The following is a 71,763-nucleotide window of genomic DNA, read 5'->3' as shown; positions in this document are numbered from 1 at the left end:
CCCAAGGAAAACTAGCTTTCCATTCAAAACCGTAGCCAACCGGTGAGAGAGATATGGTGGACAACTGTATCAAAATACAGTTAGGTTTTCCGCCAGTCATACCTATTCAGGATTATTTACGGTTAGGTTTATTTACGGCAATCGTATAAACGTTCATAGTTAGAAAGATAACTGTAGTTTTCATGTAACATTTCTTTTTTTAAATTTATAGATAGTAGTTCTTATTTTGCTAACTATAACAGTTTTAGAGAATAAATTTCACCAGGAAATTGAACATACATATCGTTACCGTAACTGCAAACCTAATATTTTTACTTATTCAATAAATAAAACCATTTCAAACATAAATAAGGGAAAAAAATAAATGGTTTTCTGTCGAATTTCCTGCCAGATTCCTTATTCTTTTGCATCTTTAATGTAAATTTTAATTGGCGATTATTAGGTTTAGATTACTTGATTAATCAAAGACGATGAAAAATAATAAAACGGATTACAAGAGTAGGAAAAGAGAAGAGATAGAAAAGAAAATAGATTAGAATTTAGTTTTATATATTTATTAAATTATATATATGTATATATACATATAAGGTCAATTTAAACTTTTTAAATGCTTATAGAATATCCCTAACCCACTGACTATGATCATGGGCCCTATATTAGGTTACTTATATATTGAGAGGGTCTCCAATATATTTGGACTTAAATTTCATTCCGAAAGGCAAAAGCTAAGTACGAGATTGCATTTTAGAGCAAGTGTTATGGTGGAAGAATTTCATCTTTCATGTTCCATGCAAACTCAACATTTTGAATTGTTCATGGAATCTCGAGTCTTATAATGAAATCATATAAACGCTAATCCAAACAACAATAATGTTTGATTTGGTTAATGATGACTAAAATATTTGCATGATTAGGATTAAGAATAGCTTTTCCGAGCTTGACTTATGCTATAGCGTTTTTTTTACTTTTAGCACGCTATGTAAAATAACGCTTGACGTTGCTGGTCTGATTACCGTTACTTTGGTTCCCACGCACCATTTCGCTAAATCATAAAACATGAGTTAGAGAAAATGTGGATGACACCAACTTGTTATCCATTAGACTTGACACTACTCTTGTAACCAAGATTTTGAGCCCAACAAATGGATGGCAAGTCAAGGACCTCCCAAGTCCCAACAGTTCAGGTTTTCTTAGAAAAATCAATAAGTCAGAAAAAGAAAATAAAGAAAACTCAGAAATCTCATTTGCCATGAACTTCCACCAACCATATGGAGGAAATGAGGGATGGAGATGGAAACAACACATTGGTTCTCAATGTTTACTTTGAGAGACAAAATCTCAATGGTATTAGTGATGATGAAACAAAAGATGATCCTAACAACATAGTGATTTTCAATGTTGATGACCTAGAGAGGAAAAATTTCAGTGATTATAGTGATGATCAAACAAAAGAAGATATGATCATAAGTGGCGTTGGAGAAAATGATTTGGCGAATAAATTATCTAGACTTGATTCATTTGAGAAGGATGCTTGCAGAGTATCTCAAATGTCAAACACTACTCAGGTATATACTCTTTTATACCCATTTACGTTTTAATATTTTAATTTGCTCTTGATGTACAAGTATTAGTATTATACATCCATTTTTCTTGCTTGTTAAAAGTTATGAATAATTTACTAATGATATTCTTTGTGTTCTTGAAATATATATATATGGGTGTTGATGTTTGTTTATATAGGTTGCATCATTAGCTGCTGTATTGAAGTTAGCATTCCAAAGCATTGGAGTTGTTTATGGAGATATTGGAACTTCAGTACATTATCTATTTCCGAGTGTTTTTAGTGATAGAGTTCCCACTCATAACAACATTGTGGGAGCTTTGTCTCTCATTATTTACTCCCTCACTCTTTTCCCTCTCATCAAGTATGTCTTTGTTGTTCTTCAGGCCAACGACAATGGTGATGGTAAGAACTTTTTTTTTTTTTGCTCTTCAAAGTTGTCTATACCTATATATTTAATATACAAAAAGAATCTTAATATGTGTTACTGGATTTTGTGAATTAGGTGGAACATTTGCTTTGTACTCATTGATATATAGACATGTGAAAGTGAATGACATTCCGATTAAACTTGATCTTAACCTACCAGTGAGCCTCATGGGTAACCTAGTCAAAGGAGTCGAAACGGCGGGAGGGGGGCCGAGATTGTGTCACAAGGGGGACAAGGTAACACTACCTTGCATGTTAATTCCTGCAATATTGAAACTTTGGGGAATGGGGATGACCAGTTGAGCTAGGGGTCCGTTCTTTTGTTTAATATAATTATTTTCCTCATCTAATTATAACTATTATTAGTCTGTACTTCATTTCTCGTGCATATATATCGTACTAAACTTTGTAGTAATTGTACATACTGCTTCAGATAGCATTTACTGGATTAGCATATCCATGTTTGCTCTGTGCATATATATTTGGACAAGCCGCGTAAGTACCCAAATAATGTCTTTTGATGCATTTTACAAATCTACACCTGGTAAAAATCAAAAGATTTCTTTAGTTTTAATTTAATAGTTAACTCAATAATTACACGGTTGAATAATAATGTTCCGTTGTTGCATGTGTGTGCATAGACTATGTACTGGCCGATGTTTATTATAGCTGTACTAGCATCTGCAACACTATCGATGTTTATGGATATGGGTTGCTTCCCTAGAGTTTGAGTAATTCATACTTCGGAAATACATGAAGGCCAAATATATATTCCTGAAATCAATTTTTTTCTGATGTTCGCTTGTGTGTTGGTTGTACGATCGGGAACGCTTATGGTATGCCTATTTTTTTTTCTTTTTGACTCACTGACAATCTATCCATTTGGGTGTGTGAGGCCAAGCGACTTCACCACCTAGTAGGATTGCCTTGAGTTTATATTTGTACAACACTATTAAGCTACACTTGATAAACTGCTTTTTTTTTCTTGTGGGATACATGCATGCAGGGATTGCAGCGGTTGTAGGGGAGTTGGTTACAAGATCATTGGTGGTGTTAATAAAGCTAGTGAAGAATCTTGTTTTGCCAAGAGAGTTATGTTTACGATTTCTTTGAAAGCAATTGCAGGCAAGGATTTGTAGATCTACAAATACCAAACAAGAAGTTGTTATACATGATGATCTACTGCTGTCTTCTTAATTAGGGTCTTGAATGGGTTGTAGATTTGAAAAATTGTCAAACAAGTCATTGAGTCTTGGCAGAAGGTGAAAGGGACTTTTGAAGCTTTCAGATTGGTAGCTGCATGACTTGGGCTATCTGTAAGTGTAGAAACAAAAAGGTGTTCAACAACAAAAATCAAAACATTGCGAGCATCATAAGGGAAGTTCATTCCTGGTCAGTGGTTTGAGTACAGCACTCCTCATTAACCAAGATCAAAGTTCCTGTCAAAATGAAGAAGGGGATTTTAATAAAGTGCCACACTTCCAATATGCAGTTTCTGAAAATGCCACCGTTTTTTTGAGAGTTTATTAAATGCCATACTCTTGACTTTTATCATCCCGTTTTTTTGAGATAACGGTTAACGGCTGTTAGTCTTTGTTAGTACATACGTGGCATTAAATAACCCGTCCAAAATTACATAGAAGCCCCTGAATCAGTTAACAGGGATTGAGTTAATCAGTTCACTGGGATTGAGTTAACCGGCTATAGAGTAGTGAGTTAACTCGCGACTCCGTGCACGTGAGAAAAACGTGCAAGATTTGCTAACGGTCGGAATACACGTGGGATCAATCTAAGAGAAAAAATCGACGATCCATATTTTACCTGGATTTATAACGGTCTTATTCATCATCTTGAAGCTCTATATATACTAATGAAGATCCCAAACTCTTCATTAGTCAATTTCTTCAGAAGTTCAACACATAAAAATGAGCCAAAAGGTTATAAACTCTCCAGGTAGTAACAGTTGCAGTAGTAGTAGCAAGAGCAGCAGCAGCAGCAAATTTAGACAGCAAACTACCCCAGATCTATGTCCAACATGTGAACAAGGAAGTCATGAGTCTAAGGTTTGTCCCTGGATGTACTCTAGATGCAAACATATACCTTGTAATGGTATAAGACAACTACTAAGATCCAGCACAAGAGAAACAGATGGAGAAATGTTCTTGAAGTGTTCAAATCCTACCTGCACCTACTTTGAATGGTTTGATTCTGCCAGTCATCCACTCAAATCCAAGAATATCAAGCTACCCAAAGAGAATTGTTGTTGTGCTTGTGGAGAAGAGACCCACTGTTACAAAGAATGCCCACTGCATAAGCAAGAATGCTACAAAGAGCAATGCAAGTCAATAATGCAGCTGAGAAGATGCAAAAATGAACACAATAGAAACATTGCTTACCTGATCTGCACAGATTGTGAAGCATTTAGATGGGTATCAGACCACCTTTTCATTGCAGCAAAAAATAGGGTTATCCATTCAAGTTTCAATCTCAATGCCATATGTAAGGAACTTCAAAAGACTATTAACATGTAATTAGTTCTTAACTAATATCATTTCCATTCATAAAGTAAGATTATCCATCAAAATAAAACTGAATTCAGGTACATAAAAAAAAACAGATCTAACACTATGATATCAGTGTCTAAAGCAAAAAAAAAAGATCTAACACAACAAGAAGCACACACACACTTCTACTTCTTCTTAGCCTTGCTTTGCTTTCCCTTTGTGACAGGAATATGTTGACTAACAGATCCAATACCAGTAAAGTTCTGACTGAAATTCAGAACATCTTGTGTAGATCCATGGGTGCTAGGTTCTGTTGGTGCTCTTCCAAAGTTTTTAGGTCCTGTTGACTCACCAACAAATGAAGATGTACCTCTGGATTTGTTCACCTTTGCTTTACCCCTTGCACTGCTACTTTCAGGATGATCTCTACTAGTGAAGGTGCAGTTTGCAGCATCATACTCGGTTCTTGGCATGAATCCAGTTGGGTTTTTACCAACATCACCACCAGCACAGGTTCTCTTATTATGACCAGCAGTAGATCCACACTTTCCACATTTCCTTTTCTTCACCACAGTTTCAGGTTCATCATAGCTCCTCTTCCTCTTCTTTGCTGGTCTTCCAGTTTTTCTTTGATAAGGAGGAGGCTTTAAGTTGATGTCCATGGATGCCTGCCAATTAAGATAAGAAGAAGAGAAAAGGAATGAGAAAGTTAAAGTAAAGAAATGAAACCCTAACCCTAAAAGAAATGAGAAATAAGGATATAATAAAGTAGAGAAAAAAGTAGAGAAAAATAAGGATATAATAAAGTAGAGAAAATGTGAATGTATCACATTCAATAATATATTTAATGCTGAAAAAAGTACCTTATCTTCCCAGTTCCATTCACTTATGTCTTCTAGTGGATTTACAGCATCTGCATATATGGTCCTATAATATTCCACAGAGTAGTAAGGAGCACAATAACTGTTCAACCAATCAAACAAATGTGTCAGTTTACAGAAACAAAAGTAATAGCATATTACAACCCAAAAGTAATAGCATATTACAAAATTTCTTACTCTTTCCAGTTTGGCCTGAGCAGTTTCAATGCACATACAGCATGTTGACAAGGGAATCCCCTTAGCTGCCATTGCAAACAAGTGCATTGTTTGTCTACAATGTTCACTGTGAAAATTTTCTTGGTAGACACATTAGTTACCAAATAAACCTGTCCAACCACACTTCCTTCTGTATCAAACTTCCCAACCAAGTCAAGCATCTTATTTATCAACTTAACAGCAGCAGGGACCAAATCATTTTGATTCCACTTAGCAGATTCTTCCCTTCTCTTAAATAACAAACCCATTACTAACTGACCATACATCATGCCTAGTTGGATTATTGGTTTATCTCTCATATTAGAACTCATATAATTAAATGATTTTGAGAAATTGTTATTCATATGCTCACAACAGCTAATGGGATCAAAATAAGCCCTAGACCAAGTACTTGGATCTTCTTTCCTAAGATATTCACCAGCAGCCGGACTTTCTTTGCATATGTTGTCAAAGTGCTCCTACATTATAGTAACCTGAGTTATTATATAACCTACTAACTATGAATCAAAAAACATAGGGATATTTAAAAAAGAGAGGCACAAACCTGAAAATGCCTCACTTTGTAAGCTTTGCATGCATTCCACAATAAGTTGTGCAAGGTTGGTGCCTTGTGGTACTTCTTGAAGTTCTTGTACAAGTGCCTGAAGCAATATCTAACTCTTGCACCAGGGAAAACCTTTGGAACAGATTCCAACAACCCTTTTTGCCTATCAGAAATAAAGGTAATTCTGCCAGCATGATGTGCATTGATTGCTGGAGCCAAATCCTTGAGGAACCCAGTCCAGCTCTCCTTGGTTTCACTCTTAGCCACCTTAATGCCTAAAGGCACCAGAGAATTCTGACCATCAATTGCTGTTGCAGCCATTAGAACACCACCACGCTTTCCAGTTAGATGGCATGCATCTAAACCTATGACTCCCCTGCAAGCTTTCTGAAATCCTCTCATTGGTGCAGCAAATGAAATAGTCATGCTCATGAATGTCTTATCTGCACATTTAGTAACCAACCATTAAATAACTGAGCACCACTTACAAATAAATGAATCAACCATGAATGTCTTAACATAATGTATACCTCTTTTCCCATAAGTGTATTTAGCAACAGACCCTGGATTAGTATGAGCCACCATTGCACAAAAGATGGGTACATCCTTGTAGCTGTCTTCATAATTACCAAACAGATCTTCTAAAAGAAGATTTCTAGCCTTCCATGCACAAATATAAGGTATATTGATGTTATGAGTTACAAAAAAGTCTCTTGCAATGTGTTTAGGCTTTGGAATTAAGGCCCCAGCTGTCTGCTTTAACTTCTCATGTACCACATCTTTTACGAACTCAGGATCCGCGGATCTGTTAAAACTCTTTGGATCCGCAACACAAGTGTGTTCTAGATTAACCTTCCTAACAATAAAAGTAGGCTCATGCCTTTTTATGCTAGCATTTACAAACCAGTTACAGCCATACTCTTCCCTAAACCTACATCTCACTCTTAATCTTGTTTTGTCACTCTTATAGACCGTATACTGATAATTATGTTTTACACAGTAACCCCTAAGATGTTTCTTATAAGCACTCTTGTTATTAAAAGCATACTTTACCTCCATCTTAGTAGGATCAACAGGAGTCACCTCTTCTTCTACAGGGAATAATGGTTCTTCTTCTTCATCACTGTGCATATTGAACATTTCTTTCCACTTCTGGTAATCAAGCTTTGGTTTGGAATATTTATCATCATTTACTTCAGGACCATCATTATCCTTATCATTATTCTTGTCATCATTAGAAACTGCAATCAACATCAAAGTGTTAGTACATGTAAAAAATAAACAAAAAATTATAAACACTAAAGGGTCCATACCTTCTTCATTGTCTTCTTCACTACTGCTTGAATCACTGCTTTCATCTCCAACTTTGTATGTCTTGACAATATCTTCATAATCAATATCATTTTCTTCATCACTGTCAAAGATTGGTGGAGCATTTGGGTCTTCAATGGGGTGACATTCATCTACAGTAGTGTTCTCTAGCACCACATTGTCCTCATCATCACCATCACTATTGTCCCCTGCATCAGTCTTATCCCCTGTATCAGTCTTATCCCCTGCATTAGCCTTATCCCCTGCATCAGTCTTATCCCCTGTATCAGTCTTATCCCCTGCATTAGCCTTATCCCCTGCATCAGTCTTATCCCCTGCATCAGTGTTATCCCCTGCAGCAGTGTTGTTTACTTCATCAACCCAGTAATCATGATTAAAGCTATCAACTGGTGTACTGCTAGAACCAACAACAGTGGCTTGACTTAGGCAAGAAAAACCCTGAGATTCCACTTCATTTAACAGATCCATGAACAACAACTTCCTAGATGCTCCTCCATTTGAGTTTTCATTCTTTGATTGAGCATGCAACCTTGGTGATCTCCTTGTAGGTGATATCTTTACTGACTTTTCCTTTGAAACTGGCTTCTTAGCAATCCTCTTAGGTGCCTTCTTAGGAGTCTCATCAATTGTTACTACTGGTTGTTCCATTGCATCCTTAATGAAGTCATTGTCATTCCTAAATTCTGAATTCATTACACTCATTTGTAAACATATGAACCCTTTATCATCAGGTACAGCATGCTCCCAAAACTTAAACAAGTCTTCATTTGTAACCAAATACTCAGGCAGACATGGGTCTATGGTCCAATATAAATTTGGAATTTCTGTTTCATCAAGATGCAACTTAACACGCAACATCTTCTCAAATTCCTTAAGGTCAATTCTATCTCTATCCATGTGAGGGAATAGCAAATTAAGTTTACTATTCACAACAAACACACTGATATCTCTATATGGATAATATGTATGGTCACTGTAAATGAACAAACAAAAAAAATTCATCAAATTCCACACTTCACACAGAAAAGCCCTAAAATAAAATTCATCAATTCATCAAACACACGAAATTAGGGTTTTAAAAATTCCACACTTCACACAGAAAACTCCTAAAATAAAACTCATCAAACACACGAAATTAGGGTTTGAAATCGTACCATATCCGCTGCTTGTGCTTCCCCTTATTCTTCTTCATCTTCAGCTCCCCAACCCTTTACTCAGACACTAAACCTAAGCAAAATCCCGCTGAAAACTGACCCAAACCCTAATTTCTTCCACTAGAGAACAGAGCGGACATAGAGCAAGAGAAAAAAAGTACAAGAAAGAGAAACAAAAACCTAAGAGAAAACCCCTAATTCAACTCAGAAAAACGAAATTAGGGTTTGCAATCATACCATATCTGCTGCTTGTCCTTCCCCTTCTTTTTCTGAATCTCGATCGCTCCCCAACCCTTTACTCAGACACTAAACCTAAGCAAAATCCCGCTGAAAACTGACCCAAACCCTAATTTCTTCCACTAGAGAACAGAGCGGACAGAGAGAACGAGCAAACCCTAGAAAAAAAATGAAACGATACAAAGTTGCAAACTGTTTTCAATCCCACGAAGGATAAAATAGTCATTTAGCCTGTGCTACGTGTAATAATCTCATGCTCGACATCTTGAGCCGTCCACATAAGACACGTGTAAGTAATCTGGACAAAGTCAAAAAAGTTTGACCAATCATGTGGGTCCAAGACGTTAGTGCTAACGGTTGTGGCATTAAATAAACTCTGAAAAAAACGGTGGCAGTTTCTTGAATCGGGATTTGCAAGTGTGGCAGTTTGTTAAAATTCCCAATGAAGAATGCAAGTTCTAAATGGATACCACCTGCGATCAACTGGACTAAAATTAATGCGGACGCGGAATTTAAGGAATGACTCATTTCTCAACCCACTGGAAGCTAAATGTGTATTTTGCGGTGAACAATGCTATTTTGGATCATATGAATCTTTTTTTTTTTTTTTTAAAAAAAGAAGGTTATATTGAAAGAAAAAATATCTTTACAAGTAATTAGGAAATAAATGTGTATATTGGAACAAAAAAGATGAAGGGTTATTCATGGCCCTGGTCTGGTGCACCAGCCAACTAAAGGTGCCAAAAACAGTACAGTGAGTTATTGAAGTAGATATGTAAGTTAGCAGCTTAAGGTGGGAACGAAGGTTGAATGGTACCTCTGAGGCTTTACCAGTTAGAGCATCTCCAATGGTAGGGGGTCCTGTGTGGCTAAAAGAATAAAAGTTCTACTTTCTACCTTAAATTTCATCTCCAATGGTAAGGTATTACTATCCTAGAACTTAGAGAACAATTAATTTTATAATAAAGAATTTATTATTTGTCAAAAGACCCTGGGTCATAGAGAAAGTAAAGATGTGACTTTCTCCTTTACACTTTCTTATGAGATGACAGTCATGTCATGGTTTTATCTTTACCTTGATCTTGGCATTAGAGATAAATTCTTGGTTAGAAAACTGTTAAATCCTAGGTGTCATGTCTTTTTAAGACCTTCACTCCTAGTATTGTAGATGTTCTTAATGTAAAGTTTGACACTTATCTTTCCAAAGAAAAAAAACCCGTGAACGATCAATTATAACCAAGGCGATGGTCTTTTATCTTTTTTCCTATAACAAGTTTTAATTAATAAAATGTTAAATTTAAGATAATGTGGAGTCCATCTAAGTGCACCTCCTCTTAACACAGGGCGCACATTCCGGGTTAAGAGAGGGTGCACTTAGATGGACTCGATAATGTGTTCAAGAATTATATGCAAACTATCTACCACACGTACCAATATGCCCATTTTAGACGCATTTTTACAACCCCTATCATATTCACAATTTTTTAAAAGCACTCAAATTCTTTTTAATACATAGTAATACTAGAAAAATCTGCGGAATATTACGTGACGAATTGAGATATTCTAAACACATTGGACAATAACATACGCATTTATGCATTTTGGCGAATCATGCATAATTGACCGCAAATTTAACTATTATAATATATTTGTCCAGCCGACTAATGAGCGCACTTTTACCGTTCCGATTTTTCTCCACTCACCGTATTGCTAACTAGGTCTACAAGTGCTAACAATGAGCAGTTTATTGTGGAAATTGAATGGACACCCTTATTTTATATTGTACTTCACAAATACCCCTAATCTATTTGATACAAAATTAGCTTTATTTAATTATTACTTAAGCACCCAGTAAAATTGTTGGGTATGTTAGGTTTTATTCCGTTAAGTTCTGGAATATTCCAGAATGGGTCAGAAACATTACTTGGGTGTTTCCAAAGTTATGTGGTTTCCTAGTTGAGTTAGTTATTTTTTTTTTAGGTAGAAAACTAACCTAGAAAGTTCTCGTGGAAAAAGTTTGTATGATCTATAGAAGGACCCGTAGGATTAGATTTATAGATATCTTTTTCTTAGAGAGTCTGCAAACATCTGTTTGTGAGAGAAGAAAAGAGCAGTTAGGGTTCTTATTGTTAGAGAACTTTAAGTGACTATTTCTTGTGAGGTAAACACTATTTTGTAAGAGTTTTTCCAAAGAATTAGTGAAATCTTTTGTTTGTCGAATTGTTTCTTGTTTTTTCCTAGTTATTTATATTGTGTTTAATCGTTAGAACATATTCCTCGAGACAAACGTGTAGTAGTGTGTCTATCTTAAAGCAAATATCTACTGAACTCTACAATTGGTGCAGTGAGCGTGGATAGTCGAGAAGGACTTCTACGATTGAAAAGTATGGAGAATTGAAGTCTTATCGTATGGAAAGGTTTGATGGGAATTCTGATTATAGTCTTTGGCGGATGAATATGGAAGATTATCTTGGCGTGCTAGATTTGGATGATGCCCTAAAAGCTCAAACGATGAAGTAACAACAAAAGAGAGACTCAGATGAGATGGAGATGGTATAAGATGTTATTGATGCATGGATTTTTCGCTTTTCGCTTTAAGCTTTTTCCTCTCCAAGTCCTAAGTTTTCACTTTGAACCTGCAAAATAAAGACAAAAAGAAACGTAAAAAGATACAAACAATTCTAAAAAAAAATAATAAACCTAAAAAAAAAAAAAATTCTACCTAAGCACAAATCCCCGGCAGCGGCGCCAAAAATTTGTTGTTTTTCAAATGTTGTTTTGTAATAGTGGTAAAAATGGGGTTCTTTTCGAACTTGTGAAGGGAATAATTTTTTTTAGATTTAAATAAATTCAGAAATGTAGTAAATTAAATTAACAAGTGATAAAAAAATTATGGAGAAAATAGGGGTGATGATTCCACCTTTTAACAATATTTATGTAATTTTATTTATATTTTTATTATGCAAATTTAACAATTGTTTTGATTCTAAATATTGCCACAAGTAGATTTTCAAAATATCAAAGATTAATCGCAAGCATAATACATCAAGAGCATAAAACTAAGCATGTATTATCAAGAGAAAATATATTTGATTAACAAAAATCATTTAAATCATTTATTTTCAATGCAATTAATCATATATAAATATTGCAAAAATTAATCAAATAAATATTACCACATAAATATTGCGAGAAAGGCTTCCTCCGTCACCCCTGGGATTGGGTTAGCTACTCATGATAGAAAAACTCTCAAAATGATTCATTGATACTCAAAAGTTGTTTACAATCAAGAGAAAATGGTTTACAACACTGTTTGCAACGCATAAAAACGTTACAAACAGCTTTTAGAACAGCGACAAAAGGGAAGTGTTGTTTCCTGGTTGAATACGTCCCACACTTGAGCGTTGCAGACGCTTGGGTAAAACGACTGCTTCTACGCGTCTGTTCTTCGCGTTCTTCAGTTTACACCAGCAGAAAACTCTTCACTGCGTGTTTTTCTTTTTGATTTTTTCGACTCCTAAACTATCCCAAAGACTCTCCAACTCTTCTCAACTCTTTAGCCTTGTATTTATAGTGTTTTAGAACAAAAATATCAGACCATAACACCGTATAATCTCCCATTAATCCCGTCATTGCTCGCTGCCCATATTTAACAATAATTTCCATTTTTGGCTTCTACACACGTAAACTTTGATCCTACACGCTCTAGTTAACCTTCCCCACGCATCCAAAGTCATCGAACTCCTCCAAAACACTCCATGCATGGAAAACACACAATCAAACTCGTGTTACAGGACACGTTGCTCTGTTTTGAGCTCGTGACTCAAACCAGGATTTCCAGCCAATTCCGATCAAATCCGATGCCCACAATGTGTTCCTTAAGCTATATCACATCTTCCTACCAAGTTTGAGCCATTGAATCGCAACACAACACCTTCATTTTGTCGATTTAAAATCTGCCAGTTGATGAACCAATTTTCCCGCCAAAAAGTTTATTTGAATTTGAGAAGAAGGTGCCCCTTATCCAGAGTGCCGGGGTGCGAATAGTAATTTGGGTGGAAATAGTAATTTTTCTGGGATCCTCCGGTGCATTTCTTGGGACGTTTCCGGTGCATTTCTGGGGTGCCTTTCAGTGCATTTCTCCGGGGTGTAAAACATTACTTATTGAGCAACTCTTTCTACACAAGGGGTATTTCTCCAAAAACACCTAAACAAACATAAAAACACCACAATAAGCAAAAATGGGTACTAACAAAATACACAAAAGAGATGAAAATAGACACATAAATGCGTCTATCATGGATAAAGATTGACAAAAAGTGCTTGTTGGAGATTCGGCTTTATCTTGCAAGAAAGGTACAAGGTCATGCTGCAATTAATCAATGATGCTAAATCAGCGAAACAACTATGGGATTCTCTTGAAGGTTTGTTCATGGCTAAAACAATGACTAAGAAGATTTTTAAAATTAAAGGTATTTTATAAGATAAGAGGATGAAAGTGAATACTCCGGTAATGCATCATATTTCTGCCTTTGATTTATTAATATCAAAACTTTAAGTTGTTGGTGAAAATTTGAATGATTAAGACAAAGCTGTACAGCTGATCTGGACACTCCAAGAATCATACAAGATGTTGTCACAGAATTTTATGAGTCAATCGTCATTTACTACATTAGAAGTCTCCAACGCTTTAGCTGTGGAGGAGATGGTGCAGAAGAGAGATCGGGTTAGTATTGTTTCTGAATATGTATATGTAGCTGATAGGAAGAGAGTTGGTAACAACAAAGGAAAACGAACTGTTTTCAAATGTGATTGTTACAAGTGTGGTCATCCAGGGCATTTTTATGGAGATTATCGTAGGAAGAAGTAAGATTTTGGGAAATCTTCGGCTAACTTTCCTAAAGATACTACAACCATAGCGATGCTATCGGAAGATTGTGATCGTGATGAGGTCCTACTGATTCCTGCAGATCTTAAGAGTCATGGAGGATGGGTATTATACTGTGGTGTTGATATGCATGTTTGCAACAATCGTTCATTATATAGCAATTATGAAGATTGCAGAGATTTGTCTATATGGGGAATGACTTTATATTGCTGGTTCATGGAGTCGGTGAAGTTCGCCTGGAATTGTTTGACGGCTCAGTTCAAACAATCACAAATATTAGACATATGCCGGATATGAAGTGGAATCTAATTAGTTTACCTAGATTAGAATCACTTGGAATGAGATACTCTACTAAATATGGAGTAATGAGTGTATATCATGGCGATGATGTAATCTTGATGGCAAGACGGTGCAGGAACTTGTATAGATTACATGGAAGAGTTGTTTGTGGTGGTGCAAGAAGTTTAAGAAATATATGTTCTGATGGTGTTGATCCAACAAGGAGGAGGTTATGATTAGGTGGTGCTTCTAGACAAAAGTTCAAGACAACTCAACGGAAGGTGTCAGTGACTATGTCCTCTTTGGACATGGCTTAATTATCAACCTAGATAATTGAGGGCCCTTATGGAAGGGAGACCCTTGAATAAGGTTGAGACAAAAGAAGATTTTGTACGTCAAAGTGAAGAAGTAGGAACATAACTGTTGTTTTTGTTCACGTCACAAAAGGTGGTGATTGTTAGGTTTTGTTCTGTTAAGTTCTGGAATATTCCGGTACGGGTCAAAAATATTACTTGGGTGTTTCTCAAGTTATGTGATTTCCTAATTGACTCGGTTATCTATTTTAGGTAGAAAACTAACCCAGGAAGTTCTTGTGGAAAAAGTTTGTGTGATCTATAAAAGGAACCGTATGGTTAGAATTATAGATATCTTCTTCTTGGAGAGTCTACAAACATTTGTTTCTGAGAGAAGAAAAGAGCAGTTAGGGTTCTTATTGTTAGAGAACTTTGAATGACTAGTTATTGTGAGGTAAACGTTATTGTAAGAGTTTTTCCAAATAATTAGTGAAATCTTTTGTTTTTCGAATTGTTTCTTGTTTCTTCCTAGTTCTATATATTGTGATTAATCGTTAGAACATCTTCCTCGAGACGAACATGCAGTAGTTTTCTATCTTAAAGAAAATATCTATTGAATTCTACAATTGGTGCGGTGAGCGTGGATAGTCGAGAAGGAGTTCTACAATGGAAAATTATGGAGAATTGAAGTCTTATCGTATGGAGGAGTTTGATGGGAATCCTGATTTTAGTCTTTGGCAGATGAATATGAAAGATTATCTTGTCGTGCTAGATTCGGATGATGCCCTAAAAGCTCCAACGATGAAGCAACATCAAAAGAGAGATTCAGATGAGATGGAGATGATAGAAGATGTTACCGATGCATGGAGAAAGATGGACAAAAAGTGCTTGTCGTAGATTCAGCTTCATCTTGCAAGAAAGGTACAAGGTCATGCTGCAATCAAGGATGTTAAATCAGCGAAACAGCTATGGGACTCTCTGGTAATGGATCATATTTATGCATTTGATATTCTTTAATATCAAAATCTGAAGTTGTTGGTGAAAATTTGAATGATCAAGACAAAGCTCTACATCTGATCTGGACACTTCCAGAATCATACAAGACGTTGTCGCAGAATTTTATGAGTCAATTGTCGTATACTACATTAGAAGTAGAGTTTACCTTAGCCCAATGAACAAAGGTATAAGCAACATCATTGAAAATTATATGATGAAATGAGAAAATACAAGCCACCGGGCTAGGCCTAAAAATGGAAATGTTTTTGAAAAAAACATCTTTTGTTGGTTACCTTCAAAAATTCTTGTTGAAAATTGGTCAACCAGATCCTTGGCAGCACTTTCCACAATGATATTTGTGAGCCGCGAATCAATTGCCTTATTATAGACAACTTAAATTACTCTAGTTTCAGCTTCTTCTGGAAAGCATACTTCAAACATTATGGCACCGCAAAAAGAACATCAAACTAGTAGTTGAAACTGAATTGAAAGAGACATAAAATTGATAAATAAACGAAATTTATCCTGGATAGTTCGAGGCCTAGCCATTTTGTTTGAGACCTATCCAAAATTTTCTCTCACCCGGATGAGAGAATAAGGGGTTTCTTAAAGGAGTGAAACTAATAACTTACTCTATATTAAAAACTAAACCTAACTCTAATACTTCTAATTTATTTCTTTTTCTTTCAAAAAAGATCAAAAATTGGAAACTCTTCTATTAATTTCAAACCAATTTTCTTTTCAAATAAATATTTTTAGATCTTGTATAAAATTTATGGGTTGAAGAACAACGAAAAATATAGACACGAACGATGACCGGTTGTTCTTGAGTTCATCAAAGTTTTAATATTTTTTAGGTCCAACAACAATTGGCCAATATAGACATGAATGAAGATTAATTATTCTTGAAGTTATTCGTGGTTGAAGAACATCAACATGACTAAGTGAAGGTTTTTATCGCCCGATTATAGCTTTGAGAAAATACCCATTTTTTGTTGGTTTTCTATTATACAATTGCCAGATATGCATATAAACATTCGTCGATTACTAACATTTTGTGGACATACTAGATCACATAATGGGTATGATTTAATACTCATTCTAAAAAAGTTTTATGTATAATTTAACTGAAAATGATCATGAAATGAGGCTCGTTTTTAATCGAGTATGATCATATATATAGAATGAGTATGATTCAGTACCCATTCTCAAAGTGTGATTGATACTCGATCTGATAATGAGTATGAAATCACGCTCATTCTTAACTCGAATATGGATTTGAAAACATATATGGTGACCTATTATGGTTGAAGTTTTTCAACATCAAATCATCGGTCGACATGGAACTTCAAATCAACCTATTCCGTGTAGCGAATTATCATTTTCCTATGTTCGTTTTTTAGGATAAGATCATACCGATCGATTCTAAAGTGTCAATTTCCGAAATAGGTTGATAGGGACAACCATATATGTCGATTTCTCGTGTTCTTCGTAAAGGAAAAACATCAATTCAGAAATAGCACGTGAGTGACATCAGATTCACCAATTCTAGTTTGATGGTTTTAAGTAAAATGATTGAATATTCTCAAATTAACAAGGGACACAAACAAATTAGTCATTAACTAAAACAACTGAACAATGAATTTTGATTTGTAACTTTTGTGCAGGTCATTTTTTTTTTTGGTTGATTTTCAAATTGTAGTTGTATACGAGCTTAATGCTAGGATGAATTTAATTTACTTCCTTTCCAAAATTAGTTGCAATACTTGATTGAAATGTACTTTGACAGTTGACACCATGAACTCTTGTGATTCCGCCGATCAAATATCATGTTGCATGCAGGAATGCATGAATTCTCAAGCGAAACCAAACAACCTTACCACATTGGCTAAATTATTATGACATGGAAAGAAAGATAATATCTCTATAAAAGAGGAAACAAAATTTGTAGTGTTTTGTGTGAAAATTCTCTAAAGGCACAAGTTGCAAAATCAGGGAGAAACTCCTGTGTAGACTGATTTTGTCTAATTATCTTGATTATTGCATTTCGTAATATGTACCACAATATGCATGTTTCATGTCAAGAAACTATCTCAATTAACACGAAACTTCGTCGGAAACATAAAAGGAAAGTATTCTATCAACTATATTGTTGTTAAAAGGGTTAATGCATGTTCCTCATAATTGCTCTCTTGAAGCAAATGACATGTTAAAGAATTTTCGAAATTCACGGTAGATTTTTTCGTGCAATTCCATATCTATTTTCCTTTAAATTTATTTTGCTTATATTGTTTCTCTCATAAGTACTTTATGCATATTAGTATCAAAAATCTTTCTAGATGCTACGAGAGTTCACTACTAACTTGTGGTAAAACAAGGGCGAAATATTCTTGATAATGGATATAAAAAATTATTTCAATTTGCAAGAGCCCAACCCAAGAAATAAGAGTTTTGTAGCATTAATCAATTTTCGATTTGTAAGATATTTCCTTAAAAAAGAAACACTAGGTGTTTCCGATTTGGAACAGATTTCCAGATATAATTGATTTCCGAAAGAAGGTCTAATATTTATATGAAAATGAGAGGGTACCTGGTAAACTACTAACTTCAACATTCATGAACATGTATGGATAATTCCTAGTACAATTATTAAGTATTGATCAATAAAAAAAATCCTTACATGATTTTAAAACAAGTTCCTTGGATGATTTAAAAAAAACAATATCCAAGAAAATCCTAGTATGTACCGAGACTACATATGAACCGAATTCCAAAAAGAGCAAGTCACGTGATGTATATTTCGAGACACGAATTCACAATAACAAGTTGTGGGTTCTATATAGTTGAGTTAAAAAACTGTCTAAGTTGATTAACATGGTACCTGTGATATTCAATTATACAGATAAACAATATAATGTGGAAAAAAATAACATAAGACACCAGATATTTTTTTAACGATAAAACTAAATTCTAGTAGAAAAACCTTAATACCTAGTTTAGTTCGACCACTGATGTATTAAGGCGTTATAAATAACAACCTACTATCAGATTTCATAACGAGATGTAGTTGATACCCAATCGATCCTCCGAGCAATTAAGCTTCAGTCACGCTCCTTACATCTCTTGTATTTTGTAAGACCCGACATACTTGATTCCCCTATTTGATGTCCTTTACAGACCTAGGAGTTGCTTCATCCGTAACAAATACTTTTAACTACTCAATCTCTAACAAATATCCTATTGATTTTCTTCAGAAAGATATACAATCCAGGTTATGGAAATGTGTTTGCTTATAATGGAAAACTCAACAGTTAGGGTAGTTTACCCCCTTCAAGAGGTTATATAGATGCCTAATTGATTTTACCACACAGTCAACCTAACATAATGAAACTTGTGGATGAAGATAATTTTGTAAATTATCAATTTATTCCCTGATCGGTAGTTCTTTAATGGTCGTGCAACAAGTGACGAATTATAGAATAAACAAGAACTACAATAATCAAGATAAGATTCTGGATATCAAGAACTATCATGTAAAAGATAATATAACCGGGCTTCACGAATCCCTTAGTGAATACTTCAGAAGTCGTAATACAATACAGTTTCTCAAGGAAACCTATTTTTTGAAAGGACGATTCTAGAGAGTCCTCTATTTATAATGATGAACAAGGCTAGGTAGCTTACAATGAAAGATGAGTTCATGAACTAGTTTTCATGTTTGCAAATTAATTTCACATTGAGTAAGCTCAAATTCTCAATATAGATTGATCGTGCAATCCTGTGAGAAGCTTTCCTTGAATTACAAAAAAAGAATGCGCAGCCATGCATGTGATGTGCACCCATGTATTTATCAAAATAAGTTATGTGCACCAAATGATTAGCCCAGGAACAGTGGTTAAGTTATTTGTGAGCTATAAAACTATCATGGAGTTTGATACAACTATGAAAGACTAAACCAGTTCATGAATTGTCCAAAATATTTTGTAAACAAATTGTCGTCTTGGAGTTCATGAACTTTTTGTCCCCTTAATTTCTCAAACTGTCTAAATCAGTTCTTGTATTCAAGTTACAACGAGTATTCAGGGTCCTTTTAAAACCAACCAGTTCAGGTACATATCAAATCAGTTCGTATAATTGAGGATTGAACAATATCCAAGAACATCTCAAAATCAACCAATCCACGAAATGACCAAATCAGTTCATGTATGAGTTAATAAGAGATTTATTCATCAAGTATATTATCAATAACCTCAAAGTTCGTGTACTGACATAATCAATTTGTGAACATGAATATCTCTTAATGTATGTTATGAACTTGTTAGGCGATAATGATTTGTTGAACAATAAATTATTTTCAACCAATTATGCGATAAGTTCTGATATAACTTTTATTGCTCGAAATATAATTCGATACTTATCAAGTACCAGCTTGAACTCGAAATTTCGTCCACGCAATTTCCATCATGATACGAAAGTCATACGACATTGTCTCAGTAGATAGCATGGAGAAAATATAAGTAAATAATATATTCAGTCTTCACATACCTTTGTTGATGAAGTCATCGTAGATATCTCCATACGAATGAACTATGATTAACATTAATATAATACTATTTACTTTTTTGGTTTACAGTTATTATTCAAAATCAGGTTTTTCTTAGAGGGTTGCAGTAAAATTGTTTCAATCTGGATACCAAAACCCCGTCTCTGAGATTAATATTTTTTTTTCCACTGCTCCGTGTTCTATGAAAATCAATGATTACAATAATTAATGATGAAACTACATGTAAATTTAACCTTTATCTCAAAATATCCCATTTCATTTCAGTTTGAAAAAAATTCCAAATCTAGATAAATCAAAGTATAACTTTGACTGCGCAAAATTATCTAATGGATATCTATCGGCCAAAGTAAATCACTAAGTTGAAGAAGAATACAAGTGCATACATGGTTCGTCATTGAAAACCTAGCTACATCCACGAGGTTGAGAAAATAATTTTAGTATGATTTGAGAGTGTTATATAAGCTTTAGTTCGTCGAATCTAACATTCATCGAATCTCACCGACCCAAAAATCATATTGAAACCATTTTTCGTTTCATAGTTGGTCAAGGTTTTTATCGCTTCCATACTGATCTTCTGTCACATCGCACGAGAAATTTAAGCCTCCTTGCCCAACACAAACTTATGGTTAAGATGGTATCAACTATCAACTAATTGGCTAGATTTAGACTAACCAAAAACCAAATTATGGTTAAGATGGTATCAACTAACAACTAATCCTCCAGGTTTTGGACCAACCAAATTTGTCTGCCTCTAGTAGCTTTGTGCCACTTTAAAGAAGAGATGGGCTTGGTTTGGGAGTAGCCGTGCTACTTCGGTCGGTTCTACGACTAATAAAACGAAACAAAACCAACTTAGGGTTAGAGTTTATAAAGAGGTTCTCTTTATTTTTCCAAACCTCTTGTTAGCCCCTTATTCGGAGAGAGGGAAAGAGACTAGTTTTAGGGTTTTCGTGAAGAACAACAGCCATGGTTCTCAAGTAAGATTTCTTTATCATTCTCTATAAATTCTTCTCCATTAATAATACTGCTAGATATCACTATTCAGATTTTTAGTCTTCGATCTTTCGGAAATCATCTTAGGGTTTATCATTCTATTTTACTTGTTATCTCGATCTCCAACGAAACTGTGGAAATCTTAATCTTTGTAGAACTTGTTATGTAATCTCAAAAGAAATCTGTGTAGAAATTGTTTTATATTGTTTTTGAAGGTTAGTCCCTATTTAGATTGACAGATGTGGATAGTCTTGATTTTCGAATTAGGGTTGATGAGTAATAGATGCAGATATGCTTGATTGATTTGTTTTCAATTGCTCACTACTGTTAGAATCTGCTATTTAGATTGATAGAGATAAGGGTTTTTGGTTGGTGAAGCTGGTGTTGATATTTATACTGTTGTGGATTTACAGGACTGAACTTTGTCGATTCAGTGGTGCAAAGATTTACCCTGACAGAGGTATTAGATTTATCAGGAGTGATTCTCAGGTAAATTATTTATGTCTACACTTTGTATGATTTCCAAGTTTTTGCAACAAACTCTTCAATCACCATGTTTGAGCTTAATATGATACCATCCTCCCTTAAGCTCAAACATAACCATCCAATCATTCCTTGTCATTCTAAGTCCCTGAATTCGAAGTCAACTTCATCAAATTGTAACAATCCCTCTTATGGCATTCCAACTGTCACAAACTGTGACATTCTTATGTCACGCTTTTGTTAGTTTGTAAGAACCTTTAGTTACATTTCTGTACCTGTTCTTTTGTAACCACTCTTTTGTAACAACTTCTTTAACCGTGATTCTTCTTTGTAACACATCCCATATTGTTACCAACTTTCAATAACTTTTTTTTTTCTTTTTTTTTTAGTAAAAAGAGCCAGGGTGATACCTAGTATTCTCAGATAAAGAAATATATTCTCTTCACCAAAATTGTATTATTAGGATAGGGATAAATTTAGCCCAAAACCATGACCACTGGAAATGTTTTCATCTATAGTCCTTAAATGGGTTAGAGTATTAGATAAAAGTTTTAAGTAGCAACGTTCCTTATACGAAATTATAATCCACGGTTAATCTAAAAATTATCGAACCCAACGGTAAGTTTAGTTTTCCGACCGTAATTGTATATTCTCAACCGTAAAAATTAAAAATCAACCTACATGAAAATTTACGTCTAGAAACATAATCACTAATCCTAGCCATAACTGGTTTGGTTTTTCGCCAATTTTATTTATTTATGGTTATGAGTTCATCATCACATATCCATAAATTTGTCTTACAGTTGGCTATTAAGAAAAAAACTCAACCGTTAACCTCTCTGAAAAGTTAAAAAGTTTGATCTTTTTACGTACTTTCATCAATTGAAAAACAAAAAGGAAATCGGTTTGGTCAATCAAATATAAGGTTTTAGTTTGAAGAAAATATCTAAAAATTCTTTGTTTTTTATACTTTTTCTTCCCACCAAATATAACACAATCTGATCACTAACAGTACAAAGAAAAAACTTATTAATCTAATCTTTTTTTTTTGCTAATTATAATTGTTAATCTAATCATTAGCTAATTAGATTATTAACACTAACTAAAATAGAGTTGTTTAGTCATTATGAAATTATTTTAGATATGGATTTTTAAAATTAATAACAGGTGACCCATTTTTGTCATATTAGTAAAGCCCCTCTATTGAAATGTGACCCAATAATAGCCTTCAAAAACAAACGAAAAAAAATCCACCAAGGTAAAAGTAGCTTTCCCCCATTAATTATATAGGGAGGTTTTTTTGAGTTTACCCCCCTAAATGAATTAGTGATTTAGCTTTACCCCCTAAATTGTTAATGTTAGCAACTTTCCCCCCTAAAATAATATTTTTGACAAAATTGTCCTTGACTGTGCCAAGTGCAACAAATACGTGTGTGTAAAAAGAGAATTTTGATCAAAATACCCATTTTCCATCGTGTGCTTAGCATTCCCCATTAGATGAATCCATATCGCCAATAACTTCCCTCACTCAACAGTCCCACACCACGATTAAGATACCCGTATCAAATCCGATTTCATTGTGTTCTTCATTCTAAATTAAAAATCAACATCAAACTAATCTAATCTGATCATGCTCATCCCTAATTCAAATGTTTACAAGTCAAACAGAAGCAGCGTTGATTTGATTTCCCTCAATTGGTGTTCCTCAAACACCACCACCACCATTTCATCGAAAACCAAACACAAAAACCGATTGAAAGGTCATCCCATGATATAAATTTAAAATCTTCCACTATTCAATCAAAATTGGATCAGACCAAGATATGACTATCATAAACTCCCTAGGTTAAATTAACCAAGCTTCTTTTGAACTTTATTTGGGTTGAGAACAGTATAATGGAACCAAATCTATAGGGATTTTTAAACAACTATTAAGATGAGGGAAGTATACATATGGTGTGAATAGCCTGGTGGTAGAGAAGGTGATGGAGGGTGGAGTGCAAAATAGATACTTAGGGTTCAAAATACACTTCATGCACACACATATAAATTGCACGCCCAAAATTAGGGACATTTTTGGGAAAATATCATTTTAGGGGGAAAGTTGCTAACATTACAACTTAGGGGGCAAAGCTAGATCACTAATTCATTTAGGGGTTAAACTCAAAAACCCTTATATCTAGAGATTTGGGCTAACCAAAATTGGCTTTCTCCAAAGAAACAAAACCGGTGCTAAGCAAAGAAACAAACCCGGTTCTAAGCAATTAGGGTTGGAATTTGTAGTTTATAAGGAGGCTCTCCTTTCTCCAAATCTCATTTTAGCCCTTTTTGTTCGCAGAGAGAGACTTGTTTCCAGGGTTTTCGTGAAGAAGCGGAGCAACAGCCGCCATGGTTCTCAAGTAAGCTTCCTTCGTCTTCTGTATTGATTTCTTTTCTTCTCCATTAATATTACTGCTAGATCTCAGATTGTTACTTTTGTTTTTTCTCCATTTGAAATCAGATTTGTTTTCTTTTTTCTCTGAAATCAGATGTTTAGTTTTTAATCTTTGTTTTCTTTTGTTTTTTCTCTGAAATCAATCTAGGGTTTGTTGTTCTATTTTACCTTTTGTTGAAATCTGTAGTCTATGTTTAGATTGATAGCTGTAGATAGGCTTGATTTTTACTTTTTTTGTCTGGAAATCTTTGATCTGTAGAAATTGTGATATATTCTTTTCCAAGGTTAGTCTATGATTGGGGTTTGAGTTGTTGAGTATGAATAGGCTTAGAATTTGATGGTTATGTTAATCTATGATTAGGGTTAGGCTTATTGAGTAAATATTGATTGATTGATTTGGTTAATACTATTTGAATCTGAGAAGAGCTGATGGTAAATTAATCTAAACTAGACCCTTCTCTGATTCTTTGATTTTATCACGTTTTTAATGTTTCTAGAGTTTGATTTCATGTTTTGGGGTTCTGGGGGTGTTTTTATTTGATCTTATGTTTTACATCTATTAGTCTTGTTGGGGTTTTGCTAGTTACTGTTTGTTTGATGTTGTTTTGGTTTGAGACTTGTTTTGTGTCTCCTCCCATTTGATAGAAACAACACTTCATAATAGTGGTGGTGGATTGTGGTGGTCACTGGTGGGTTATTGATCTAATGTGAATGTGACTAGGTTTTGGTTTGAGACTTGTTTTGTGTCTCCTCCCATTTGATAGAAACAACACTTCACAATAGTGGTGGTCAGTGGTGGGTTATTGATCTAATTTGAATGTGACTAAGTTTTGATGGGGTTTTGTAAGTTACTGTTTGTATGAAGTTTTGTTGTTGAGACCTATTTTGTGTCTCATAATATTGGTGGTGATGAGTGGTGGTGAAGCTGGTGGAGGATTTTGGTTGTCAGTGGTGGGTTATTGATTATATGTTTTTGATAAATCTACGAATGCAAGCCCACCACTGCATTAGTCTTGTTGGGGTTTTACTAGTTACAGTATGTAAGATGCCTTTTAGGTTTGAGACTTGTCAGTGCCTCTCATTTGTAAGAAACTAACACTGTTGTGGTTACCCCCTTCAAGAGGTTAGGGTAGATGCCTAATTGATTTTACCACACAGTCAACCTAACATAATGAAACTTGTGGATGAAGATAATTTTGTAAATTATCAATTTATTCCCTGATCGGTAGTTCTTTAATGGTCGTGCAACAAGTGACGAATTATAGAATAAACAAGAACTACAATAATCAAGATAAGATTCTGGATATCAAGAACTATCATGTAAAAGATAATATAACCGGGCTTCACGAATCCCTTAGTGAATACTTCAGAAGTCGTAATACAATACAGTTTCTCAAGGAAACCTATTTTTTGAAAGGACGATTCTAGAGAGTCCTCTATTTATAATGATGAACAAGGCTAGGTAGCTTACAATGAAAGATGAGTTCATGAACTAGTTTTCATGTTTGCAAATTAATTTCACATTGAGTAAGCTCAAATTCTCAATATAGATTGATCGTGCAATCCTGTGAGAAGCTTTCCTTGAATTACAAAAAAAGAATGCGCAGCCATGCATGTGATGTGCACCCATGTATTTATCAAAATAAGTTATGTGCACCAAATGATTAGCCCAGGAACAGTGGTTAAGTTATTTGTGAGCTATAAAACTATCATGGAGTTTGATACAACTATGAAAGACTAAACCAGTTCATGAATTGTCCAAAATATTTTGTAAACAAATTGTCGTCTTGGAGTTCATGAACTTTTTGTCCCCTTAATTTCTCAAACTGTCTAAATCAGTTCTTGTATTCAAGTTACAACGAGTATTCAGGGTCCTTTTAAAACCAACCAGTTCAGGTACATATCAAATCAGTTCGTATAATTGAGGATTGAACAATATCCAAGAACATCTCAAAATCAACCAATCCGCGAAATGACCAAATCAGTTCGTGTATGAGTTAATAAGAGATTTATTCATCAAGTATATTATCAATAACCTCAAAGTTCGTGTACTGACATAATCAGTTTGTGAACATGAATATCACTTAATGTATGTTATGAACTTGTTATGCGATAATGATTTGTTGAACAATAAATTATTTTCAACCAATTATGCGATAAGTTCTAATATAACTTTTATTTCTCGAAATATAATTCGATACTTATCAAGTACCAGCTTGAACTCGAAATTTCGTCCACGCAATTTTCATCATGATACGAAAGTCATACGACATTGTCTCAGTAGATAGCATGGAGAAAATATAAGTAAATAATATATTCAGTCTTCACATACCTTTGTTGATGAAGTCATCGTAGATATCTCCATACGAATGAACTATGATTAACATTAATATAATACTATTTACTTTTTTGGTTTACAGTTATTATTCAAAATCAGGTTTTTCTTAGAGGGTTGCAGTAAAATTGTTTCAATCTGGATACCAAAACCCCGTCTCTGAGATTAATATTTTTTTTCCACTGCTCCGTGTTCTATGAAAATCAATGATTACAATAATTAATGATGAAGATACATGTAAATTTAACCTTTATCTCAAAATATCCCATTTCATTTCAGTTTAAAAAAAATTCCAAATCTAGATAAATCAAAGTATAACTTTGACTGCGCAAAATTATCTAATGGATATCTATCGGCCAAAGTAAATCACTAAGTTGAAGAAGAATACAAGTGCATACATGGTTCGTCATTGAAAACCTAGCTACATCCACGAGGTTGAGAAAATAATTTTAGTATGATTTGAGAGTGTTATATAAGCTTTAGTTCGTCGAATCTAACATTCATCGAATCTCACCGACCCAAAAATCATATTGAAACCATTTTTCGTTTCATAGTTGGTCAAGGTTTTTATCGCTTCCATACTGATCTTCTGTCACATCGCACGAGAAATTTAAGCCTCCTTGCCCAACACAAACTTATGGTTAAGATGGTATCAACTATCAACTAATTGGCTAGATTTAGACTAACCAAAAACCAAATTATGGTTAAGATGGTATCAACTAACAACTAATCCTCCAGGTTTTGGACCAACCAAATTTGTCTGCCTCTAGTAGCTTTGTGCCACTTTAAAGAAGAGATGGGCTTGGTTTGGGAGTAGCCGTGCTACTTCGGTCGGTTCTACGACTAATAAAACGAAACAAAACCAACTTAGGGTTAGAGTTTATAAAGAGGTTCTCTTTATTTTTCCAAACCTCTTGTTAGCCCCTTATTCGGAGAGAGGGAAAGAGACTAGTTTTAGGGTTTTCGTGAAGAACAACAGCCATGGTTCTCAAGTAAGATTTCTTTATCATTCTCTATAAATTCTTCTCCATTAATATACTGCTAGATATCACTATTCAGATTTTTAGTCTTCGATCTTTCGGAAATCATCTTAGGGTTTATCATTCTATTTTACTTGTTATCTCGATCTCCAACGAAACTGTGGAAATCTTAATCTTGTGTAGAACTTGTTATGTAATCTCAAAGAAATCTGTGTAGAAATTGTTTATATTGTTTTTGAAGGTTAGTCCCTATTTAGATTGACAGATGTGGATAGTCTTGATTTTCGAATTAGGGTTGATGAGTAATAGATGCAGATATGCTTGATTGATTTGTTTTCAATTGCTCACTACTGTTAGAATCTGCTATTTAGATTGATAGAGATAAGGGTTTTTGGTTGGTGAAGCTGGTGTTGATATTTATACTGTTGTGGATTTACAGGACTGAACTTTGTCGATTCAGTGGTGCAAAGATTTACCCTGACAGAGGTATTAGATTTATCAGGAGTGATTCTCAGGTAAATTATTTATGTCTACACTTTGTATGATTTCCAAGTTTTTGCAACAAACTCTTCAATCACCATGTTTGAGCTTAATATGATACCATCCTCCCTTAAGCTCAAACATAACCATCCAATCATTCCTTGTCATTCTAAGTCCCTGAATTCGAAGTCAACTTCATCAAATTGTAACAATCCCTCTTATGGCATTCCAACTGTCACAAACTGTGACATTCTTATGTCACGCTTTTGTTAGTTTGTAAGAACCTTTAGTTACATTTCTGTACCTGTTCTTTTGTAACCACTCTTTTGTAACAACTTCTTTAACCGTGATTCTTCTTTGTAACACATCCCATATTGTTACCAACTTTCAATAACTTTTTTTTTCTTTTTTTTTAGTAAAAAGAGCCAGGGTGATACCTAGTATTCTCAGATAAAGAAATATATTCTCTTCACCAAAATTGTATTATTAGGATAGGGATAAATTTAGCCCAAAACCATGACCACTGGAAATGTTTTCATCTATAGTCCTTAAATGGGTTAGAGTATTAGATAAAAGTTTTAAGTAGCAACGTTCCTTATACGAAATTATAATCCACGGTTAATCTAAAAATTATCGAACCCAACGGTAAGTTTAGTTTTCCGACCGTAATTGTATATTCTCAACCGTAAAAATTAAAAATCAACCTACATGAAAATTTACGTCTAGAAACATAATCACTAATCCTAGCCATAACTGGTTTGGTTTTTCGCCAATTTTATTTATTTATGGTTATGAGTTCATCATCACATATCCATAAATTTGTCTTACAGTTGGCTATTAAGAAAAAAACTCAACCGTTAACCTCTCTGAAAAGTTAAAAAGTTTGATCTTTTTACGTACTTTCATCAATTGAAAAACAAAAAGGAAATCGGTTTGGTCAATCAAATATAAGGTTTTAGTTTGAAGAAAATATCTAAAAAATTCTTTGTTTTTTATACTTTTTCTTCCCACCAAAATATAACACATAATCTGATCACTAACAGTACAAAGAAAAAACTTATTAATCTAATCTTTTTTTTGTTGCTAATTATAATTGTTAATCTAATCATTAGCTAATTAGATTATTAACACTAACTAAAATAGAGTTGTTTAGTCATTATGAAATTATTTTAGATATGGGTTTTTAAAATTAATAACAGGTGACCCATTTTTGTCATATTAGTAAAACCCCTCTATTGAAATGTGACCCAATAATAGCCTTCAAAAACAAACGAAAAAAAATCCACCAAGGTAAAAGTAGCTTTCCCCCATTAATTATATAGGGAGGTTTTTTTGAGTTTACCCCCCCTAAATGAATTAGTGATTTAGTTTTACCCCCTAAATTGTTAATGTTAGGAACTTTCCCCCTAAAATAATATTTTTGACAAAATTGTCCTTGACTGTACCAAGTGCAACAAATACGTGTGTGTAAAAAGAGAATTTTGATCAAAATACCCATTTTCCATCGTGTGCTTAGCATTCCCCATTAGATGAATCCATATCGCCAATAACTTCCCTCACTCAACAGTCCCACACCACGATTAAGATACCCGTATCAAATCCGATTTCATTGTGTTCTTCATTCTAAATTAAAAATCAACATCAAACTAATCTAATCTGATCATGCTCATCCCTAATTCAAATGTTTACAAGTCAAACAGAAGCAGCGTTGATTTGATTTCCCTCAATTGGTGTTCCTCAAACACCACCACCACCATTTCATCGAAAACCAAACACAAAAACCGATTGAAAGGTCATCCGTCCATGATATAAATTTAAAATCTTCCACTATTCAATCAAAATTGGATCAGACCAAGATATGACTATCATAAACTCCCTAGGTTAATTAACCAAGCTTCTTTTGAACTTTATTTGGGTTGAGAACAGTATAATGGAACCAAATCTATAGGGATTTTTAAACAACTATTAAGATGAGGGAAGTATACATATGGTGTGAATAGCCTGGTGGTAGAGAAGGTGATGGAGGGTGGAGTGCAAAATAGATACTTAGGGTTCAAAATACACTTCATGCACACACATATAAATTGCACGCCCAAAATTAGGGACATTTTTGGGAAAATATCATTTTAGGGGGAAAGTTGCTAACATTACAACTTAGGGGGCAAAGCTAGATCACTAATTCATTTAGGGGTTAAACTCAAAAACCCTTATATCTAGAGATTTGGGCTAACCAAAATTGGCTTTCTCCAAAGAAACAAAACCGGTGCTAAGCAAAGAAACAAACCCGGTTCTAAGCAATTTAGGGTTGGAATTTGTAGTTTATAAGGAGGCTCTCCTTTCTCCAAATCTCATTTTAGCCCTTTTTGTTCGCAGAGAGAGACTTGTTTCCAGGGTTTTCGTGAAGAAGCGGAGCAACAGCCGCCATGGTTCTCAAGTAAGCTTCCTTCGTCTTCTGTATTGATTTCTTTTCTTCTCCATTAATATTACTGCTAGATCTCAGATTGTTACTTTTGTTTTTTCTCCATTTGAAATCAGATTTGTTTTCTTTTTTCTCTGAAATCAGATGTTTAGTTTTTAATCTTTGTTTTCTTTTGTTTTTTCTCTGAAATCAATCTAGGGTTTGTTGTTCTATTTTACCTTTTGTTGAAATCTGTAGTCTATGTTTAGATTGATAGCTGTAGATAGGCTTGATTTTTACTTTTTTGTCTGGAAATCTTTGATCTGTAGAAATTGTGATATATTCTTTTCCAAGGTTAGTCTATGATTGGGGTTTGAGTTGTTGAGTATGAATAGGCTTAGAATTTTGATGGTTAATCTATGATTAGGGTTAGGCTTATTGAGTAAATATTGATTGATTGATTTGGTTAATACTATTTGAATCTGAGAAGAGCTGATGGTAAATTAATCTAAACTAGACCCTTCTCTGATTCTTTGATTTTATCACGTTTTTAATGTTTCTAGAGTTTGATTTCATGTTTTGGGGTTCTGGGGGTGTTTTTATTTGATCTTATGTTTTACATCTATTAGTCTTGTTGGGGTTTTGCTAGTTACTGTTTGTTTGATGTTGTTTTGGTTTGAGACTTGTTTTGTGTCTCCTCCCATTTGATAGAAACAACACTTCATAATAGTGGTGGTGGATTGTGGTGGTCACTGGTGGGTTATTGATCTAATGTGAATGTGACTAGGTTTTGGTTTGAGACTTGTTTTGTGTCTCCTCCCATTTGATAGAAACAACACTTCACAATAGTGGTGGTCAGTGGTGGGTTATTGATCTAATTTGAATGTGACTAAGTTTTGATGGGGTTTTGTAAGTTACTGTTTGTATGAAGTTTTGTTGTTGAGACCTATTTTGTGTCTCATAATATTGGTGGTGATGAGTGGTGGTGAAGCTGGTGGAGGATTTTGGTTGTCAGTGGTGGGTTATTGATTATATGTTTTTGATAAATCTACGAATGCAAGCCCACCACTGCATTAGTCTTGTTGGGGTTTTACTAGTTACAGTATGTAAGATGCCTTTTAGGTTTGAGACTTGTCAGTGCCTCTCATTTGTAAGAAACTAACACTGTTGTGGTGGTGAGTGGTGGAATGTGGTGGTGAGTGGTAGAGGTGGGTTATTGATTATATGTCAATGCGTGAATGGATTTGTGTGAATGGGTTTTCGCTAGATATTGTATGCTTGCTATTGACAATGTTTCATGATGAGTACCACTTACAAAGATGACGCGTTTTTTGTTGGTAAAGTTGGTGTTGATGTTGGATTGTTGTTGGTTTACAGGACTGAACTTTGTCGATTCAGTGGTGCAAAGATTTACCCTGGCAGAGGTATTAGATTTATCAGGAGTGATTCTCAGGTAAAGTATTTGTGTATCATGTAGTTGTTATTTGTTGAAACTGGATTGTTGAGATTTTTCCTGTAATGGTCCATTTGAGTGATGAGTTTGTTGCTTGGTAGGTGTTCCTTTTCGTTAACTCAAAATGTAAGAGGTATTTCCACAACAAGTTGAAGCCCTCAAAGCTTACATGGACAGCCATGTACAGGAAGCAACACAAGAAGGTAATTGTAAATTTTTGTGCCATGGATATGAATAATTGTGGAAGCTTATAGTAGGATCAAGTAAATTCCCCAAGTTACTAATTTGTTTCTTGTCAAGTATGGAGTGCTTTATTGTGACTGATATCCTTTTTTGTTTTTTTATTGTTTGCAGGACATTGCTGCAGAGGCAGTAAAGAAGAGGCGTCGTGTTACCAAGAAGCCCTACTCTAGGTCAATTGTTGGTGCTACTCTGGAGGTGATTCAAAAGAGAAGGGCCGAGAAACCTGAAGTCAGAGATGCAGCTCGTGAAGCTGCTCTTCGGTATGTTTTTGTTGCTTTCACTTTTTTTTTTAATTAAACAGCTTAGTCTCTGACATTTAAACTTGATGTTTGTTGTCTGTTTTACTGATTTTGTATTGTGTGGTTTTCTCAGTGAAGTCAAGGAGAGAGTTAAGAAGTCCAAGGATGAGAAGAAAGCTAAAAAAGCAGAAGTAATGTCTAAGACACAGAAGACTCAGGGTAAGGTGGCCAAGGGTGCCCAACCAAAGGGAGCAAAGCTTGGTGGTGGTGGTGGCAAGCGTTAAGCAAGGTAGTTCTGCTTTAAGAGACGCTAGGAATTCTGTTATTACTACTTTAAGGACAAACCTTTATTTTGTTATCTAGCTTAATTTTGAATACAGAGGATCCAATTAGGCTACATTTTGATATTCTATCCTGTTTGTTTCTCGTTTTTGCATGGAAATACTTTATCAGACTGATAAACCAAGTGTATCGACATTGTTGGGTTTAGATAAGTTTCTCTATTTTGTAGTTTTTTCATGCTGATTTCTGGTTATTAGTGGGGATGTATTATGTTGTACTTAGAGATTTTTTTTTTTTGTAAGTTCCAACTTTATGCCTGGAGGGCTTGCTAGAATCCTGTTAACACATTTCGAGGGGAAAAGGTTGGAAGCTTTGGTTATACATTTTGTAGGATTATCACCTCACTCTGCTTAGTAAACATGGAATGACTTGTATGACCATCACTTCTTAGTTCAAAGGCAAGGCAGCTGAGAACAAGAGGTGCTTGCCTAATTTAGCTTACAGGATCTTGGGTATACTTTGTTCCTGGGAGGTGGTGGAAAACGTTGTACCTTGGATATATACTGTTATTGGTTTTCATCCAAGTGAAAGAAATGAAGAATGAAAACCAATAACAGTATCTAAGTCGGCTTTCTATTTCATCCTGGTTAATTGATTTCGAGGTTTTATGTGGGAATGCTAGATCAAGCTGAGTTTTCTTTTCATAGTTTTAAGGTCTAGTTCTTAGATTTCGGATTCTCTTATGCAAGTTCAACTTAGTGCCCCCCGATGGAATAACTTGCGAAGCGAGTTTGAGGATGTTTTGCTTGGATGGTCATGGAGAGAGTATGGTGGTGCTGGCCGTGCCAACCTTCTGACACTCTTCCATAGCCAGGCCATACACACCCGTAGTCCATTGGAACTTTGAAGTAAGTTGTCCTTGTTCCCTAAATCTTACAGTCGTCCCTGGCTTCAAGCCTGCTTACTGGATAGTGTATCAAATACAGATCCCAATACTGCAATTTCAGATTCCTATCTATATAATCTACTCCGTTATTTTATCAGATTTCGGTAAATTCTGAGGACTTGAGGGGCAAATAGGTACTCCCTGTTATATCTCCACAAAATCCTTTTTTCCTCCTCTACCATTATCACGGAAACACCTTCACCGCCATTACAGACCAGGCCTCTTCAGCTTCATCTTCTCCCACACAAACCACCACCAGCAACACCATCGCCACCATTACAGCAAACACCATCATCCCCAACACCACTTCCTTACTCTCTTCTTCTTCGAATTGTTGTTGTGCCCCTCAATTTTTTACCCCCAATTTTGTGCCCTACCCTAATTGTAACAGCAACTCTTCTCATCTCTCCATGTGATTTTTCTTCCCCATAGATTTCACCTTTCTCTTCTGTTTGCTTTTCTTCAATTGCATGCCCTAAGTTATCCATCTATTCTTCTTTCTTTACTTTTGCCTTCAGCACCACCACTACCCTCCTCCGCTACCACCACTAATAACAAGCAACTCTGTTAGGTACAACTGGACTTGAAGTGAAATTGAAAACTAGTATGCATTGAAATTGGATTTGTCAAAATTGGTCTTGCTACCAACTTCGATTTCAATTCATACTAATTTCGTTTTCATATATCAAATTTTCTGTTCCTCACGATCGTCTTCAAAGACATTAGTAAGAACTACTTCCACAATTAATTTCACGACCTAATTGAAAATTTTGCTTACGGAATTCTTTTACATTTACTTTCTTTTAGATGTAGTACAACTGAAGGTTTAGTCAAGTTTAAGGTTGTGAACATTGGTTGTTTGTAAAAATGCCTAACAGAATTTTAGTAAGATAAATTGATCAAGTAGAAATGTGATAATGGAATCTGTGACTCTGTGAAATGAATGCAAGTTTTAGGAGTAAAAAAATGTATGACGAACTAATTAAAAAATCATCTTAGATGAAATCTTAATGAAGATTTAGTCAAATTTAAGGATTTGAATGTTCGTTGTTTGAATAAATGCCCAACAGGATATTGGTAGTAATAGTAGTATATAGAGATATCAGGTAAGAATTTAGCCATCTTTACCATTTGAATCCTTAGTTTAAGAACAATGCTAATAAATGCTTCAGGGATGCATGAATTCTGATTCTCAGCATTTCGATGCACCATGGGTTTTTAGCCTATTTTCTTTGGTTATCTAGAAGTCAGGTTTCTCATATTTGTTTTGGACAGTTATTAGATATGACTTTATATTGGGTAGAAAATTAGGCAGAAGTCAGCTAAATTAGGCAATCTCTCGTATCTTTTTTTAATCCATTCAGATTTTATTAATACAAAACACAATCCCGTTATGTTTGGCTAAGAAAATCTTCAAGTACTCATTTTAGATAATACATTCATTCGCCACAATTTCTAGGAATCAACATGCCCGCTACTTACCATGAAAACGAGACTTTCTTTGGTTTGCAATAATGTGAAAGTTAAGTCGCAAGGCTGTTCGGTATGGCAACAACGCTAGCACTTGTCTTGCCTTTGCGCGGTGTATGTTAGATTTGAAAACCTAGGTGTTTGCTACAGCTAATGATTTTGGCTCAGCCTATAACTCACCATTACCTTTCTCACTTAAAGTCTTGAACCTTCAGTCTCGTTTATTATGAGTTATATCTTCCTATCATTTCTCTTTAACTAATTACTATGAGTTTTAATGTTTACTTAGTTAATTTACAGATCTAAGATAGAGCAAAAATAAAAGTCAGTGATTGCTGCCTAGGTTATCATTGACTTTTGAGTCGTTAATGAAGGTGGAAATTATACTTAACTCCCATTAGCAAGTTCTATAAACAATTTGCTGCTCTCTAACACAATTAGTTATTGTGTTAAAATATTATTAACATTCAATAATGGTAAACAAGTAGCAACTAACTTTCATATTTATTACTCTATAAATCCTTTCCTCACTTCCTCCTCATTCACAGCATTTTTGGTCTCTCTCGGTTTGTGCTAAGTAAGAGAAAAGAGAACAAAATATGGAGTCAAATGCAGGAGATGATGATACAAGTAAAAATTTAAATGATTTTGAGAAAGCAAATTTAGATGAAGCACAAGAAAGTAGGTTATTAGGTGGCAGGAAGGAAAAATATGTTGATCTTGGCCGTAAAATATGTGTCACTATTCTTGTTGTTGCTTTCATAGTTGGTCTTATCACATTCATTATTCAAATTGATCCTAATAATCAGTCAGATTCTTCTCATGATAATGATGGTCTTGTTGTATCCATTATCAGAAAGATTATGCCTCGAAAGCAGCCTCAGCCTGATAAATACACTCAAGCTCTTCGTAAAGCTCTCATGTTCTTCAATGCTCAACGCTGTAAGTATTCTTCATTCAGAATTTAAATGGTTTTATTACCGACTAATATGTTTGTTTGGTTCGTTAATGTAATTCCATTTTCATATCCTTGTGGCTGGACCTTTCCCTAAGTATAATAATGTTTCTTGGAGAGGAGATTCTGGTATGAAAGACGGGTTTATTGGCCAAAATCTAGTAGGTGGTTTCTGTGATGGTGGAGATGCTATCAAGTTCAACTTTCCACAATCTTTTGCAATGACTATGTTGAGTTGGAGTGTAATTGAATACAGTGGAAAATACAAAGCTGCTGGTGAGCTTAACCATGTAAAGGAGATTATCAAGTGGGGTACTGATTATCTCCTTAAGACTTTTGATAGTTCTGCTGATACCATTGACAGGATTTATGCACAGGTATTCAAACATTTCCTTAAACTATTTAGATTTTACAAAAGCAAATCCCGTTATGTATGGTACAGATTTTCAGCTCTTCTCAATGATTCATGTGCCGCGATTCTAGGTCTTGCATATTAAATTAAGGTTCCCAGTACTTTGGCACAAATAACCCTACCCATGTTAGCTTCACCAAGCTTAAGCCAAAGCCATTAATGTATATTTTGTCGAAGTCAACTCTAAAAACTAGTCGTTATTTAATTTATATGCCATAGGTTGGAACAGGAGACACTTCAGGATAGAGTGGCAAGATTGATACTCCTAATGACCATTATTGCTGGATGAGACCCGAGGACATGGACTATCTAAGAGATGTGCATGAATGCCATCGATGCTCGGATCTTGCAGCTGAAATGGCTGCTGCCTTAGCTTCTGCATCGATTGTATTCAAAGACAACAAGAAATACTCTAAAAAGCTAGTTCATGGTGCCGAGACTCTTTATCAATTCGCTCAGGATAAAAGGGGTAGATACATTGCTGATATTACAGATGCTTCGATTTTCTATAATTCCACTAGTTACTGGGATGAGTTCATTTGGGGTGCAACGTGGTTATTTTATGCTACTGGTAACACTTCTTACCTTGAACGCGCTACATCACGAGTTCTAGCGAAACATGCTGGTGCTTTCTCTGGTGGCCCTAGTTATGGTATTCCCAGTTGGGAAAATAAACCCAGACCCTAGTTAGATACTAAGAACCAGAACTAAACCTTCTTATATAAATCCAAGTGAAGCCTACCTATTTACTGATTTCTAAGTAGATTATCAACCATCGTTTATCAATTGGTGCCAGACTTATATAAATGATGCTTCCTGGTTATACATATAACACCCTTCTATCTAAATCTAAATATGTTCAATAATAATGGTGCCTCCCTAAATATGCTGAAAAGAATTTCGGTTATACTGTCCTTGGCAACCTGTAACAACACCTTCCTAAATCCTAATGCTTACAGGCTGAGAAAAGAGAACCAACATAAAAAGAGATAAACCCAATAGGGATGTGATGATACTCTCTTCTCTTGCCTATATGTGGGAGTTCTATGCAAGAGTACCTAGGATTCAAATCTATGATATGCTTATATATAGCAAGTCAACTCTAATCTGCTAGAGGAAAGTTGGAAAATCAACACAAGGCACAAACCCATAAAGCAAGAAAGATCGTATATGACAAAAAACATGAGCAAGAACATTGACATGAATCTGAATATTGGTAAGAGTTACATGGATATAACCTTGAACTGATCTCCCTGAAAGCTTAGAATCATCAATGATGATTATGGATATAACAAAAGGAGCTTAGAATGATGGTTTGTGGATATTATAGGAATTTACAAGTTCAAAATTTTGTATTACAGACGAAGTTAGGACCTAATTATTTAGTGTTCCCAAACTAAATATTGCGATGGCAAAATTTTCATAGACTACCTAGTTATACAGTGTAGCTTTGATCAGATCTTCTCAGCCATATGAGCGTCTGTTTGTATTTTCTTTTTGTTTGTCAGTAAAAGATATTAGTGGAGTCTTCAACCTCCACACCCTACAGAAAATTAAAAGGAATACACCTGCATTAGAAATTATGAAAAACAAGAAGATAGAACATCAGAACAGAACCTTGTACCCGCTGTGACCGTTACATTAAATGGATGTTGTTCATAAGAACCAGCTATCTTTCAGCCTAGAATTTGGAGATCTGGTTTGGGAATAGGGTCTCCTTCCACCTGCCAAACCACTATCACTGACACTTGTTATAGTAATTTTAATGCGGTAAATAAGGATTCGATGCTCGGACTTGAAAAGATTTTTAAAACAAAAATATATACACAATATTTGTCACAGGATCAAGAGACACTAGGACACAGGATTCCACCATTAATCATTCACACAATTCATATATTTATTCGAAACAATTATAGCTCAAATCATAAGGACTCTCATTCTTGCCAAGGTAGATTTTTAGAATATTTATTGTATATCACTAGCATGACGCATCAAAAGCACTACGACCAAGCATACATCATCATACGATATCACAACCAATTAAGAAAAATCATAAATCGATTAATAAAAAGTGCAAGTAGTCAATAAAAAAATTAATATAATTATCATATGCGTAAAGAACGGCTTCCTCCATCATCCCAGTGTTGGGGTTTAGCTAATCATAATAATCATGTTCTCAAAATATATATTTGATGCTCAAAGTATGATTAAAAGAGTCAAAAAAGTATAAAACAGTGAATCTACGACCCACAAAAGGCGTCCAGAAATCAACGATAGAAGTTTACTGCTGTAAAACAACGATACTTAGCTGCTGCTGTTGACGCTGCGGGAAATAAGACTGCTCTGTGCAGTCTGTTCTTCGTGTTCTTCAAGGTCCTCTAATGGCAGCAGCAGCAGGTGGGAATTGCTGTTAATCCTTCTTCTTCGCTCCTCTGCGTCCCAAACCTTCCCCAAACTCTTGATAAAAAACTCTCTACCACTTCTCAACAGCCTTTATATGCACAACAGGGTCCAAATAACTCGATTAAATCCGAGTTTATCTCCCTTTTTCTTCACGTGCAGTTGAGAGAGAAATCTCTTTTCTGTTGCTTTGTACGCGTCTGTTAGCTGTAAAATAGCCACCAAACTCTTCCTATGACTTGAACAGGACCAAATACATGATTATCCAGCGTAAAAGTCTCCCAAAATCTCCACAAAATCTTCGACAGTGAACAGCAGGACACGTCTCTCTGCTTGGACTTTGATCTCTTCTTCCGGCTTATCCAGCCCAATTGGTTGGGTCTAATTGCTTGCAACAAGCCTGTTATGTCTTCTAGAGTCCATACGTACCAAATACATCCATTGAATCTCCTCAAAACTCGCTCAAATTCCACTTTCAAAACTGTTCTTCGCTGCTGCCATTTTTCCCGCCAGTTTCTGTTTTGAATTTTGAGAAGGAAACTGACCTCCCCCTAATCCAGTTATGGTGTCCCTTTAGCACATGCCCTGAAATGGGGTGCTCCTTATCCAACTTAGGAGTGCCTTTAGCAATTCTTCTGGGATGTTTTCCGCACTTTTTCGTGGTTCCTCCGAGCTATTTTTGGGGTACTTCCGGTACACTTCTGGGGAGCTTCCGGTATGCTATCTACAGAGGTCCAAATGCCATATTTTTAGCCAATTTTTCCGCAAAACCTTATTCTTCTAAAAACACCTACAAATAAATAAAATAACCAAATAAGTATAGAATCGAGCACTAACACTATATACAATTGAGAGATATTAGACACATAAATGCGTCTATCAAATACCCCCAAACTTATTATTTGCTAGTCCCGAGCAAATCAAATAGAAAATAAAATCCTAACTCACTGTCGCAGGCATCGTCGATTGCATTTAGCGTATGCAATAAGCCTTTAAACCCCTAGGTGGCCCTAGTGGCCGAGTTATAGTCTCGGGTGGGTTTACCAGAGGTGTACCCACAAAACCTGTACTCCAGACCTTAGCTATCTACGCAGAACCTTGGAAGGCACTAAAGAATCTCCTTGGTTGGCATACTTATTGACTACAGGAAGAAGTACCCTGATGCGAAATTCCAATTGTTGTACACGAGTTTGCACTCAAGCATACTAAAATTCATATAAAGTGACAGAGCTCTACTCAGATAGTTGCACTATGTACATCATATTCGGAGTCAAAACTAATCACATGGATGGATCAAGAAGATGGATATAGAAAAACATAGATGGTTTTGATGTTAACTAGGTGAACGGTGTTTCTCAAATCTGTCTGAAGGCCACTGCCAAAATAAACTTATCCTAAATGACTGAGATAGTCTGACTAGTATCAACTCACCGGCATATACAAGGGAACCAGTGGTCAATAACCGTAACTCTAGGTCAACACAACTGGCATATACAAGGGTTCCAGTGGTCGACTTTATTGAATCTTATTCCGTTTTTGTCTAATGGTCTGGTCTCAATTTTATTTTATTTTTCATTTCATGTTTTTTTTTTCATTTCATGTTTTTTTTTTGGTATCTCAATCACTCTATCTCACCCTAGCAGTGGTAACAACTTGAATCGTGAGCCCCACCTAATCACTTAGAGAAAAATAGTTTAAAATGAAAAAATAAAAACAGAAGTGAAAAGGACTCAACAAGATATGGTGAAACTATCATGTTATTTCTAACACCTGAGCTCTGTGCTTTTATGAATAGACTCTTCTAGATGTTGCCATCTAATCAGATTGGTTCCTCAACTCCTACAACCAAAATGCTTCCATCCACTTAGATTAGTTATTGCAATCCTCAATAGGCATAAATTTCTAGGTTCTGGAGTTTATTTATTCATACTGCAACTAAAAAGTTTCTCCCATACCCCCAAACTTAAATCTAACATTGTCCTCAATGTTCTAAAGATAAAATTAAAAGCACGAACAAGGAAAAATTGTTACCATTTGAAGAAAAAGAGTTAAGGAAAGATATTACCGTGTTGCATGAGATTGGGAAACCTCCCAAGAAGTGCTAAGTTTAAAGTCTTCAGCCAGACATAAAAAAGGTTTAGTCAACTCGAACCGTATAACAATAGCCGGAATAATTGTGGGTCTTTAAAACCAAAAAGAGCTGACAAAAGGAAACTGCAGTGAACCAAGAAAATGTACAAGACTAGCATGCCCTTACCTAGTTTCTGGATAACTATCGCTAATTGCGGTTCAGGTTCTATGAAGGGGTCTAAATAGACTATTTTCCTCGGATGCATTTCCTCATAGGTAGGATCCAAATTATTAGGTCCTAGAGTCTGGAAAAACTCAGATAAGAACCTGGAATCACAAAATAACCTAAATAATTTAGGATCCTCTAAGTCAATTAGGTATGACTTACATAGTTGACCACAGTCAGAGTAGTGGTCATTCTGAAGCAAATGTGTCGATTCTAATTTCCTAAAGTACTTAGGCTTAGTCTCAGAACTTAATAAGTGAAACATTTGAAATCTATACGTTCCCACAATTGGAAGAAAACTATTTGGTGGGAAAACAAAGTCAATCTGCGTATCATATCCTGGGAAAACCACATCAACCAGAGGATGGGTTTCTAACGACTGAACTTTTTTCAGGACATCATTAGGTTCGGGAAACCTAGTATGAAGATAATCTTGTAAGATGGTTGAGGCATGGATATCAAGTCATATGTGAGGGGACTTTCTGAGAGTTAAAGGTAAAGCACTAGGAAAGTGATAATCACCCCCAAACTTAGAGTTTTCAGTGTCTCTAGATAGACTAGTCACAATCTCCCTAATTTCTAGATCATCAGATTCTTGGAAGTGGTCAATTGATTCTTCTAAGTTTTTATCAGGTAGTGCATCTTTACTCATCTCTACGGGTCTATGTTCTTCATTTAAGATTGTTTCTAAGTCGATAGACTCTAAAACATTTTCAGAATAAACCCGTTCCTCTAAACCACTATCGGCTTCGTAATCAAAAGGAAATACTACATCGTCTAAAACGGTGGTATTCCTAATCAAATCCTCGTCCTCTTGAATAGGTGAATAATCATAAAAATTATTTGGATTTGAAGTAGAAATAATATAATCACTATAAAGCTCAATTGGATTACTAGATTCCTGATCACTATGCCTACATATTTCAGATTCTTCATCACTACTATCCTCATCATCATAATAGTACGAAGATGATTGAACCTTATCTAAATAAGTAGTGTTACCAATTATAACCTCGTTATCTTGATTATGTGAAAAACTATCTTCATTCTCAAGGGTATTATTGGATACACTATATTGGCAATTCAAGTTATTTTGAGCAATACTTTCGTTCGTCTCTAACTCAAGTCTACGTGTCGACTCAGCTATCCTCTCAAGGGTCTCTTCCAAAGAAAGTTCCCTTAGTGTAGGATCTAAGTTTTGAGTTAATCTATTGAGGATATCTTCTACAGATTCAGTTGTTGTTGCAGTTCTTTCGTCCATAACTACGTTATTCACCTCATCTAATTTATACGTCGATTCAGCTAACTGACGTGATGACTCAGCTAAATTCCTGAGAGTCTCTTCTAGAGAAGGAATAGGAACTGAAGGATCATAATAAGGATACTTTTCAATAGTTTGATTGTATCCTCTAGAGACGAAGAACTAGTACTATAATCTTCTTGCTCGTATGACTGATGCACGTGTGGATAGTAATTGGGCTCACCATGGTATGACCCATAACCTTCAAAAGGTTGGCGTTCCCAACCATATTCACACTATGGTCATAATAATGTCCATATTGTTCAGTTGGATAATTATATTCATTCTGATGGCTATTATAATACCAGTTTGACATTTTAACTGCAAGGGAATTCTAAACAAGCACAAAGAAGGCTGACTCGACCACGACAAGCCTATTTTATCTAGCAAACAAAAAGCATGATGGCTCCCTTAGATTGTTTCTAGACTAGCTTCTATCTCTCGAAGGGGAATTCGTTACAGTTTGAGCAACCCCTCTGGAATCAATCCGAGTCAAAGTAGTTGAATTGAGGCGAGGGAAGCTCAGTGGAGCTTTGATACCCAAGGCCTCACCGCTTACAAGGCGGCTTGTTTCAACTCCAAAAGTCATCATGAACTTTGAATTGCTTAAGTAACCAATATCCTTCGAAATTTCCTAACAAGCTCGTTACCCTATCGGTCTCGTTCTAGTCAGTTTTAAGCTTGGTTCGCGTTAGGTTTCGTTTTCCTAAGGGCAAGAAGGAAACGGTGATGAAATCCGAACCTTATCTTGTTTGGCCAGGCCTTGCCCTTTACTAGGAAATTAAAAACAGTCCAAATTCGTCCTCAATCAATGAATCACCTTAAGGAATACAGTAACTCGCTTACAGGAGATTCGCGAGTGTTTCGATGGACTTACCTCCCGTACCAGACGGGGGATGAACCGTTGAAGTCGACTCGGGCCACGACTCCTATGTCATGTACGAACCCGAGGGGCCGAGACATATCGTAATCGCCGTCCTTCCCTGCACACAATTTATATAATTTTTTTTTAATAATACCCTTCCGTAGGGTTAAAAAAATAAAAATAAAAAAATGTCCAAAAGTCCAGAATAAAGTCCAAATAAAAAGTCCAAAAATTACAAAAATTATGAAAAATAAAGCCTATTTACAAATTCTAAAAAAAAAAATAAAAGCTATATACAAAAAAAAAATAATAAAAATTAAATCCTAAAAAAAAAATTATGTCTTTTTTTTTTCTTCTCTTTTAGCTTTAAGATTTTTGTTCCCAAGTCCTTAGTATTCCACTTCGAACCTGTAAATCAAAGACACAAAAAAGAAACGTAAAAAGGAACAAATAATAGTAAAAAAAAAAACCTAAAAACAAATCTATAAACAAGTCCGCGTCGGCGGCGCCATTTTGTTATAGTAATTTTAATTCGGTAAATAAGGATTCGATGCTCGGACTTGAAAAGATTTTTAAAACAAAAATATATACACAATATTTGTCACAGGATCAAGAGACACTAGGACACAGGATTCCACCATTAATCATTCACACAATTCATATATTTATTCGAAACAATTATAGCTCAAATCATAAGGACTCTCATTCTTGCCAAGGTAGATTTTTAGAATATTTATTGTATATCACTAGCATGACGCATCAAAAGCACTACGACCAAGCATACATCATCATACGATATCACAAGCAATTAAGAAAAATCATAAATCGATTAATAAAAAGTGCAAGTAGTCAAAAAAAGAATTAATATAATTATCATATGCGTAAAGAACGGCTTCCTCCATCATCCCAGTGTTGGGGTTTAATTAATCATAATAATCATGTTCTCAAAATATATATTTGATGCTCAAAGTATGATTAAAAGAGTCAAAAAAGTATAAAACAGTGAATCTACGACCTACAAAAGGCGTCCAGAAATCAACGATAGAAGTTTACTGCTGTAAAACAACGATACTTAGCTGCTGCTGTTGACGCTGCGGGAAATAAGACTGCTCTGTGCAGTCTGTTCTTCGTGTTCTTCAAGGTCCTCTAATGGCAGCAGCAGCAGGTGGGAATTGCTGTTAATCCTTCTTCTTCGCTCCTCTGCATCCCAAACCTTCCCCAAACTCTTGATAAAAAACTCTCTACCACTTCTCAACAGCCTTTATATACACAACAGGGTCCAAATAACTCGATTAAATCCGAGTTTATCTCCCTTTTTCTTCACGTGCAGTTGAGAGAGAAATCTCTTTTCTGTTGCTTTGTACGCGTCTGTTAGCTGTAAAATAGCCACCAAACTCTTCCTATGACTTGAACAGGACCAAATACATGATTATCCAGCGTAAAAGTCTCCCAAAATCTCCACAAAATCTTCGACAGTGAACAGCAGGACACGTCTCTCTGCTTGGACTTTGATCTCTTCTTCCGGCTTATCCAGCCCAATTGGTTGGGTCTAATTGCTTGCAACAAGCCTGTTATGTCTTCTAGAGTCCATACGTACCAAATACATCCATTGAATCTCCTCAAAACTCGCTCAAATTCCACTTTCAAAACTGTTCTTCGCTGCTGCCATTTTTCCCGCCAGTTTCGGTTTTGAATTTTGAGAAGGAAACTGACCTCCCCCTAATCCAGTTATGGTGTCCCTTTAGCACATGCCCTGGAATGGGGTTCCCCTTATCCAACTTAGGAGTGTCTTTAGCAATTCTTCTGGGATGTTTTCCGCACTTTTTCGTGGTTCCTCCGAGCTATTTTTGGGGTACTTCCGGTACACTTCTGGGGACTTCCGGTATGCTATCTACAGAGGTCCAAATGCCATATTTTTAGCCAATTTTGCCGCAAAACCTTATTCTTCTAAAAACACCTACAAATAAATAAAATAACCAAATAAGTATAGAATCGAGCACTAACACTATATACAATTGAGAGATATTAGACACATAAATGCGTCTATCAAATACCCCCAAACTTATTATTTGCTAGTCCCGAGCAAATCAAATAGAAAATAAAATCCTAACTCACTGTCGCAGGCATCGTCGATTGCATTTAGCGTATGCAATAAGCCTTTAAACCCCTAGGTGGCCCTAGTGTCCGAGTTATAGTCTCGGGTGGGTTTACCAGAAGTGTACCCACAAAACCTGTACTCCAGACCTTAGCTATCTACGCAGAACCTTGGAAGGCACTAAAGAATCTCCTTGGTTGGCATACTTATTGACTACAGGAAGAAGTACCCTGATGCGAAATTCCAATTGTTGTACACGAGTTTGCACTCAAGCATACTAAAATTCATGTAAAGTGACAGAGCTCTACTCAGATAGTTGCACTATGGACATCATATTCGGAGTCAAAACTAATCACATGGATGGATCAAGAAGGTGGATATAGAAAAACATAGATGGTTTTGATGTTAACTAGGTGAACGGTGTTTCTCATATCTGTCTGAAGGCCACTGCCAAAATAAACTTATCCAAAATGACTGAGATAGTCTGACTAGTATCAACTCACCGGCATATACAAGGGAACCAGTGGTCAATAACCCTAACTCTAGGTCAACACAACTGGCATATACGAGGGTTCCAGTGGTCGACTTTATTGAATCTTATTCCGTTTTGGTCTAATGGTCTGGTCTCAAATTATTTATTTTTTAATTTCATGTTTTTTTTTTTTTTGGTATCTCAATCACTCTATCTCACCCTAGCAGTGGTAACAACTTGAATCGTGAGCCACACCTAATCACTTAGAGAAACATAGTTTAAAATGAAAAAATAAAAACAGAAGTGAAAAGGACTCAACGAGATATGGTGAAACTATCATGTTATTTCTAACACCTGAGCTCTGTGCTTTTATGAATAGACTCTTCTAGATGTTGCCATCTAATCAGATTGGTTCCTCAACTCCTACAACCAAAATGCTTCTATCCACTTAGATTAGTTAGTGCAATCCTCAATAGGCATAAATTTCTAGGTTCTGGAGTTTATTTATTCATACTGCAACTAAAAAGTTTCTCCCATACCCCCAAACTTAAATCTAACATTGTCCTCAATGTTCTAAAGATAAAATTAAAAGCACGAACAAGGAGAAACTGTTACCATTTGAAGCAAAAGAGTTAAGGAAAGATATTACCGTGTTGCATGAGATTGGGTTACCTCCCAAGAAGTGCTAAGTTTAAAGTCTTCAGCCAGACATAAAAAAGGTTTAGTCAACTCGAACCGTATAACAATAGCCGGAATAATTGTGGGTCTTTAAAACCAAAAAGAGCTGACAAAAGGAAACTGCAGTGAACCAAGAAAATGTACAAGACTAGCATGCCCTTACCTAGTTTCTGGATAACTATCGCTAATTGCGGTTCAGGTTCAGGTTCTATGAAGGGGTCTAAATAGACTATTTTCCTCGGATGCATTTCCTCATAGGTAGGATCCAAATTATTAGGTCCTAGAGTCTGGAAAAACTCAGATAAGAACCTGGAATCACAAAATAACCTAAATAATTTAGGATCCTCTAAGTCAATTAGGTATGACTTACATAGTCCAAATAAAAAGTCCAAAAATTACAAAAAATATGAAAAATAAAGCCTATTTACAAATTCTAAAAAAAAAAAAAAGCTATATACAAAAATAAATAATAATAATAATAAAAATTAAATCCTAAAAAAAATTATGTCTTTTTTTTTCTTCTCTTTTAGCTTTAAGCTTTTTGTTCCCAAGTCCTTAGTATTCCACTTCGAACCTGTAAATCAAAGACACAAAAAAGAAACGTAAAAAGGAACAAATAATAGTAAAAAAAAAAAACCTAAAAACAAATCTATAAACAAGTCCGCGTCGGCGGCGCCATTTTGTTATAGTAATTTTAATGCGGTAAATAAGGATTCGATGCTCGGACTTGAAAAGATTTTTGAAACAAAAATATATACACAATATTTGTCACAGGATCAAGAGACACTAGGACACAGGATTCCACCATTAATCATTCACACAATTCATATATTTATTCGAAACAATTATAGCTCAAATCATAAGGACTCTCATTCTTGCCAAGGTAGATTTTTAGAATATTTATTGTATATCACTAGCATGACGCATCAAAAGCACTACGACCAAGCATACATCATCATACGATATCACAACCAATTAAGAAAAATCATAAATCGATTAATAAAAAGTGCAAGTAGTCAAAAAAAGAATTAATTTAATTATCATATGCGTAAAGAACGGCTTCCTCCATCATCCCAGTGTTGGGGTTTAGCTAATCATAATAATCATGTTCTCAAAATATATATTTGATGCTCAAAGTATGATTAAAAGAGTCAAAAAAGTATAAAACAGTGAATCTACGACCCACAAAAGGCGTCCAGAAATCAACGATAGAATTTTACTGCTGTAAAACAACGATACTTAGTTGCTGCTGTTGACGCTGCGGGAAATAAGACTGCTCTGTGCAGTCTGTTCTTCATGTTCTTCAAGGTCCTCTAATGGCAGCAGCAGCAGGTGGGAATTGTTGTTAATCCTTCTTCTTCTCTCCTCTGCGTCCCAAACCTTCCCCAAACTCTTGATAAAAAACTCTCTACCACTTCTCAACAGCCTTTATATACACAACAGGGTCCAAATAACTCGATTAAATCCGAGTTTATCTCCCTTTTTCTTCAAGTGCAGTTGAGAGAGAAATCTCTTTTCTGTTGCTTTGTACGCGTCTGTTAGCTATAAAATAGCCACCAAACCCTATGACTTGAACATGACCAAATACATGATTATCCAGCGTAAAAGTCTCCCAAAATCTCCACAAAATCTTCGACAGTGAACAACAGGACACGTCTCTCTGCCTGGACTTTGATCTCTTCTTCCGGCTTATCCAGCCCAATAGGTTGGGTCTAATTGCTTGCAACAGGCCTGTTATGTCTTCTAGAGTCCATACGTACCAAATACATCCATTGAATATCCTCAAAACTCGCTCAAATTCCACTTTCAAAACTGTTCTTCGCTGCTGCCATTTTTCCCGCCAGTTTGTGTTTTGAATTTTGAGAAGGAAACTGACCTCCCCCTAATCCAGTTATGGTGTCCCTTTAGCACATGCCCTGAAATGGGGTGCTCCTTATCCAACTTAGGAGTGCCTTTAGCAATTCTTCTGGGATGTTTTCCGCACTTTTTCGTGGTTCCTCCGAGCTATTTTTGGGGTACTTCCGGTACACTTCTGGGGAGCTTCCGGTATGCTATCTACAGAGGTCCAAATGCCATATTTTTAGCCAATTTTGCCGCAAAACCTTATTCTTCTAAAAACACCTACAAATAAATAAAATAACCAAATAAGTATAGAATCGAGCACTAACACTATATACAATTGAGGTATACTAGACACATAAATGCGTCGATCAACACTCCCTTCAAGAAGATGATCATGCGCTTCTGAAAATTCCCTCGACCATGATTGAAAGGGGATTACAAAACTATCATCCTTAGAATTCCTTTTTTGCTGCTCATGCCGCTTCACATTTTCAGAGATCTGATGGAATGTGTTGTGTATCCTTGCATCCATTGGTTCTACTAGTCTTTAAAATCAGGGTTTGCAATCAATATTAGATTGGTAACAAAGCGTTCAATATTCACCATTAGATGAAAACCTGAATAGATTCAAGCTAATATTTATCAACCGTTAGATCAAAAACATAGCTTGTTATACACAAATGAAATGCACGTTTCTTGGCTTGTGTAATCGTACCCAAACATGTACATTAGTTGGTTCAACAATAGTTAACCAAATGGTTAGCCATATGATCACTTTCATATCAACCATATTCTTCTTCACCATAACTAGTTCACATGACTCAAATGAACTAGTTAGAGAGTTGTTCAATTGCAAGGAAATCTCATGTACTACAAAAGACAAAATTGAATCAAAAACGATTTGATTCACTTGAATCGGTTTATGAAATATATAGCCACGGTTTGCAATTGCATTCCTTAGTTTATAAAGATAAGTTCACAAATATCATTTTTAGACTTTAGATTGGGTAGAAAATTCTGGATATCAAGAACTATCAGGTAAAATATAATATAACCGGGCTTCACAAATCCCTTAGTGAAGACTTCAAAAGTCGTAATACAATACAGTTTCTCAAGGAAACCTAGTTTTTGAAAGGACGACTCTAGAGAGTCCTCTATTTATAATGATGAACAATGCTAGGTAGTTTACAATGAAAGATGAGTTCATGAACTAGTTTTCATGTTTGAAAATTACTTTCACATTGAGTTACAAAAAAAGAATGCGTAGCCACGCATGTGATGTGCACCCATGTATTTATCAATATAAGTTATGTGCACCAAATGATTAGCCCAGGAACAGTGGTTAAGTTATTTGTGAGCTATAAAACCATCATGGAGTTTGATAAAACTATGAAAGACTAAACCAGTTCATGAATTGTCCAAAATATTTTGTAAACAAATTGTCGTCTTGGAGTTCATGAACTTTTTGTCCCCTTAATTTCTCAAACTGTCTAAATCAGTTCTTGTATTCAAGTTACAACGAGTATTCAGGGTCCTTTTAAAACCAACCAGTTCAGGTACATATCAAATCAGTTCGTATAATTGAGGATTGAACAATATCCAAGAACATCTCAAAATCAACCAATCCACGAAATGACCAAATCAGTTCATGTATGAGTTAATAAGAGATTTATTCATCAAGTATATTATCAATAACCTCAAAGTTCGTGTACTGACATAATCAATTTGTGAACATGAATATCTCTTAATGTATGTTATGAACTTGTTAGGCGATAATGATTTGTTGAACAATAAATTATTTTCAACCAATTATGCGATAAGTTCTGATATAACTTTTATTGCTCGAAATATAATTCGATACTTATCAAGTACCAGCTTGAACTCGAAATTTCGTCCACGCAATTTCCATCATAATATGAAAGTCATACGACATTGTCTCAGTACATAGCATGGAGAAAATATAAGTAAATAATATATTCAGTCTTCACATACCTTTGTTGATGAAGTCATCGTAGATATCTCCATATGAATGAACCATGATTAACATTAATATAATACTATTTACTTTTTTGGTTTAAAGTTATTATTCAAAAATCATGTTTTTCTTAGAGGGTTGCAGTAAAATTGTTTCAATCTGGATACCAAAACCCCGTCTCTGAGATTAATATTTTTTTCCACTGTTCCGTGTTCTATGAAAATCAATGATTACAATAATTAATGATGAAACTACATGTAAATTTAACCTTTATCTCAAAATCTCCCATTTCATTTCAGTTTGAAAAAAATTCCAAATCTAGATAAATCAAAATATAATTTTGACTGCGCAAAATTATCTAATGGATATCTATCGGTCAAAGTAAATCACTAAGTTGAAGAAGAATACAAGTGCATACATGGTTCGTCATTGAAAACCTAGCTACATCCACGAGGTTGAGAGAATAATTTTAGTATGATTTTATAGTGTTGTATAAGCTTTAGTCCGTCGAATCTAACATTCATCGAATCTCAACGCCCCAAAAATCATATTGAAACGATTTTTCATTTCATAGTTGGTCAAGGTTTTTATCGCTTCCATACTGATCTTCTGTCACATCACAGGAGCAATTTAAGCCTCCTTGCCCAACACAAACTTATGGTTAAGATGGTATCAACTATCAACTAATTGTCTAGATTTAGACTAACCAAAAACCAAATTATGGTTAAGACGGTATCAACTATCAACTAATCCTCCAGGTTTTGGACAAACCAAATTTGTCTGCCTCTAGTAGCTTTGTTCCCCTTTAAAGAAGATATGGGCTTGGTTTGGGAGTATCCATGCTACTTCGGTCGGTTTTATGACCAATAAAACGAAACAAAACCAACTTAGGGTTAGAGTTTATAAAGAGGTTCTCTTTATTTTTCCAAACCTCTTGTTAGCCCCTTATTCGGAGAGAGAGAAAGAGACTAGTTTTAGGGTTTTCGTGAAGAACAACAACAATGGTTTTCAAGTAAGATTTTTTTATCATTCTCTATAAATTATTCTCCATTAATATTACTGCTAGATATCACTATTCAGATTTTTAGTCTTCGATCTTTCGGAAATCATCTTAGGGTTTATCATTCTATTTTACTTGTTATCTCGATCTCCAACGAAACTGTGGAAATCTTAATCTGTGTAGAACTTGTTATGTAATCTCAAATGAAATCTGTGTATAAATTGTTGTATATTGTTTTTGAAGGTTAGTCCCTATTTAGATTGACAGATGTGGATAATCTTGATTTTCGAATTAGGGTTGATGAGTAATAGATGCAGATATGCTTGATTGATTTGTTTTCAATTGCTCACTACTGTTAGAATCTGCTATTTAGATTGATAGAGATAAGGGTTTTTGGTTGGTGAAGCTGGTGTTGATATTTATAATGATTTGGATTTACAGGACTGAACTTTGTCGATTCAGTGGTGCAAAGATTTACCCTGACAGAGGTATTAGATTTATTAGGAGTGATTCTCAGGTAAATTATTTATGTCTACACTTTGCATGATTTCCAAGTTTCTGCAACAAACTCTTCAATCACCATGTTTGAGCTTAATATGATACCATCCTCCCTTAAGCTCAAACATAACCATCCAATCATTCCTTGTCATTTTAAGTCCCTGAATTCGAAGTCAACTTCATCAAATTGTACCAATCCCTCTTATGGCATTCCAACTGTCACAAACTGTGACATTCTTATGTCACGCTTCTGTTAGTTTGTAAGAACCTTTAGTTACATTTCTGTAACTGTTCTTTTGTAACCACTCTTTTGTAACAACTTCTTTAACCGTGATTCTTCTTTGTAACACATCACATATTGTTACCAACTTTCAATAACTTTTTTTTCTTTTTTTTTTTAGTAAAAAGAGCCAGGGTGATACCTAGTATTCTCAGATAAAGAAATATATTCTCTTCACCAAAATTGTATTATTAAGATAGGGATAAATTTAGCCCAAAACCATGACCACTGGAAATGTTTTCATCTATAGTCCTTAAATGGGTTAGAGTATTAGATAAAAGTTTTAAGTAGCAACGTTCCTTATACGAAATTATAATCCACGGTTAATCTAAAAATTATCGAACCCAACGGTAAGTTTAGTTTTCCGACCGTAATTGTATATTCTCAACCGTAAAAACTAAAAATCAACCTACATGAAAATTTACGTCTAGAAACATAATCACTAAATCTAGCCATAACTGGTTTGGTTTTTCGCCAATTTTATTTATTTATGGTTATGAGTTCATCATCACATATCCATAAATTTGTCTTACAGTTGGCTATTAAGGAAAAAAACTCAACAGTTAACCTCTCTGAAAAGCTAAAAAGTTTGATCTTTTTACGTACTTTCATCAATTGAAAAACAAAAAGGAAATCGGTTTGGTCAATCAAATATAAGGTTCTAGTTTGAAGAAAATATCTAAAATTTCTTTGTTTTTTATACTTTTTCTTCCCACCAAAATATAACACCTAATCTGATCACTAAATGTACAAAGAAAAAACTTATTAATCTAATCTTTTTTTTGTTGCTAATTATAATTGTTAATCTAATCATTAGCTAATTAGATTATTAACACTAACTAAAATAGAGTTGTTTAGTCATTATGAAATTATTTTAGATATGGGTTTTTAAAATTAATAACAGGTGACCCATTTTTGTCATATTAGTAAAACCCCTCTATTGAAATGTGACCCAATAATAGCCTTCAAAAACAAACGAAAAAAAATCCACCAAGGTAAAAGTAGCTTTCCCCCATTAATTATATAGGGAGGTTTTTTTGAGTTTACCCCCCCTAAATGAATTAGTGATTTAGTTTTACCCCCTAAATTGTTAATGTTAGGAACTTTCCCCCTAAAATAATATTTTTGACAAAATTGTCCTTGACTGTACCAAGTGCAACAAATACGTGTGTGTAAAAAGAGAATTTTGATCAAAATACCCATTTTCCATCGTGTGCTTAGCATTCCCCATTAGATGAATCCATATCGCCAATAACTTCCCTCACTCAACAGTCCCACACCACGATTAAGATACCCGTATCAAATCCGATTTCATTGTGTTCTTCATTCTAAATTAAAAATCAACATCAAACTAATCTATTCTGATCATGCTCATCCCTAATTCAAATGTTTACAAGTCAAACAGAAGCAGCGTTGATTTGATTTCCCTCAATTGGTGTTCCTCAAACACCACCACCACCATTTCATCGAAAACCAAACACAAAAACCGATTGAAAGGTCATCCGTCCATGATATAAATTTAAAATCTTCCACTATTCAATCAAAAATGGATCAGACCAAGATATGACTATCATAAACTCCCTAGGTTAATTAATCAAGCTTCTTTTGAACTTTATTTGGGTTGAGAACAGTATAATGGAACCAAATCTATAGGGGTTTTTAAACAACTATTGAGACGGGGGAAGTATACATATGGTGTGAATAGCCTGGTGGTAGAGAAGGTGATGGAGGGTGGAGTGCAAAATAGATACTTAGGGTTCAAAATACACTTCGCACACACATATAAATTGCACGCCCAAAATTGGGGACATTTTTGGGAAAATATCATTTTAGGGGGAAAGTTGCTAACATTACAACTTAGGGGGCAAAGCTAGATCACTAATTCATTTAGGGGGTAAACTCAAAAACCCTTATATCTAGAGATTTGGGCTAACCAAAATTGGCTTTCTCCAAAGAAACAAAACCGGTGCTAAGCAAAGAAACAAACCCGGTTCTTAGCAACTTAGGGTTGGAATTTGTAGTTTATAAGGAGGCTCTCCTTTCTCCAAATCTCATTTTAGCCCTTTTTGTTCGGAGAGAGAGACTTGTTTCCAGGGTTTTCGTGAAGAAGCGGAGCAACAGCCGCCATGGTTCTCAAGTAAGCTTCCTTCGTCTTCTGTATTTATTTCTTTTCTTCTCCATTAATATTACTGCTAGATCTCAGATTGTTACTTTTGTTTTTTCTCCATTTGAAATCAGATTTGTTTTCTTTTTTCTCTGAAATCAGATGTTTAGTTTTTAATCTTTGTTTTCTTTTGTTTTTTCTCTGAAATCAATCTAGGGTTTGTTGTTCTATTTTACCTTTTGTTGAAATCTGTAGTCTATGTTTAGATTGATAGCTGTAGATAGGCTTGATTTTTACTTTTTTGTCTGGAAATCTTTGATCTGTAGAAATTGTGATATATTCTTTTCCAAGGTTAGTCTATGATTGGGGTTTGAGTTGTTGAGTATGAATAGGCTTAGAATTTTGATGGTTAATCTATGATTAGGGTTAGGCTTATTGAGTAAATATTGATTGATTGATTGATTTGGTTAATACTATTTGAATCTGAGAAGAGCTGATGGTAAATTAATCTAAACTAGACCCTTCTCTGATTCTTTGATTTTATCACGTTTTTAATGTTTCTAGAGTTTGATTTCATGTTTTGGGGTTCTGGGGGTGTTTTTATTTGATCTTATGTTTTACATCTATTAGTCTTGTTGGGGTTTTGCTAGTTACTGTTTGTTTGATGTTGTTTTGGTTTGAGACTTGTTTTGTGTCTCCTCCCATTTGATAGAAACAACACTTCATAATAGTGGTGGTGGATTGTGGTGGTCACTGGTGGGTTATTGATCTAATGTGAATGTGACTAAGTTTTGGTTTGAGACTTGTTTTGTGTCTCCTCCCATTTGATAGAAACAACACTTCACAATAGTGGTGGTCAGTGGTGGGTTATTGATCTAATTTGAATGTGACTAAGTTTTGATGGGGTTTTGTAAGTTACTGTTTGTATGAAGTTTTGTTGTTGAGACCTATTTTGTGTCTCATAATATTGGTGGTGATGAGTGGTGGTGAAGCTGGTGGAGGATTTTGGTTGTCAGTGGTGGGTTATTGATTATATGTTTTTGATAAATCTACGAATGCATTAGTCTTGCATTCGTAGATTTATCAAAACATAGAATCAATACCCACCACTGCATTAGTCTTGTTGGGGTTTTACTAGTTACAGTATGTAAGATGCCTTTTAGGTTTGAGACTTGTCAGTGCCTCTCATTTGTAAGAAACTAACACTGTTGTGGTGGTGAGTGGTGGAATGTGGTGGTGAGTGGTAGAGGTGGGTTATTGATTATATGTCAATGCGTGAATGGATTTGTGTGAATGGGTTTTCGCTAGATATTGTATGCTTGCTATTGACAATGTTTCATGATGAGTACCACTTACAAAGATGACGTGTTTTTTGTTGGTAAAGTTGGTGTTGATGTTGGATTGTTGTTGGTTTACAGGACTGAACTTTGTCGATTCAGTGGTGCAAAGATTTACCCTGGCAGAGGTATTAGATTTATCAGGAGTGATTCTCAGGTAAAGTATTTGTGTATCATGTAGTTGTTATTTGTTGAAACTGGATTGTTGAGATTTTTCCTGTAATGGTCCATTTGAGTGATGAGTTTGTTGCTTGGTAGGTGTTCCTTTTCGTTAACTCAAAATGTAAGAGGTATTTCCACAACAAGTTGAAGCCCTCAAAGCTTACATGGACAGCCATGTACAGGAAGCAACACAAGAAGGTAATTGTAAATTTTTGTACCATGGATATGAATAATTGTGGAAGCTTATAGTAGGATCAAGTAAATTCCCAAGTTACTAATTTGTTTCATGTCAAGTATGGAGTGCTTTATTGTGACTGATATCCTTTTTTGTTTTTTTATTGTTTGCAGGACATTGCTGCAGAGGCAGTAAAGAAGAGGCGTCGTGTTACCAAGAAGCCCTACTCTAGGTCAATTGTTGGTGCTACTCTGGAGGTGATTCAAAAGAGAAGGGCCGAGAAACCTGAAGTCAGAGATGCAGCTCGTGAAGCTGCTCTTCGGTATGTTTTTGTTGCTTTCACTTTTTTTTTTTAATTAAACAGCTTAGTCTCTGACATTTAAACTTGATGTTTGTTGTCTGTTTTACTGATTTTGTATTGTGTGGTTTTCTCAGTGAAGTCAAGGAGAGAGTTAAGAAGTCCAAGGATGAGAAGAAAGCTAAAAAAGCAGAAGTAATGTCTAAGACACAGAAGACTCAGGGTAAGGTGGCCAAGGGTGCCCAACCAAAGGGAGCAAAGCTTGGTGGTGGTGGTGGCAAGCGTTAAGCAAGGTAGTTCTGCTTTAAGAGACGCTAGGAATTCTGTTATTACTACTTTAAGGACAAACCTTTATTTTGTTATCTAGCTTAATTTTGAATACAGAGGATCCAATTAGGCTACATTTTGATATCTATCCTGGTTGTTTCTCGTTTTTGCATGGAAATGCTTTATCAGACTGATAAACCAAGTGTATCGACATTGTTGGGTTTAGATAAGTTTCTCTATTTTGTAGTTTTTTTCATGCTGATTTATGGTTAGTGGGGATGTATTATGTTGTACTTAGAGATTTTTTTTTTTTGTAAGTTCCAACTTTATGCCTGGAGGGCTTGCTAGAATCCTGTTAACACATTTCGAGGGGAAAAGGTTGGAAGCTTTGGTTATACATTATGTAGGATTATCACCTCACTCTGCTTAGTAACATGGAATGACTTGTATGACCATCACTTTTTAGTTCAAAGGCAAGGCAGCTGAGAACAAGAGGTGCTTGCCTAATTTAGCTTACAGGATCTTGGGTATATACTTTGTTCCTGGGAGGTGGTGGAAAACGTTGTACCTTGGATATATACTGTTATTGGTTTTCATCCAAGTGAAAGAAATGAAGAATGAAAATCAATAACAGTATCCAAGTTGGCTTTCTATTTCATCCTGGTTAATTGGTTTCGAGGTTTTATGTGGGAATGCTAGATCAAACTGAGTTTTCTTTTCATAGTTTTAAGGTCTAGTTCTTAGATTTTGGATTCTCTTATGCAAGTTCAACTTAGTGCCCCGATGGAATAACTTGCGAAGTGAGTTTTATCATAGTAATGCGGTAGGGAAAAAGTTGGAGGATGTTTTGCTTGGATGGTCATGGAACGAGTATGGTGGTGCTGGCCGTGCTCATTAGCTCTTGAATCTTTTTGGAGGAGAAGAAATACTGAGATTGTTTTTCCGCAGGGTGTTGAACAGCGATTGTTTTGTTTCTTAATCCATTTCTCCTCTGTCTGGCACATGAAAATCTGCAGCAGTTGATAAAGACCTTAGATGATACTTGAAGTAGGGTCATGTATTTTGGTCCCATTAAGCAACAGCACCACCTAACATGTAACCACAAACAAAACAAGAGTCCGGCTTTGGAGCCTGCCTTCCCTGCTGCTGTGCTGCATGTTCCGCAAAACCTACATTGTTCATTTTATCGTATTTATTGCTCGACAAAATCCCGACTTCCCTGGATCATTTTCTTTTGAATAAATTTCATTTTTTTTGGTCACTCTTGAATGATCCTCTCCAATTATTATAGCTTTTTATGTAGAGCATCATCCTCATTTACTCAGAAATGCTTGTTAAAACGCGTGACTCGGACATAGATACTGTTGCATCATCATAATAGAATTATACTGCTATAACGCTCTTGTAAAAGTTTTCACGAGAACCACCTTCCATCTGTGGACTGCATATATCCATCTGTGTGTAAAAATCGGTATATTTTGAAAGGGTTGCCAAAAAATGAACTGAAAAATTATTCAGAATCAGTACATTATTGGTTTTTCGTCTGTGTGGTAATAAATAAGAGATAAGAAATGCAACCAAGACCAAGATTTGTAGATAGCCTCTGGATTCTTGTACTCAAAAAACAAAATAATAATCCCGAGGGGGGTAACAAATGGGGGGTTGGGGGTGGGGACGAAATTAATACACAAATTTTGTCATATCTGAAAAATGTTAATGATTTTCATCTTTCACTACCACTACTACTAGATTTATAATGACTGCACTGTACTTCTAGTTGTAGCAGTAATTAAGCCAGTTTCAATAAAAGTTAGTGTCAGTCAGCCTCTAACAATCACGAGGTACATGAGAAATATTTAAGACACTTTTTTTTTTTTTTTTCTTCTTTACTCTCCAGAGAATGTAGCAATCAAACTTTAAGTTAACAAGTTGCCCTTTTGCTTGTTGTTGCTGTTGAGGACTTGGAGTTGTAGGCAGTAAAATTACGGAATGAATGATGTTCTTTTTTTATGTCTTAGGTTTTATGCAGACTGTTCCTTTTGACCGCCTTGAACTTTTAGTTCCCGCAAATAAAAAAAAAATATAAAGTGAATTTCATCCGGTTGATATAATTAATATCTATAATTTGAATTCAAAAAGAACCGGCGGCTAGATTCCAACAAATTCACGGTAAAATAATAATGTGCAAACCTAATATGTAGAGGTTTTTAGTGACTAGTGCTTGACACTTAAATTTCGTAATGTATCCCTTCGTAATAAATTTTTCTATTTCCAAGAGTAAAAAAACCCGGAATATAATTAGACCGGAAACGAAGTTTGAAAATGAATTCTACAACCAAAAAACGTAAACACTTTTTCATAACTATTTATGATATTCAAATACTTTCAAAAAACGTGTTTGGATATCAAAAGCAAAAACCAGTTCGAGAAATTAGTAATAAAATTATTGCTTCACAAAAAGCTAGTTTTTCTTATATTTTGAAATCATATCGCTCAACTAACTTCTGATTTATGGATTTTTGTTGATGATGGACAAAACTTGTGAATGAACGTCCATCCAAGCTACAAGTCTTCATCACACATGGACCCAGTGTGCACCAACCACCGTTTGCAATGAGTCCGTCCCACTCCCCTTTCCACCATCATCCATAAATCAAGATAATCACAACCATTCATCCAGCATACGTGGTCCCCTTCCTAGAAGAAGAAATTCCAAACACTTGGAACCAAAAAAAAAATACATTGAATGCCGAGTTTCCAAATGTCAAAAAGCCCAATTCATGCATGCATGGTCATCATTAGGGAAGTCGAGAAACTGGAAACAAATTAAGTTTTGGTTTGGCACGTAACACTAAATGTAAGTTGCAGAAACCATACAAATGCTCCCTCCGTCCCGTGAGGGAAAGGTTTTTTTTCAAGTCACAAATTACATGAAGGTATTCGTATTTTCATCCTAAATTTTTCTGATTTATCACTATGTTGGAATCATATACAAATATAAAATATTGTGTAATTCAATTTTCCAAAGTAAAATTCTTAAACAATTCACTGGATTCCAAATTTACTTTAGAATCTAGGAATTAAAAATTAAAGACTTTAATATTTTTGGAATTATTATTAACGAGAATGGATTTGAAAAAAATTCAATCTCTTTCTTTTTTCTTAATCTGTGTGAAAACACTTATCCTTTCATCTAAACAGGGACGAAGTGAGTATATGAATAGTCCACGTCTAATAGTAAGATTTTGATATCGGTCTCGAAAACGAGACAAGTGTTAAAGGAGAAAAAGCAGCCTTTGAACAACACTGAAAGACCAAACAAACCTGATTGGAAGAGGAAGAAGGAGAAGCTATTAGATGTGAAAGTTAGAGGGATAATGGTTTAGGTGCGGTGAATTGTCACGAGAAACTTGGATTTGGTTTTACTTTTAATTAAGTTGGGAAAGATGGTATTACTACTACCCTTTTGTTAAGGTCAAATTTATTCCCCTCTTCTGCGTACGGGTGCGCGACTCTTGCTACCAAATTGTCGACATTGACACACACAAAAAAGAAGAGTTGGGTCCATCAAGCTGTTGTGTTGTGTCAGTCGATACCGATCCGATATATGCATTTTTATTAGAAGGAAAGCCGATTTTGGTCTAGTTTATATATCACTTTGACTATATTAATCAGTTGCGCGTTTGGATACAAATCTACCTTACGAAAAACAGAAATTCCGAGTAAAATTATTTTGTTTCACGAAAAAACTTATTTTTCTGCTTTTAGAATTGTTTTCAGGATTTCCTGATTTTTTCGACGTTCAGAAGTCAAAAAAAAAATATTATATTTTTTAAGTGTAAATACAGGCTATTAATTTATTTATTATAATATATAAGTCGATATGTGCTGGGGGAGAGACAAGTACCAAGATGATGATCAGAAAAACGCAGTGAAATTATTGGAGGAAGGGAAGTACTCAGTGACAAGAGAGTAGTAGACCACCGATACACTACATTGTTATTTCGGATTTGATTGATTGAATGACTGCTGATTTAATCTCATACCTTGGAGACCCAAAAATACAAGTGTCCATTTGCTATTGGCTTCTTTAAGCTCATCATCTAGAAAGCAACTATTTGAATTCTCCCCCCTTCTTACACCTATTTCGTCCTGGTGATGTAACATTATCTGTATCTGTATAGTGAATACCCCCTCCAGACACTGTTTTTCTTCCCAGAAAGAATTTTGCATCAATTTATACGTTGAAACTCACATTTCTGCATTAAAAAGAGTCGTTCACGGAGAGCCTAATGAGTGTACTGTTAGACTTGGTTCTTTGCCGGAAGCGACAAGTCTCTTTGTCTAGAGACGTCTACCAAGTTGCAAGTTCAAATATATGTGGTTCATGAATTTTGGATGGACCAGTACCAAAGCTCGTACCAAGTTCCGTTGTAGTACAATAACAAAGTTACTGGGTAATCCATGTCACTGTAGTACAATCATAAAATCATTGGATGATAAGATTATTGGTCCGAATTTGAAACTCGTCAGCACCAAATTCTGTATGGTTAAAAAAAAGTCTCTAAGTAACGATAGTGTAAATGGTCTGAGTTTGTAAATTGTCAGTATCAAAATCTTTATGGATGATTTCTTTTCTAAACACATAGCAATCTCATGCGAAAATCCAAATTTTTGAGCTTTTATGTGTTTATATCCCTTATGAAAACCTATTAGAAGACATGTATTTGACCAAATAAAACAAGCAAGTAATACAAGCCAAAACAACACTTATAGCTACCTTCACCTTATGAAATGAAAGGACATAATCCTCCACCCACCTACATAGCCTTATGAAACCCTAGTTAGCAACACATATATTCTCTCCGTTACTTTTTAATAGGTTGGTTTTGTTTTTAAACAAATTTAAGGAGATTAAGAGAACTAATCACTGAAAGTGGTCTTCATGACACCTATCAATAAAAGAAGTGAAGTGAAATGGTCCCTTGACACTTGTCAGCAAAAGAAGTAAAATGAAATGGTTCACATGACACTTATCATCAGAAGAAGTTAAGAAAAAAATGATTCCAATTAAGAAAACAACATATTTTTTCTAAACATTTAATTATAGAAACCAGCATATTGAAAAGGTACCGAGGGAATATATTTTTCTCTAATTAGTAATAACCGTCAAAACCCATCAAACCAAGTTGTATCCATTATTTGTTTGTTTATGATAACCAGTTATTCACAGTTTGTTGTTTAGCTGAAATCCTTAATTGAAACAGCATGACTAGTCCACCTCATTAACATAAACATACTTTTCATTTTATTTTTTTTTGATCGGTAAACATACTTTTCATTTTCATTTTTAAACAAACTTCCAAAACTTGTAATCATCATACAAACGACAAAAACAACTTAAGTTGTTATTTATGTTATCATCACTGCCCACAAAAATCCAAAACTCCAAGCTAAACTTTGTAATTATGGTAATCATGAGTCCACAAGATTGTTTTTGCTTTTTATGTTTTCAGTTACAGATTGGTTTCCAATCTGGATAGACCCACAGAAATGATGGGGGCAAATGCCCCATACCATCGAATCATGTCATGTACCAACACAATTATCAAGATCTTAGATTTGGATGTTTGTATCGTGTCGGTTTTTGCTAATACAAATATGATACGGTAATATCGTTGATAAAGATCGAAGCTAAGCAAAAGGTTTTGAGGGAGGATACCGGACATTCTTATATGCATATTATCATATATGATTTATGTCATTTTCCCATAAAATTCAAGCGACAATTAAAATTAATATTTTGATGATGTGTTCATCCTACACAACCCATGTTCCTAGCCAAAATGATTGCAATACAAGACGTAAAACATAAAGTCGGTAGATGGTAAGATTTATCATATAGGATTATGCTTATTTTTGGTAAGAATACAGAATCATATAAAATGAACGTATCGTCAAAATATTAACTTTGAAAGGGCTCAAAACATACGAGATAGCGTATATATAAGAGCGTGAACGGATCCTCCCATAAAGATATTACAGTTAGATGATTTATTGCATTGATATAAAGTAGGGTATATTAATTATATGTCCATACTTTTAACACCCTACAAATATATCCATATACAACAATAAATATGTCCCTCCTTTTTAATAAACTTATCTATTTAAAATTAGATTACCTTAATACCCTCACCCATATAATATTTTTTTTTATTTCAAAATGGAACAAATTTCTTCCTCTCCCACTTCACCACCACCACTAGCACCACCACCACCAACATTCAACTACCATTCCACCACCACCGTTCAACGACCACCACCTACCAACCGCCACCACCACTAGTCCGCCACCACCACTAGTTTGCCGCTGCCACCACCACCACCACTGTCCGCCGCCACCGCTGCCGTCGCCGCCACCGCCACCTACCAACAGTAGAAGTTGATCCATTTAGGGGATCAACAACAGTAGTTGATCAAAAAAAAAAGGGATCAACAGTAGAAGTTGATCCATTTAGGGGATCAACAACAGTAGTTGATCAAAAAAAAAGATCAACAGTAGAAGTTGATCCATTTAGGGGATCAACAACAGTAGTTGATCCAAAAAAAAAGGATCAGCAGTAGAAGTTGATCCATGTAAATAAAGTGAACTTGGCGTGAGTCGAACACGCATCATCTAACATGGAGTCAGTCATGCTACCATTGCACCACAAGTTCAACATTGGAAGAAAATTACACGATTTCAACTATAAGCATGATTATACTTATCAAAGGAAATATGTTCAATAATATTTAAACTACAAGCATGATTATACTTATCCAAGGAAATATTGTCAACAGTATGAGTTGAAAGGATCAACGACAGTAGTTGATCCCATAAAAAATTGGGTCAACAACAAGAGTTGATCCCATAAATGGATCAACAACGTAGTTGATCCCACAAAAAATTGGGCAACAATTGATCCCACAAAAAATTAGGCAACAATTGATCCCATAAAAACATATAAACAATACCAATTGATCATCACCTGTAGCTTCATAAACCATCAACCATGAGAGAATGCATGGCATCTGCAGAATCAGGAAAAATAGAGTCATTAAAACGTAAAATTATATGTTTTGCGCTCAAACTTGAATACAAAATGCACAGTACAATCATGTTGTGAGCATATCTCCTGACAAATTTGTATAAAATGGCCTAACCAATAACTTAAAAGGGCATACCTCAACACCCATAACATTTGCAGTCGCAACAAGGTATCCAAACCATTATGTTCCTCAAACAAATCCAAGAGTAAAGAGTTTTAATAATCCAAACACACTTGTTCAGTTGCAGCTAATTAGTACAGAACAAAGAAAACTTAATTCCAGCAAGACTTAGTATTAAAATTTTTCTTAGACAACCTAAAAAACTATGAATTATCCAGAATTATTGTCCAATTTTGGGTTATCAATGGAATAATTTACTCGGAAAAAAGAACTAGTTAAATAATCTGAATTAGCATATGCAAATGTTAAAAAATCAATCACACCAAAACTTAAAACTAAAAGGAGTCGTATTATCTAATCTAATTGCAGAGATAATAAAAGAAAATGAATTGATGTTCAGAGTTCACCTTCTTTACAAAACTTTTTATGGTTTGACTAACATAAACTAGACAACTCCGAAGGTCCACAACTCTTTAAAATTCAACAGGATTCAAAGCTCCATGTTCAACACCTAAACCAGAAGCACCAATTTCATCTTCCGGCAAGTAGATTACAAAATAAACACCAACACCACTTTTTCTATAAAGCACCTTTTTTATTTCAATCCAATTTAGAACTTGAATTTCGAAAGAACAAACCACTGCCGCCGCCGCCACCATCATCATCTTGAGCTTCAATAATTCGAACAAGTTCAACTTTAAAATTACTAGAAAACAAAACCTAAAATAAGATCCCAATCTCGTTGAATATGGTTTTAAAAATTAATCTTTCGAAAATGAAAAAGAAGGCCTTTCCGAACATGAATAAATCTATTACTGATAATAACTTTCGATTGAATTCTGAATCTGCTAGCAGCGGCGAAGGTGGTGGAGTGGTAGTGGAAGAGGTGGTGGTGATAGCCGAAGAGATAAAGAAGAGATTGATGTTTTTTTTAGATCTGAAATCGGAATGAAAGAGGAAATAAGTGATACCTCAACCGACACATGGGTATTTGTGGAATTACATTTAATATCATTTTCTTATAAAAATATAATTGTTGATGAATAAGGATATTTGTGAAGTCTATGAGAATGAGGGACATTTATTCAATTACCACTATAAAGTATTAACTGAGTGTAACAAAACTACGATAAAAACCACAAACAAACCGGGGAAAAACTGTTCTGGTCCTAATAATTACATATACTTATTGCGTTTTAACCAAAATGAAAAAAATCATAGTAAGACGTTTACCAGAGGTAAAGCATATAATCTGTATCGCTCAAGATGAATCTCATATCGGTGTCAACCGGTACAAGGCGCTGAGCATGGTTAAAAGAACTAATGGTTCAAAGTAGTTGTCATCGCTAGCGGTAACAAACAGTGAAAGATTATTTAAAGTTGAATTGACAAAAATGGAAGAGGAAAATGACACGAGTAATAAACAAATACTCGCAAGGGTTGTTATGTAATTTAAGGTTTTACTCTGTTTCTTACGTTAAGGTTAAAAGAAGATTGGTTGTTTGCAGAAATTCCTCAGAGAAAACAGAAAGAAGAAGAAGAAGATAGAAATACACCACAACACAACTAACTCGCACTGTAACGTTCATCTCTGCAACACTTGTTCTTCCCCTCTCTCTCTCTGGCTTTCCATTTTTGCTCTGTTTTGAGTAAAGGGGGGAGAGTAGAAATGTTATCAAGGATAAATGGAGCTGCTGCTTCTGTATGGATGGAAGATGAAGGAGGAGATGGAGAAGAAGACTCAATTTCATGGACAAGAAATGTTAACAACAACAACAACAACAACAACAACAACAACTTAGTAGTACTAGGAGGAGGAGGAAATGGTAATGGAATAGTAGAGAATTGTAACAAAGAGGATGAAATGGGTTCATTATCAACATTCAAATCAATGTTAGAAGATGATGATACTTGGTATATCAACACTGCTAATCAAAACCCAAACCACCATCACCATGATTTTCAAACTCATCATCAAGAAATGGGGGGTAATTTCTCTACTTCTTCTCATCATCATTCTCATAATCCAATTGCTTCAGATAATCTGTTAATACACTCAGTTGATTCATCTTCATCATGTTCACCATCCTCAGTTTTCAATATCGACCCATCATCATTCTTACCACCACAACAACAAAAATCAAGTTTATCTTCATTACTCAACGTTGTTTGCAACAACAACAACAACAACTCATTTGATGCTACCACTTTTGATTTAAGTAGTTGTGAACCATCTTTTCTGAATCATCATCAGACCACCACAAATATAACTAGTTTCAATAACTTAATCACCCAGAACACTTCTTCAATGGTTGATACTCAATTTGGTCTTGGTGGTGGTGGGACTAGTTTTGGTTTCAACTCAATGAGTAGTTTTAATGGGGGTTTTGATCAAACTCCTAATGCGTTGTTTCTGAATAGTAGTAGGTCCAAGACTTTGAGACCACTTGAGATATTTCCTCCAGTTGGTGCACAACCAACATTGTTTCAAAAGAGAGCTGCCCTTAGACAGAATTCAGATAAGGGAGGAGGAGGAGGATTAATGAATCTAGAGATGTTAAGTTCAGTTGATAATAACAAGGGAAAGATGAGCCAGGACAATTGGAGGAAGTTTAGTAACGAAGAGGAGGATTTTGATGAAGCTAGTATTGATGGGTCTGGTTTGAATTATGACACTGATGAAGCTATGGAAGGTAATAATAATAAGATTGGTGAGAGTGTGAAGAATAGTGGGGGGAATAACTCTAATGCAAATAGTACTGTTACCGGTGGTGGTGGTGATCAGAAAGGCAAGAAAAAGGGACTTCCGGCTAAGAATTTGATGGCTGAAAGACGGCGGAGGAAGAAGCTTAATGATAGGCTTTACATGCTAAGGTCTGTTGTTCCTAAGATTAGCAAGGTAATTTTCTTCCTACCATGTTTGTGCTGTTTTTTGTTGATTTCATACATGCATGACTAATTGTCGTTTGTGGAATGCGATTTTTTACTGTGAATTAAGAAGAATATTGCGAGACTTATCTATGATAATTGTCGCGTAACCAATTTTCTCTTAAAGCCTAACTCGAACGGAATGTGCAAGTGTAATCTAAAGCTGTATATGGATCTAATGAGGCGGGGAAACATAATTGTCAATGATAATGGTTTTAAAGTTTTTACCAACTGTAATTGAGCTCATTCACTATGACTTCCCCTATAAAGGATAACATAATTTTTAGTGGTCTTAGTAAAATTCAGTAATTCACAAACTAGATTCATGATGCAATGGACCTACCATAATTCAGATTTTGTCCAGTGTAAACAACTCTTTTTGTTTTAAAGTCTTCTCAGTGAAATGAGCTTTCTTACTTTCTTTTACTAGAGGTTTTTTTGGCTTCATGCTTTTATTATTAGTTGGTTGTGTTGTGTTGTGTTGTGTTGTGTTGTGTTGTGCTGTGATGTTTGTTTGTTTGTCTAATGAACCTTGTTTGCACAGATGGATAGGGCTTCAATTTTGGGGGATGCAATTGAATACTTGAAGGAGCTTCTCCAAAGGATTAATGACCTTCATAATGAACTAGAGTCGACTCCTCCTGGTACTTCGTTACCACCTTCATCGAGCTTTCACCCTTTGACGCCTACCCCACCTACTCTGCCATGTCGCGTCAAGGAAGAACTCTGCCCGAGCTCATTGCCAAGCCCAAATAGCCAACAACCTGCCAGGGTAAAAGTTTATTTTTCCATCAATTTTCTGCAAAAGTTCTCTTTGACTTTACAGATTAATAGCTGTGATTGTTTACTCAAAAATGGCTTCAGACAAAAAGAAACTCCCAAGATTTCTATATCGCTTAAACCATCTATATTATTGAAGTGGTCTAGAATTATTAGCTACTTTAGTGTACCCAAGGGAATTTTTGAACATACCATTTTGTCTCTCTTTTGCACATATTGTTCATGGTCGTCAACTTCCAATGTACCATATGATGGCCCCCTCTATTCTAAAGTTTGTTTACCCCGCAAAGTAGCTAGATCCAGATCATTCAGTTTAAAAATCTATCTTTTGGGATTAAAGAGTCGTGGGGCTTTCATTTGCCAACAAACCGGGTACGTGCAACCATGCAAGTTATTTATAGTACTACCAGACCATGTCTGCCTGTGTGGTCATCATCTCGCAAGCCTTTCCGTTTATTGACATTTTATATTTACTACCAAGTGACTTGAGGTTTTGTTGTATTTTGGTCAGTAACTTCCACTGCGGCGAACTAGTCCAATGTCACTATTTATTCATTATATTTCTGGTTACCTGTTTGTAGGTCGACGTAAGAGTAAGAGAAGGAAGAGCTGTCAACATACATATGTTTTGCTCTCGGCGACCTGGTCTTTTGCTCTCGACGATGAGGGCTCTAGATGGCCTTGGGATAGACATCCAGCAGGCTGTCATCAGCTGTTTTAATGGGTTTGCACTGGACGTTTTTCGAGCTGAGGTAATATCTGATTCCAATCTATTTTGTTGAACAAACCGAGGTCCACACTGTTGTTCTCTACTAGAGATTAGAATGGAAAACTCAATGTATAGATAAAGGAACAAAACGAAAGGGAGAAAACTTCCCAACTCTGGTAGAAGCCAGGACCCGATGGTGAACCAAAGAGAAAAAACATACAAAATAAAAGGTGATTGGGATATTGACATTACCTTATGTCAAAGTGAACTTGGTAAGCGAGTCGAAAGGGAAAAAGGGGTGGATCTGTCTCCTCACTCCATTACTGTGGCATGGATCACTTTCAAGTTCCATTTTAACCGTGGACGGTGGACCCTACCTAGTACAGAAAAACATTGCTGCATCCATTACACCGTTTCTTCAATTTCATCTAAAAGGGTTATTCAATCCAATAATTCTACCCATTTTTTCTCTAGGCAGAAGAATAGATGTTTGTTAACTGCCAATGTTCCAATTCAGTTGAACTTAATTTAGTGAATGAAGATCTTCCGTGGGGTGGTTCTCCATCTTTGACACAGACATGTACCAACGTCTAGTATCCTTAAAGTTTATTTCATTGTACATGAGATATTTTCTTTGTTTTTCTCATAACTGTGCATTCTTGATTTCTGAAATATATCTTCTTTTCCATTTATCAGCAATGCAAGGAAGGGTTGGATGTTCCCCCTGAAGAAATCAAAGCAGTACTCTTAAATTCAGCAGGCTTCCATGGTATGATATAGAGCATTCACATAACAGTACAAGGAGGAAATTTGCGCTATAAAAGAAAAAAATTTAACTGCAGAAGACGATTGCAATGTGTAAAATGTATAACCTTCCTCAAGAAAGTTTGCTAATTAGGTTTAAATCATGTTTAATAACAAAGTACTTGTGTGTTAATTAGGTTGAATTCATGTTTGGTAGTGTTTGTTTTGTAGGGGGGCCATTCCCATTTGTAAGTTAAAGAGAGGCATGATAACAAATGTAGCCAAAAACACATTCTATCCTTTTCAGCAATTTTAACCATTGACGCTAATAATGTTTTTCATTTTCTTTTTGGGAAGAGAGTTGGGGTCGTTAAACCTTTCTCTCATATTTGTTTTTCATTTCATTTCCACTTGACCATTACAAATAACGACAGACAAATATTTATGCTTTTACAGATGATTACCGCGGTTACAGTATTGGCCGTTTGTTTCACTAATAAAAAACTAACACAAACCGGTTACATGTAGGTATAAATAATATCTTCACAAACAAATTGTACTTCAGAAGCATAGACCTTAGGTTTGAAAATTCATCTTTTACCCATTGCGAGCATTGAGTGACCATTAATAATAGGGACATAAGGAGAGTTGTTGTGACTATGGTTGATGGTGTTGATGTTGAAGAAGATGCATCAAATAAATGTATGTCATTAGGCTCAATGTCATTGGAGATAGCAGCAAAAGTTGTGTCAGCTGGAAAAATTGACATTATGGACAGAGAATGACTACTAGAATGCATCGATGGAAATAGATGCGCATAAGGAAATTCATCTTCAACAAATTTGATATCCCTGGAAATATCGATCTTGTTAACAAGTGGATTCAGACAGTTATAACCCTTGTGTAGGTTACTCTATAGCCTACAAAGATACATTTCACTGATCTTGGTTGAAGTTTGTGATTATCAAAGGATCTTATACAGGGATAACAAGCACAACCAATTTTTTTAAAGAATTTATAATCAGGTGGAAATTGTGTTAAAGCATTGCTCGGTTGAACTCGCAAGCGTTTCTATTTCAAGCTTGTTTGTCAAGTTTAGTGATCAAAACTATAAGTCATGATTTCTAGTCTACTTATAGTAATGTCTCAGACTAGGATAGATTGTGTAGTTGAGCTTTAGACTTCATGACGTTCATCGGTTGAAGACGAAGGACTACTAAGGAGCTTGTGGAACTTCATCAACAAAAGATATGTGGAGACTGAAACTCATCTATCACTCAGAAAGTATATTTCTACTCTATCTCCCTTCTTGAGACAAAAGTCATATTACTATATAGTATTCGATTATACACATTTGATATTTCGAGCTGAGTTTAACTTGCTTACATATTTCTGGAAATAAATGTTGGTAAGCTTTCGCTTTAGCCAAGATCATCTTATATCTTGACGCAAGTCAAAAGATGATTATGTGAAAATTGCCTGGTAACATCTTACATGATTTGTGTGAGACAATCATTTGATGTAAACCTGGAATGTTTTGTATTGATTATTTTCAATAACTTGAAAATCACTTTGATGCTAATGGTTTGTCAAAAACAATTATTGTCATCCTCTAAGAAAGTTTCAATGATTTAAAATGGAGATTAGAACGACTAACCATGATTGGATATAACATAGTATGTGTACTTGCATATATGTTGTCCATATCCGAAACCATGGTATGCATACCCGTGTGCGTACTGCTTGGTTTGTGATAGTCCGGGAACCATGGTATGCATACCCGTTAGAGCATATCTCGGTTGAACCCACCAAACGTTGGTATGTCAAGTTTGGTTGTCATATTTTAGTGAATCAAAACTCATTTAAAGATTCGCTTGATTATATGCTAGAGTCAACTTCGTACAAGTTAGTTTGAAAGTATTAGGATATGAGACATACAAGAATTACATGAAGACTTGAAGATTGCGAAGAAGTATGGAGCTACAACGACAACAATCATCCTTCCTCTTGAGGTTAGTAATATTTTACTTGAACTGTTTCATTCCCTAACGTATCTTTCAAGTCGTTCATATTGAAAACGAAACTGGGAAGCTATATATGAAACTCTAGATAGACATAATATTAAGGAATACAATACGAAGTTTATTTCTTAACCATTAAACTTTGTATATAAGACATCGACATAATCGTATGAGTGCTATTGTGGTTATGTATAGGTATGAGTGAAGATTTCATCTTAGGAAACAATGTTTTTACATTCGTTTAAAGGAAGTAAGTTCGCAAACTTGTTTGTGGATCGAAAGGGAAATCGCTAGGCGTATTGGTATTGTCATTCATTGCAAATATATTTTGATTTCCAATATGTGTGATGTGTATAACCCCTCATAAAATTGTTTATGTTCTTGGTAAAACTATTCACAAAGGCCTGACTTAAGTTATTGGTATAACTTTTATTAGTAGAACCGATCTTAAGTAATCACTCAAGATGGTATGATCGATGCCTTGTAAATAGCAATTTTTATCTAGTGAAAGGGGAACCGATCCTAGTGAGAGGTGCAGGAAAATTTGCAATAGTGGAATCGATCCTTGTAAGGGGTGCAACAAGTTTTTAGTGAAAGGGGAACTGATCCTATGAACATGTGAAACGAGTTATTAGAAGATGGGGAACCGATCCTATGGACATGTGCACCAAATTACAGGTAGTTACCATAAGTATGTGGGTAACCGATCCTAGCACCTATTCAACCAAGTTTTGGTAACTAGTAGGCCTATGCACAGTACTCACGTGGAGGTAGAACCAAAACTTATTTTGGGAGAACCATGAAACCCATGTTTGGTGATTTGATAGGATAATCAATCACATAGTTCTTGGAAGTCGGATGCAAATCATTTCCAAGATTGTAAGTATGAAAAAGGACTTGCAAAGTAAGGATGTCTTCATTCTTTGAACACGTGTTGTAAATCTTATCATTAATTGTTCAAGGATATTCCTTAATAGCTAAAGGAGAATCCTAGGATCGAAATAAATTGAGAATCTTTTAATTAAGGTTTCTTGGTTTTTATATGGTATTTAATTTTCCAGCAATTAAATACACATCTTTAGAAAATAATAATTAGTATGCGCATTTAATGATTATAGATTTTTCTATTATGATTTCGATCAATATTTGGACAGAGCATTTCGAGGAGTTATGAAAACCGATTTTGGATTTATTGCATATCTTTGGGAATATCCGGTTTTGGAAATTCCTTGGTGTCCAAACTTCCTTTGTCTATAAATATTGAAGTTTGCATTTCTAGCAAACTAATCCTCCAAGCTAACAAAACTACCTCAATTGTGTTGTTACTGGTGGAGCCGCCTA

General features: G+C 35.2%; 6 protein-coding genes across 7 annotated transcripts; 5 read left to right on the top strand and 1 right to left on the bottom strand.

Annotated features, from left to right (window-relative positions):
* Positions 1 to 4,597: 4,597 nt before the first annotated feature.
* On the bottom strand, positions 4,598 to 9,270 carry LOC113271589. Its single transcript, XM_026521489.1, has 7 exons — positions 8,622 to 9,270; positions 7,449 to 8,440; positions 6,666 to 7,376; positions 6,136 to 6,578; positions 5,553 to 6,049; positions 5,358 to 5,457; positions 4,598 to 5,162 (listed from the first exon to the last, which is right to left on the bottom strand). Exons 1-7 carry the CDS (start codon positions 8,657 to 8,659, stop codon positions 4,680 to 4,682), a joined length of 3,264 nt encoding a protein of 1,087 aa, XP_026377274.1. The 5' UTR covers positions 8,660 to 9,270; the 3' UTR covers positions 4,598 to 4,679.
* Positions 9,271 to 23,622: 14,352 nt separating this feature from the next.
* On the top strand, positions 23,623 to 32,441 carry LOC113271594 (60S ribosomal protein L24). 2 transcript variants are annotated; one of them, XM_026521493.1, is made up of 5 exons: positions 23,623 to 23,753; positions 27,543 to 27,618; positions 31,536 to 31,637; positions 31,789 to 31,937; positions 32,050 to 32,441. In XM_026521493.1, exons 1-5 carry the CDS (start codon positions 23,743 to 23,745, stop codon positions 32,198 to 32,200), a joined length of 489 nt encoding a protein of 162 aa, XP_026377278.1. In that variant the 5' UTR covers positions 23,623 to 23,742; the 3' UTR covers positions 32,201 to 32,441. The 2 variants fall into 2 exon arrangements, with proteins under 2 accessions (XP_026377278.1, XP_026377277.1); XM_026521492.1 differs by lacking the exons at positions 23,623 to 23,753; positions 27,543 to 27,618 and adding exons at positions 29,868 to 30,017; positions 31,359 to 31,434.
* Positions 32,442 to 34,580: 2,139 nt separating this feature from the next.
* LOC113271592 (endoglucanase 10-like) lies at positions 34,581 to 36,519 on the top strand. The gene is made up of 3 exons (XM_026521490.1): positions 34,581 to 35,556; positions 35,693 to 35,946; positions 36,201 to 36,519. The coding sequence occupies exons 1-3, from the start codon at positions 35,214 to 35,216 to the stop codon at positions 36,225 to 36,227; spliced, it is 624 nt and encodes a 207-aa protein (XP_026377275.1). The 5' UTR covers positions 34,581 to 35,213; the 3' UTR covers positions 36,228 to 36,519.
* On the top strand, positions 36,282 to 36,668 carry LOC113273298 (endoglucanase 9-like). The gene has a single exon (XM_026523041.1). The coding sequence runs from the start codon at positions 36,282 to 36,284 to the stop codon at positions 36,666 to 36,668; it is 387 nt and encodes a 128-aa protein (XP_026378826.1).
* Positions 36,669 to 53,670: 17,002 nt separating this feature from the next.
* On the top strand, positions 53,671 to 56,284 carry LOC113271593 (60S ribosomal protein L24). The gene is made up of 5 exons (XM_026521491.1): positions 53,671 to 53,822; positions 55,208 to 55,283; positions 55,385 to 55,486; positions 55,637 to 55,785; positions 55,899 to 56,284. Exons 1-5 carry the CDS (start codon positions 53,812 to 53,814, stop codon positions 56,047 to 56,049), a joined length of 489 nt encoding a protein of 162 aa, XP_026377276.1. The 5' UTR covers positions 53,671 to 53,811; the 3' UTR covers positions 56,050 to 56,284.
* Positions 56,285 to 64,671: 8,387 nt separating this feature from the next.
* Positions 64,672 to 68,711, top strand: LOC113271588 (transcription factor ICE1-like). The gene is made up of 4 exons (XM_026521488.1): positions 64,672 to 66,139; positions 66,713 to 66,940; positions 67,530 to 67,700; positions 68,354 to 68,711. The coding sequence occupies exons 1-4, from the start codon at positions 64,910 to 64,912 to the stop codon at positions 68,435 to 68,437; spliced, it is 1,713 nt and encodes a 570-aa protein (XP_026377273.1). The 5' UTR covers positions 64,672 to 64,909; the 3' UTR covers positions 68,438 to 68,711.
* Positions 68,712 to 71,763: the final 3,052 nt, after the last annotated feature.

Source organism: Papaver somniferum, chromosome 4, assembly GCF_003573695.1.
Source record: "Papaver somniferum cultivar HN1 chromosome 4, ASM357369v1, whole genome shotgun sequence".
NCBI classification, from domain to species: Eukaryota; Viridiplantae; Streptophyta; class Magnoliopsida; order Ranunculales; family Papaveraceae; genus Papaver; species Papaver somniferum.
This window is presented reverse-complemented; position numbering and strand designations above follow the sequence as displayed.

Excerpts from the sequence above, each read along its gene's own strand:
- LOC113271592 (XM_026521490.1), top strand. The coding sequence starts at position 35,214 with ATGGAGTCAAATGCAGGAGATGATGATACAAGTAAAAATTTAAATGAT. Across the intron at positions 35,557-35,692 it reads GTTCTTCAATGCTCAACGCT|ATTCTGGTATGAAAGACGGG; the intron begins GTAAGTATTCTT and ends CTTGGAGAGGAG. Across the intron at positions 35,947-36,200 it reads TTGACAGGATTTATGCACAG|GTTGGAACAGGAGACACTTC; the intron begins GTATTCAAACAT and ends TATATGCCATAG.
- LOC113271588 (XM_026521488.1), top strand. The coding sequence starts at position 64,910 with ATGTTATCAAGGATAAATGGAGCTGCTGCTTCTGTATGGATGGAAGAT. Across the intron at positions 66,140-66,712 it reads TTGTTCCTAAGATTAGCAAG|ATGGATAGGGCTTCAATTTT; the intron begins GTAATTTTCTTC and ends TTGTTTGCACAG. Across the intron at positions 66,941-67,529 it reads ATAGCCAACAACCTGCCAGG|GTCGACGTAAGAGTAAGAGA; the intron begins GTAAAAGTTTAT and ends ACCTGTTTGTAG.
- LOC113271589 (XM_026521489.1), bottom strand. The coding sequence starts at position 8,659 with ATGAAGAAGAATAAGGGGAAGCACAAGCAGCGGATATG. Across the intron at positions 7,377-7,448 it reads TGAAGAAGACAATGAAGAAG|TTTCTAATGATGACAAGAAT; the intron begins GTATGGACCCTT and ends TGTTGATTGCAG. Across the intron at positions 5,458-5,552 it reads CTCAGGCCAAACTGGAAAGA|TTATTGTGCTCCTTACTACT; the intron begins GTAAGAAATTTT and ends TTGGTTGAACAG.
- LOC113273298 (XM_026523041.1), top strand. The coding sequence starts at position 36,282 with ATGGACTATCTAAGAGATGTGCATGAATGCCATCGATGCTCGGATCTT.
- LOC113271594 (XM_026521493.1), top strand. Across the intron at positions 27,619-31,535 it reads TTATCAGGAGTGATTCTCAG|GTGTTCCTTTTCGTTAACTC; the intron begins GTAAATTATTTA and ends GTTGCTTGGTAG. Across the intron at positions 31,938-32,049 it reads GCTCGTGAAGCTGCTCTTCG|TGAAGTCAAGGAGAGAGTTA; the intron begins GTATGTTTTTGT and ends TGGTTTTCTCAG.
- LOC113271593 (XM_026521491.1), top strand. Across the intron at positions 55,284-55,384 it reads TTATCAGGAGTGATTCTCAG|GTGTTCCTTTTCGTTAACTC; the intron begins GTAAAGTATTTG and ends GTTGCTTGGTAG. Across the intron at positions 55,786-55,898 it reads GCTCGTGAAGCTGCTCTTCG|TGAAGTCAAGGAGAGAGTTA; the intron begins GTATGTTTTTGT and ends TGGTTTTCTCAG.